This window comes from Salvelinus fontinalis, chromosome 25, assembly GCF_029448725.1.
Source record: "Salvelinus fontinalis isolate EN_2023a chromosome 25, ASM2944872v1, whole genome shotgun sequence".
NCBI classification, from domain to species: domain Eukaryota; kingdom Metazoa; phylum Chordata; class Actinopteri; order Salmoniformes; family Salmonidae; genus Salvelinus; species Salvelinus fontinalis.
This window is the reverse complement of record NC_074689.1, coordinates 35,177,020-35,249,108: the sequence shown is the minus strand read 5'-3', so window position 1 is coordinate 35,249,108 and position 72,089 is coordinate 35,177,020. Positions and strand designations below refer to the sequence as shown.

The 72,089-nt window shown below is 47.3% G+C and overlaps 2 protein-coding genes across 3 annotated transcripts in view; one reads left to right on the top strand and one right to left on the bottom strand.

Moving 5' to 3' along the window:
* kl (klotho) overlaps positions 1–7,858 on the top strand; it is a 49,707-nt gene extending 41,849 nt beyond the window's left edge. The window contains exons 14-15 of one of the 2 annotated variants that reach the window (XM_055882113.1): positions 2,392–2,518; positions 6,848–7,858. In XM_055882113.1, coding sequence (XP_055738088.1) covers positions 2,392–2,518; positions 6,848–7,200 — 480 coding nt within the window. In that variant the 3' untranslated portion in view covers positions 7,201–7,858. Of the gene's footprint in view, positions 1–2,391; positions 2,519–6,835 lie in introns of both variants that reach the window. The other variant, XM_055882112.1, reaches the window with a different exon arrangement.
* Positions 7,859–15,756: 7,898 nt separating this feature from the next.
* On the bottom strand, positions 15,757–33,187 carry rfc3 (replication factor C (activator 1) 3). Its single transcript, XM_055882111.1, has 9 exons — positions 32,945–33,187; positions 31,246–31,383; positions 29,258–29,325; positions 28,804–28,901; positions 28,525–28,706; positions 25,868–26,004; positions 23,023–23,121; positions 18,028–18,097; positions 15,757–17,933 (listed from the first exon to the last, which is right to left on the bottom strand). Exons 1-9 carry the CDS (start codon positions 33,029–33,031, stop codon positions 17,742–17,744), a joined length of 1,071 nt encoding a protein of 356 aa, XP_055738086.1. The 5' UTR covers positions 33,032–33,187; the 3' UTR covers positions 15,757–17,741.
* Between the last annotated feature and the right edge of the window lie 38,902 nt (positions 33,188–72,089).

Sequence of the window (72,089 nt, the reverse complement as noted above, 5' to 3'; positions counted from 1 at the left end):
CGTAGAAAGAAAGAAAGAAAGACAAACAGACTGAATGACTGGTTGATTGATTGGTTGATTGATCGAATGATTGACTGACTGATTGTTTGTTTGACTGACTGACTGACTGACTGACTGGTTGACTGACTGGTTGACTGACTGGTTAGTTGACTGACTAGTTGACTGACTAGTTGACTGACTAGTTGACTGATTTGTTGACTGATTTGTTGACTGACTGGTTGACTGGTTGATTGACTGACTGGTTGACTGACTGATTGACTGACTGGTTGACTGACTGGTTGATTGACTGACTAGTTGACTGACTGATTGACTGACTGGTTGACTGACTGGTTGGTTGATTGACTGATTTGTTGACTGACTAGTTGACTGATTGGTTGACTGACTGGTTGACTGACTGGTTGACTGACTGGTTGGTTGACTGACTGGTTGGTTGACTGACTGGTTGGTTGACTGACTGGTTGACTGACTGGTTGGTTGACTGACTTACTGGTTGACTGACTGACTGGTTGACTGACTGGTTGACTGACTGGTTGGTTGACTGACTGGTTGGCTGACTGGTTGACTGACTGGTTGGTTGACTGGTTGGTTGACTGACTGGTTGGTTGACTGACTGGTTGGTTGGTTGACTGACTGGTTGACTGACTGACTGGTTGATTGATTGGTTGATTGATCGAATGATTGACTGACTGATTGTTTGTTTGACTGACTGACTGACTGACTGGTTGACTGACTGGTTGACTGACTGGTTAGTTGACTGACTAGTTGACTGACTAGTTGACTGATTTGTTGACTGATTTGTTGACTGACTGGTTGACTGGTTGATTGACTGACTGGTTGACTGACTGATTGACTGACTGGTTGACTGACTGGTTGATTGACTGACTAGTTGACTGACTGATTGACTGACTGGTTGGTTGATTGACTGATTTGTTGACTGACTAGTTGACTGATTGGTTGACTGACTGGTTGACTGACTGACTGGTGGACTGACTGGTTGACTGACTGGTTGGTTGACTGACTGGTTGGTTGACTGACTGGTTGGTTGACTGACTGGTTGGTTGACTGACTGGTTGGTTGACTGACTGGTTGACTGACTGGTTGGTTGACTGACTGGTTGACTGACTTACTGGTTGACTGACTGACTGGTTGACTGACTGGTTGACTGACTGGTTGGTTGACTGACTGGTTGACTGACTGGTTGACTGACTGGTTGACTGACTGGTTGGTTGACTGACTGGTTGGTTGACTGACTGGTTGGTTGACTGACTGGTTGACTGACTGACTGGTTGGTTGGTTGACTGACTGGTTGGTTGACTGACTGGTTGACTGACTGACTGGTTGACTGACTGGTTGGTTGACTGACTGACTGGTTGACTGACTGGTTTACTGACTGGTTGGTTGACTGACTGGTTGGTTGACTGACTGGTTGGTTGACTGACTGGTTGGTTGATTGACTGTTTGGTTGACTGACTGGTTGACTGACTGACTGGTTGATTGATTGGTTGATTGATCGAATGATTGACTGACTGATTGTTTGTTTGACTGACTGACTGACTGACTGGTTGACTGACTGGTTGACTGACTGGTTAGTTGACTGACTAGTTGACTGACTAGTTGACTGATTTGTTGACTGATTTGTTGACTGACTGGTTGACTGGTTGATTGACTGACTGGTTGACTGACTGATTGACTGACTGGTTGACTGACTGGTTGATTGACTGACTAGTTGACTGACTGATTGACTGACTGGTTGGTTGATTGACTGATTTGTTGACTGACTAGTTGACTGATTGGTTGACTGACTGGTTGACTGACTGACTGGTGGACTGACTGGTTGACTGACTGGTTGGTTGACTGACTGGTTGGTTGACTGACTGGTTGGTTGACTGACTGGTTGGTTGACTGACTGGTTGACTGACTGGTTGGTTGACTGACTTACTGGTTGACTGACTGACTGGTTGACTGACTGGTTGACTGACTGGTTGGTTGACTGACTGGTTGACTGACTGGTTGACTGACTGGTTGGTTGACTGACTGGTTGGTTGACTGACTGGTTGGTTGACTGACTGGTTGACTGACTGACTGGTTGGTTGGTTGACTGACTGGTTGGTTGACTGACTGGTTGACTGACTGACTGGTTGACTGACTGGTTGGTTGACTGACTGACTGGTTGACTGACTGGTTTACTGACTGGTTGGTTGACTGACTGGTTGGTTGACTGACTGGTTGGTTGACTGACTGGTTGGTTGATTGACTGTTTGGTTGACTGACTGGTTGACTGACTGACTGGTTGGTTGACTGACTGGTTGGTTGACTGACTGGTTGACTGACTGACTGGTTGACTGACTGGTTGGCTGCTATATTGATAACTCTCCACCTCCATGTGTACAGGTGGAGGAGCGCTACAGGGGCGTGGCAGTCTACGTGGTAGCCAATGGGGTGCAGGAAGACCCGGCCCGCTTCGACGACAGTCTGAGAGTCTACTACCTGTACAGCTACATCAACGAAGCTCTCAAAGGTTGGTCTGGGCACACACACACACACACACACACACACACACACACACACACACACACACACACACACACACACACATACACACACACACACACACACACACACACACACACACACACACACACGCATGCATACACACATGCACACACGCACACGCACACCTACATAAACGCACGTGCAATGGCCCTGATGAGAGGTGAGTCTAGAGCAACTTCAATGAGCCTCTGAATAAAGGGAGGGTCTGTAATATAGCAGAGGATTAAACACACAGCTCCCCGATTTAAAGGGAGGGTCTGTAATATAGCAGAGGATTAAACACACAGCTCCCCGATTTAAAGGGAGGGTCTGTAATATAGCAGAGCATTAAACACACAGCTCCCCGATTTAAAGGGAGGGTCTGTAATATAGCAGAGGATTAAACACACAATGCCCCGATTTAAAGGGAGGGTCTGTAATATAGCAGAGGATTAAACACACAGCTCCCCGATTTAAAGGGAGGGTCTGTAATATAGCAGAGGATTAAACACACAGCTCCCCGATTTAAAGGGAGGGTCCGTAATATAGCAGAGCATTAAACACACAACTCCCCGATTTAAAGGGAGGGTCTGTAATATAGCAGAGCATTAAACACACAGCTCCCCGATTTAAAGGGAGGGTCTGTAATATAGCAGAGGATTAAACACACAGCACCCCGATTTAAAGGGAGGGTCTGTAATATAGCAGAGGATTAAACACACACACAATGCCCCAATTTAAAGGGAGGGTCCGTAATATGAATGGTGCAGAGGTCTAAGGTACTGCATCTCAGTGCAAGAAGTGTCACTACAGTCCCCGGTTCGAATCCAGGCTGAATCACATCCTGGCCGTGATTGGGAGTCCCATAGGACGGTACACAACTGGCCCAGCATCGTCTGGATTTGGCCGAGATAGGCCGTCATTGTAAATAAACATTTGTTCTTTTAACTGACTTTCTTAGTTAAATAAAGGTTAAAATATAGCGCAGGATTAAACACACACACACACAATGCCCCCAATTTAGTCAGTGTCCCACTCGGCCCCTGCTGTAATTTTCTCTTGATCTAATGGTTAGAGACGTTGGTTTGCCCAGGGAGACCAGCACACTACGACTCTGACCAGTTACATGACACCGTTATGGTATTGATTATGATGACACCGTTATATACAGCAGGACGTATTGATGTTGTCTAACGTTACCGTTACCGTTATACACAGCAGGACGTATTGATGTTGTCTAATGTTACCGTTATATACAGTAGGACGTATTGATGTTGTCTACCGTTACCGTTACCGTTATACACAGCAGGACGTATTGATGTTGTCTAACGTTACCGTTACCGTTATATACAGTAGGACGTATTGATGTTGTCTAACGTTACCGTTATACACAGCAGGACGTATTGATGTTGTCTAACGTTACCGTTACCGTTATACACAGCAGGACGTATTGATGTTGTCTACCGTTACCGTTACCGTTATACACAGCAGGACGTATTGATGTTGTCTAACGTTACCGTTACCGTTATATACAGTAGGACGTATTGATGTTGTCTAACGTTACCGTTATACACAGCAGGACGTATTGATGTTGTCTAACGTTACCGTTACCGTTATACACAGCAGGACGTATTGATGTTGTCTAACGTTACCGTTACCGTTATACACAGCAGGACGTATTGATGTTGTCTAACGTTACCGTTACCGTTATATACAGTAGGACGTATTGATGTTGTCTAACGTTACCGTTATACACAGCAGGACGTATTGATGTTGTCTAACGTTACCGTTACCGTTATACACAGCAGGACGTATTGATGTTGTTTAACGTTACCGTTACCGTTATACACAGCAGGACGTATTGATGTTGTCTAACGTTACCGTTATACACAGTAGACCTTATGACGTATTTAAGTCAGATGTTAAACAGAGTTTGTCTACCTTTTCATGTCACTTTGTGTACCTCCAGTTCGAGAAGGTTATTTCTGGGTACTTTGAGTTGAACTATTAGACAAACATACAGATCACTGACCCGAGAGGACGACGACCGGCTGACTGAGCACACGGACACACGATGCACTTGTTTTCGTGTTACATGTGCTAGCTACATCATGTGCTAGCTACATCATGTGCTAGCTACATCATGTGCTAGCTACATCATGTGCTAGCTACATCATGTGCTAGCTACATCATGTGCTAGCTACATCATGTGCTAGCTACATCATGTGCTAGCTACATCATGTGCTAGCTACATCATGTGCTAGCTACATCATGTGCTAGCTACATCATGTGCTAGCTACATCATGTGCTAGCTACATCATGTGCTAGCTACATCATGTGCTAGCTACAGCTTCCTCATTCTCCATATCATTCTATTCCAGTAGATGGCAGTAGAGAACCTTCAAACACTTTCTGGTTTTGTCTCAGAGAAACATCGTGACCTTAATAAGACTAGATTCTAACACGTACTTTACATTACAATTTTAAGTGTTCAAAACATTATACTACTGTTGTTGGAGACACATTTTAAATTCTTTATTTGTGCTATATTTAAGCAATAAGTCCCAAGGGGGTGTAGCATTAAATCAAACTGAATTTATACAGCACATTTCAGACACAGAATGCAACTTAATGTGCTTTACAGGAGAGAAAAAAATGAATAGAAACAATGAAAATAAAAGCTGAGATATTTACTACAGAATAAACAAAAGATAAAAGACAAACAAATGACAAACGTAACAACTAAAAAACACTCAGAGGAAAAGCAAAGTTAAAAAGGTGTGTTTTAAGATCTATTTTAAATATGTCTACAGTTTCAGTCCCATCAGGTTCTCTGGCAGGCTATTCCAGAGGCTGGGGGCATAGTAACTAAAGGCTGGGGGCATAGTAACTAAAGGCTGGGGGCATAGTAACTAAAGGCTGGGGGCATAGTAACTAAAGGCTGGGGGCATAGTAACTAAAGGCTGGGGGCATAGTAACTAAAGGCTGGGGCCATAGTAACTAAAGGCTGGGGGCATAGTAACTAAAGGCTGGGGGCATAGTAACTAAAGGCTGGGGGCATAGTAACTAAAGGCTGGGGGCATAGTAACTAAAGGCTGGGGGCATAGTAACTAAAGGCTGGGGGCAGAGTAACTAAAGGCTGGGGGCATAGTAACTAAAGGCTGTCTCTCCATGCCTCTTGGTCCCGGGCTGGGGGCATAGTAACTAAAGCCCCCCCCCACCCCCCCACCCCAGGCACCCTGTGTCATATAGAGGGCAATATGGAGTTGACGCCCCCCCCCCAGGCAACCTGTGTCGTATAGAGGGCAATATGGAGTTGACGCCCCCCCCCCCCTCCCCGGCACCCTGTGTCATATAGAGGGCAAAAAGGCTGGGGGCATAGTAACTAAAGGCTGTCTCTCCATGCCTCTTGGTCCCGGGCTGGGGGCATAGTAACTAAAGCCCCCCCCCCACCCCCCCACCCCCGGCACCCTGTGTCATATAGAGGGCAATATGGAGTTGACGCCCCCCCCCCCCCCAGGCAACCTGTGTCATATAGAGGGCAATATGGAGTTGACGCCCCCCCCCCTCCCCGGCACCCTGTGTCATATAGAGGGCAATATGGAGTTGACGCCCCCCCCCCCCCCCCGGCACCCTGTGTCATATAGAGGGCAATATGGAGTTGACGCCCCCCCCCCCGGCACCCTGTGTCATATAGAGGGCAATATGGAGTTGACGCCCCCCCCCCCCCCCCCCCCCGGCACCCTGTGTCATATAGAGGGCAATATGGTGTTGACGCCCCCCCCCCCCCCGGCACCCTGTGTCATATAGAGGGCAATATGGAGTTGACGCCCCCCCCCAGCACCCTGTGTCATATAGAGGGGAATATGGAGGTAACGCCCCCCCCCCCCCCTCCCCCCAGGCACCCTGTGTCATATAGAGGGCAATATGGAGTTAAAGCCCCCTCCCCCCCCCCCCCTAGTTACGGTGGACAAACAGTTTTTGACCGCACCCGTTGTTTAGGCTTTTGTTTATCTGGTTGTTTTGTTTTCTGGACTTCATAAGAGAACATGTCAACAATCACAGTTTCACCCCCCCACCCCCCCGCCCCCCATTAAAAATTTGATCCGATTTGTATTTATTTTTTAACAAGCAGAGCTTCAGATTAATTTTGTTGGTGCTTGCTGAACCGGGGGAGTGTTGAAAACACGTCTTTTACCGGGGCTCTAAACGGTAACTTCGGATTTGTTAACTGGAACGGATGGGTCTTAGATTGTAATAAAACTTTTGGCTTCTCCTTCCTTTTCCATTTCCTTTCCGCCAGCCTACATCCTAGACGGGGTGAATCTGAAGGGTTACTTCGCCTACTCCCTGAACGACCAGAGAGACCCAGGCTTCGGGATGTACGGCCATGTCCAGGATGAGGAAATACTCAAGGCCTCTCTGTCCCAGTACCAGAACATTATCCGGCACAACGGCTTCCCTCTCCAAGGGACCCCTACCTCGGCCCTGCAGTGCCCCAGTCAGCCTCTAACCTGCCCGGGGTGTCTGGTCCTGACCAAGAGGCCTGTGGTGGGCTTCCTGTCTCTGGTGGGGTCAGCGGTTCTGGTTACCCTTGGGCTGATTATATACTACGCTGCCAAGAGACACAAAAGAGGCACAAATGGCACCATATTCTCTAAAATATAGGGCCCTGGTCAAAAGTAGTGTACTATATAGGGCCCTGGTCTAAAGTAGTACACTATATATAGGGAATAGGGTGCCATAGGGCCCTGGTCTAAAGTAGTGTACTATATAGGGCCCTGGTCAAAAGTAGTACACTATATAGGGTCCTGGTCTAAAGTAGTACACTATATATAGGGAATAGGGTTCCATAGGGCTCTGGTCTAAAGTAGTGCACTATATATAGGGAATAGGGTTCCATAGGGCTCTGGTCTAAAGTAGTGCACTATATATAGGGAATAGGGTTCTATAGGGCTCTGGTCTAAAGTAGTGCACTATATAGGGAATAGGGTTCCATAGGGCTCTGGTCTAAAGTAATGCACTATATAGGGACTAGGGTGCCATAGGGCTCTGGTCTAAAGTAGTGCACTATATAGGGCTCTGGTCTAAAGTAGTGCAATATAATAGAGAATAGGGTGCCATTTGGGATCACGTGGTGATGATGATGAAGATGATGAAGAAGCGTCAGTTACAGGTAGTCCTCCAGGTTCAAGTCACGTGACCTTAACCCTTCAATGTCTGCCGATCTGAAGGAATCAGGAAAAAGGGTAGAAGCAGAATATCCACTACGTATATACACTGCTCAAAAAAATAAAGGGAACACTTAAACAACACAATGTAACTCCAAGTCAATCACACTTCTGTGAAATCAAACTGTCCACTTAGGAAGCAACACTGATTGACAATAAATTTCACATGCTGTTGTGCAAATGGAATAGACAAAAGGTGGAAATTATAGGCATTTAGCAAGACACCCCCCAAAGCAGGAGTGATTCTGCAGGTGGTGACCACAGACCACTTCTCAGTTCCTATGCTTCCTGGCTGATGTTTTGGTCACTTTTGAATGCTGGCGGTGCTCTCACTCTAGTGGTAGCATGAGACGGAGTCTACAACCCACACAAGTGGCTCAGGTAGTGCAGTTCATCCAGGATGGCACATCAATGCGAACTGTGGCAAAAAGGTTTGCTGTGTCTGTCAGCGTAGTGTCCAGAGCATGCAGGCGCTACCAGGAGACAGGCCAGTACATCAGGAGACGTGGAGGAGGCCGTAGGAGGGCAACAACCCAGCAGCAGGACCGGTACCTCCGCCTTAGTGCAAGGAGTTGCACTGCCAGCGCCCTGCAAAATGACCTCCAGCAGGCCACAAATGTGCATGTGTCTGCTCAAACGGTCAGAAACAGGCTCCATGAGGGTGGTATGAGGGCCCGACGTCCACAGGTGGGGGTTGTGCTTACAGCCCAACACCGTGCAGGACGTTTGGCATTTGCCAGAGAACACCAAGATTGGCAAATTCGCCACTGGCGCCCTGTGCTCTTCACAGATGAAAGCAGGTTCACACTGAGCACATGAGCACATGTGACAGACGTGACAGAGTCTGGAGACGCCGTGGAGAACGTTCTGCTGCCTGCAACATCCTCCAGCATGACTGGTTTGGCGATGGGTCAGTCATGGTGTGGGGTGGCATTTCTTTGTGGGGCCGCACAGCCCTCCATGTGCTCGCCAGAGGTAGCCTGACTGCCATTAGGTACCGAGATGAGATCCTCAGACCCCTTGTGAGACCATGTGCTGACACATGCACATTTGTGGCCTGCTGGAAGTCATTTTGCAGGGCTCTGGCAGTGCACCTCCTTGCACTAAGGCGGAGGTACCGGTCCTGCTGCTGGGTTGTTGCCCTCCTACGGCCTCCTCCACGTCTCCTGGTGTACTGGCCTGTCTCCTGGTAGCGCCTGCATGCTCTGGACACTACGCTGACAGACACAACAAACCTTTTTGCCACAGTTCGCATTGATGTGCCATCCTGGATGAACTGCACTACCTGAGCCACTTGTGTGGGTTGTAGACTCCGTCTCATGCTACCACTAGAGTGAGAGCACCGCCAGCATTCAAAAGTGACCAAAACATCAGCCAGGAAGCATAGGAACTGAGAAGTGGTCTGTGGTCACCACTTGCAGAATCACTCCTGTTTTGGGGGGTGTCTTGCTAAATGCCTATAATTTCCACCTTTTGTCTATTCCATTTGCACAACAGCATGTGAAATTTATTGTCAATCAGTGTTGCTTCCTAAGTGGACAGTTTGATTTCACAGAAGTGTGATTGACTTGGAGTTACATTGTGTTGTTTAAGTGTTCCCTTTATTTTTTTGAGCAGTGTACATAGAACTCATAGACACCTGTCCCGTTTCCTGAAGATCTGTAAAACAAAGTCGTGGGCTAGGACCAAGGGGTTTATTGTAGCACCCCCCCCCCACACCCCCACCCCCACCCACTACCTCCTATCGATATAGATCCAGGTGGGCCATATATCTGGAGGCGTTTAGACGGTTTCGGCACTGTGTAGAGAACGTATCAATGATTTAGTTTGATTTGTGACTTTGTGTTCATAGAACTGTATGTCCGTTTATTTCCACGTCGTTTTATGAAACTCAACCAGCAGCGTCTGTTTCATGTATTTCAGTCTGAAGATAATGTATTGTCCTAAAAAACAATTGAGATAAACCTGTACTTTTAAAATGAACTTGTTTTTAACGTGGTATCATAATGAATGATCTCGTGTAGATTATTTTTCATACAGACTCTTATATTAATATCTCTCTAGCTTTGTATTAAACTGTTTGTTTATACTAAGTCACACTGTACCAGATAACCTATTGTACCTTGATCTAGGCAAAACAAAACAAAAAAAACTATCTAGTGAAAGAGCAAGTCTCCCATGACCAATAACACTTAGTCCCCTTTGACCAATAACACTTAGTCCCCTTTGACCAATAACACTTAGTCCCCTTTGACCAATAACACTTAGTCCCCTTTGACCAATAACACTTAGTCCACTTTGACCAATAACACTTAGTCCACTTTGACCAATAACACTTAGTCCCCTTTGACCAATAACACTTAGTCCCTTTTGACCAATAACACTTAGTCCACTTTGACCAATAACACTTAGTCCCCTTTGACCAATAACACTTTGACCAATAACTCTTAGTCCCTTTGACCAATAACACTTAGTCCCTTTGACCAATAACTCTTAGTCCCCTTTGACCAATAACTCGTAGTCCCCCTTTGACCAATAACACTTAGTCCACTTTGACCAATAACACTTAGTCCCTTTGACCAATAACACTTAGTCCCTTTGACCAATAACTCTTAGTCCCCCAATAACTCTTATTCCCCTTTGACCAATAACTCTTAGTCCCCTTTGACCAATAACACTTAGTCCCCCTTTGACCAATAACTCTTAGTCCCCCTTTGACCAATAACACTTAGTCCCTTTGACCAATAACACTTAGTCCCTTTGACCAATAACTCTTAGTCCCCCAATAACTCTTATTCCCCTTTGACCAATAACTCTTAGTCCCCTTTGACCAATAACACTTAGTCCCCCTTTGACCAATAACTCTTAGTCCCCCAATAACTCTTATTCCCCTTTGACCAATAACTCTTAGTCCCCTTTGACCAATAACACTTAGTCCCCCTTTGACCAATAACACTTAGTCCCTTTGACCAATAACTCTTAGTCCCCCAATAACTCTTATTCCCCTTTGACCAATAACTCTTAGTCCCCTTTGACCAATAACACTTAGTCCCTTTGACCAATAACTCTTAGTCCCCTTTGACCAATAACTCGTAGTCCCCCTTTGACCAATAACACTTAGTCCACTTTGACCAATAACACTTAGTCCACTTTGACCAATAACACTTAGTCCCTTTGACCAATAACACTTAGTCCCTTTGACCAATAACTCTTAGTCCCCCAATAACTCTTAGTCCCCCAATAACACTTAGTCCCCTTTGACCAATACTTGTATTACCACACGGCCTGTTGTGAAGTAGGCAAAGGATTTGTCTACAGTCTTGTTGGGACTCTGGGGTCCAAACCAATTCCATTGGTTCTGAAGCACAGATGATTTTAAGTGGAGCCCAAGCATGGGGCTCAGGAGTCTTTCCAACAATGCATTGATGGCAGTTCACATGATTCACAAATGTCACACTCCATCCCAGTCTAAAATAATCGTCATCTTGCTTAGGATAGTGTTCGAGAGCGCCCTTGGTGACCAGCTGTATCGCGGAGACCATGGAGAACTTACCGCTTCAGAGAATCAGGTAAAAACGTATTGGAAGAGCTTTTGGTTCATGTCTCTCTTGTCCTTGTCCAGTAATCCATCTGGAATGGTGAGAGTGTTCCAGTAGTTTGATCACACTGCAGGGCTCCGATTGGTAGGTCTTTGAGGTCGTTGTTGCAGTTGACCTTTACGTCTTATCATTAATTTTAAAAAATGACCTCATATTTTGTTCGTTCTCTCTATTTCCAGTCAAAAGCACTTTCGTTGGTTGAAATCATCTCATTTCAAAAGCCAGATACACAAAACATTCTGAAGCACTGTACCACTGTTAAAGGAATGTAATTCCTATATGTTTATTTACCAATTCAATTAAAACACTCTGCCCATACATAAGAATTTGTAAGATATTTATCAGCATTAAATGGACAGAAACCAGTCTCAAAATCAATCAATAGCGTTTATTCTCGAGACTACTGACCCTAGTACAATTTACATCAGGTTATATAATAAAAATGACGTCATAGGTTTTAAAATGTCCATCCTCCTCTCGGATACAATGGCAGTACAGTTAGCGTTCTTGGATTGTCTGCCACCTGTTAAACAATCTGCAACCAACCCAAGGTCTTTCTCCTCCCTGGGTAGAGACAGAATGTCCTGTAAGGAACACAGCATTCCAGCCTGTCTGAAGATAACTCCATTCTTTCTAACAAGAAACACATTATATTCAGCATTATGGTTTGTTCATCCATACAGTAATATAGTAGTATTCTGTTTAGTTATAATTCTAAGTGAAATGTATACATATTTTAGTCATTATTCATAAAAATCCCGTAACAACCACTTACAATATCTGCAGACAGAAGTACAAATAAAGGTGTACTTCCTGGGGTTAATGAGATCATCAGAAACGACCTCTCCTATAGACAGTGTTAATAAGGCTGTAAAGGGGGGCAGTGCTACATAGTATGTCTGTATTTATTATTCTGAGAGGTCAGCTATATAGTGGCCTCTTCAATTTCTGTACATTGACAAATCTTCTGAAAGAAACACATTCGATTTTGAAGATACTGTCTCTGTTCCCCTCTGTATTCTGTGGTATTTCCCACTCTTCCTGTGTCCACGATGAAAGTGTTGCTGACCGTGGACAGAGATGCACGAGGGGTTGTTTCTGATGATCTCGTTAACATTGGAACATCTGGTCCAGTTCCCGTGACTCCTGTTAAAGGGAAATGCCTATTGTCCAACTGAAATGTGTCTTTCGTATCAAACCACCGGCCTCCCGCGTCGGGCTTGACGAGCTGCTGCCCTTCACTGGCACTTTGGGGCGCTGTTGGGTCACTGGGCTGTCAGGCAGTGGGTGGGGGAGAACGGGGGTCTCCGGGCCGCTGGTACCAGGGCTGGAGCGGTGTCAGGCAGTGGGTGGGGGAGAACGGGGTCTCCGGGCCGCTGGTACCAGGGCTGGAGCGGTGTCAGGCAGTGGGTGGGGGAGAACGGGGTCTCCGGGACGCTGGTACCAGGGGTGGAGCGCTGTCAGGCAGTGGGTGGGGGAGAACGGGGTCTCCGGGCCGCTGGTACCAGGGGTGGAGCGCTGTCAGGCAGTGGGTGGGGGAGAACGGGGTCTCCGGGCCGCTGGTACCAGGGCTGGAGCGGTGTCAGGCAGTGGGTGGGGGAGAACGGGGTCTCCGGGCCGCTGGTACCAGGGCTGGAGCGCTGTCAGGCAGTGGGTGGGGGAGAACGGGGTCTCCGGGCCGCTGGTACCAGGGGTGGAGCGGTGTCAGGCAGTAGGTGGGGGAGAACGGGGTCTCCGGGCCGCTGGTACCAGGGGTGGAGCGGTGTCAGGCAGTGGGTGGGGGAGAACGGGGTCTCCGGGCCGCTGGTTCCAGGGCTGGAGCGCTGTCAGGCAGTGGGTGGGGGAGAACGGGGGTCTCCGGGCCGCTGGTACCAGGGGTGGAGCGCTGTCAGGCAGTGGGTGGGGGAGAACGGGGTCTCCGGGCCGCTGGTACCAGGGGTGGAGGGCTCCAAGCCTGGGGAGGACGAGGCACTACTGGGTTGGTAGAGGACAGATCGTGGCGGGTAGCGCCCAGGAGTCTCCTGGATGATGGAGACTGGGATGGACCTAAATGACAGGCACTTGGAGAAGTGCGTGGGGGGGGGGGGGGGTATAGGGTCATGCAGTTTGGGACTGGTGCTGGGGAGGATGAGGAGACAGCGAGGAAGGCTTCCTAGGTGGCCCCCACTCACAACCAGAGTTCTGTGGAGGTCATGACCTGTGGGTACGGTAGGGCTTGGGGTCATGACCTGTGGGTACTGTAGGGCTTGGGGTGTAGCGCTAGCCCAGGGGCACACTGGGGTCATGACCTGTGGGTACGGTAGGGCTTGGGGTGTAGCGCTAGCCCAGGGGCACACTGGGGTCATGACCTGTGGGGTATAGCACCAGTTCAGGCAAGGGTTCCAAGAGGTGCATAACAAATTGAAACGGGCCATTGGCTGCCCCATTGAGCCAGTAAACAGATCATATGGAGGAGGAATCTACTGTCCCATTGAGACAGTAAACAGATCATATAGAGGAGGAGGAATCTACTGCCCCATTGAGACAGTAAACAGATCATATGGAGGAGGAATCTACTGCCCCATTGAGACAGTAAACAGATCATATAGAGGAGGAATCTACTGCCCCATTGAGACAGTAAACAGATCATATGGAGGAGGAATCTACTGCCCCATTGAGACAGTAAACAGATCATATAGAGGAGGAATCTACTGTCCCATTGAGACAGTAAACAGATCATATAGAGGAGGAATCTACTGCCCCATTGAGACAGTAAACAGATCATATAGAGGAGGAGGAATCTACTGTCCCATTGAGACAGTAAACAGATCATATAGAGGAGGAGGAATCTACTGCCCCATTGAGACAGTAAACAGATCATATAGAGGAGGAATCTACTGCCCCACAGACAGTAAACAGATCATATAGAGGAGGAATCTACTGTCCCATTGAGACAGTAAACAGATCATATGGAGGAGGAATCTACTGCCCCATTGAGACAGTAAACAGATCATATAGAGGAGGAATCTACTGTCCCATTGAGCCAGTAAACAGATCATATAGAGGAGGAGGAATCTACTGCCCCATTGAGACAGTAAACAGATCATATAGAGGAGGAATCTACTGTCCCATTGAGACAGTAAACAGATCATATAGAGGAGGAATCTACTGTCCCATTGAGACAGTAAACAGATCATATAGAGGAGGAATCTACTGTCCCATTGAGACAGTAAACAGATCATATAGAGGAGGAATCTACTGTCCCATTGAGACAGTAAACAGATCATATAGAGGAGGAGGAATCTACTGCCCCATTGAGACAGTAAACAGATCATATAGAGGAGGAGGAATCTACTGTCCCATTGAGACAGTAAACAGATCATATAGAGGAGGAATCTACTGTCCCATTGAGACAGTAAACAGATCATATAGAGGAGGAATCTACTGTCCCATTGAGACAGTAAACAGATCATATAGAGGAGGAATCTACTGTCCCATTGAGACAGTAAACAGATCATATGGAGGAGGAGGAATCTACTGCCCCATTGAGACAGTAAACAGATCATATAGAGGAGGAGGAATCTACTGCCCCATTGAGACAGTAAACAGATCATATGGAGGAGGAGGAATCTACTGTCCCATTGAGACAGTAAACAGATCATATAGAGGAGGAATCTACTGCCCCATTGAGACAGTAAACAGATCATATAGAGGAGGAATCTACTGTCCCATTGAGACAGTAAACAGATCATATAGAGGAGGAGGAATCTACTGCCCCATTGAGACAGTAAACAGATCATATAGAGGAGGAATCTACTGCCCCATTGAGACAGTAAACAGATCATATAGAAGAGGAGGAATCTACTGCCCCATTGAGACAGTAAACAGATCATATAGAGGAGGAATCTACTGCCCCATTGAGACAGTAAACAGATCATATAGAGGAGGAGGAATCTACTGCCCCATTGAGACAGTAAACAGATCATATAGAGGAGGAATCTACTGTCCCATTGAGACAGTAAACAGATCATATAGAGGAGGAGGAATCTACTGTCCCATTGAGACAGTAAACAGATCATATAGAGGAGGAATCTACTGCCCCATTGAGACAGTAAACAGATCATATAGAGGAGGAGGAATCTACTGCCCCATTGAGACAGTAAACAGATCATATAGAGGAGGAATCTACTGCCCCATTGAGACAGTAAACAGATCATATAGAGGAGGAATCTACTGCCCCATTGAGACAGTAAACAGATCATATAGAGGAGGAATCTACTGTCCCATTGAGACAGTAAACAGATCATATAGAGGAGGAATCTACTGCCCCATTGAGACAGTAAACAGATCATATAGAGGAGGAATCTACCAGCCCACCAGGTAATATCAATCAATAGACAGTTTACTTTAAGACATTTGTATGAAAGTCAACTTTATTTTACAGCCTGGGTTCAATAAGACAGTACACAGAGAGGAGAGGTTTCACTATCCTGATCAATCAATTACTGATATCAACCAAAGACTGGGCCTCTGATCCACTCATATTATGAGTGAGGAGATGCAGAGGGAGTATTAGATCACAACATCAAGACATCCTGAAGGACGATGAAGATGATGGGGAGAAAGAGCAAGTCGAGTTCGATCAGAACGTCATGGAGACGGGAGAGATTTAGACTAAGGAGAGAGGAGAGAGAGATTTAGAGAGAGGAGAGAGAGATTTAGACTAAGGAGAGAGAGATTTAGACTAAGGAGAGAGAGAGGAGAGAGAGATTTAGACTAAGGAGAGAGAGAGGAGAGAGAGATTTAGACTAAGGAGAGAGAGAGGAGAGAGAGATTTAGACTAAGGAGAGAGAGGAGAGAGAGATTTAGACTAAGGAGAGAGAGGAGAGAGAGATTTAGACTAAGGAGAGAGAGAAAAGAGATTTAGAGTAAGGAGAAAGAGGAGAGAGAGATTTAGAGTAAGGAGAAAGAGGAGAGAGAGATTTAGAGTAAGGAGAGAGAGAGATTTAGAGTAAGGAGAGAGGACAGGAGAGAGGAGAGAGAGATTTAGAGTAAGGAGAGAGAGATTTAGAGTAAGGAGAGAGAGAGGAGAGAGAGATTTAGAGTAAGGAGAGAGAGAGGAGAGAGAGATTTAGAGTAAGGAGAGAGAGATTTAGAGTAAGGAGAGAGAGATTTAGAGTAAGGAGAGAGAGATTTAGAGTAAGGAGAGAGAGATTTAGAGTAAGGAGAGAGAGATTTAGAGTAAGGAGAGAGAGATTTAGAGTAAGGAGAGAGAGATTTAGAGTAAGGAGAGAGAGATTTAGAGTAAGGAGAGAGAGATTTAGAGTAAGGAGAGAGAGATTTAGAGTAAGGAGAGAGGAGAGAGAGATTTAGAGTAAGGAGAGAGGAGAGAGAGATTTAGAGTAAGGAGAGAGGAAAGGAGAGAGAGGAGAGCGATTTAGAGTAAGGAGAGAGAGATTTAGAGTAAGGAGAGAGGAGAGAGGAAAGGAGAGAGGAGAGAGCGATTTAGAGTAAGGAGAGAGGAGAGAGCGATTTAGAGTAAGGAGAGAGAGATTTAGAGTAAGGAGAGAGGAAAGGAGAGAGGAGAGAGAGATTTAGAGTAAGGAGAGAGAGATTTAGAGTAAGGAGAGAGGAGAGAGAGATTTAGAGTAAGGAGAGAGGAGAGAGATTTAGAGTAAGGAGAGAGAGATTTAGAGTAAGGAGAGAGAGATTTAGAGTAAGGAGAGAGAGATTTAGAGTAAGGAGAGAGGAGAGGAGAGCGATTTAGAGTAAGGAGAGAGAGATTTAGAGTAAGGAGAGAGGAGAGAGGAAAGGAGAGAGGAGAGAGCGATTTAGAGTAAGGAGAGAGGAAAGGAGAGAGGAGAGAGCGATTTAGAGTAAGGAGAGAGGAGAGAGGAAAGGAGAGAGGAGAGAGCGATTTAGAGTAAGGAGAGAGAGATTTAGAGTAAGGAGAGAGCGATTTAGAGTAAGGAGAGAGAGATTTAGAGTAAGGAGAGAGAGATTTAGAGTAAGGAGAGAGAGATTTAGAGTAAGGAGAGAGAGATTTAGAGTAAGGAGAGAGGAAAGGAGAGAGGAGAGAGAGATTTAGAGTAAGGAGAGAGGAAAGGAGAGAGGAGAGAGAGATTTAGAGTAAGGAGAGAGGAAAGGAGAGAGGAGAGAGAGATTTAGAGTAAGGAGAGAGGAAAGGAGAGAGGAGAGAGAGATTTAGAGTAAGGAGAGAGGAAAGGAGAGAGGAAAGGAGAGAGGAGAGAGAGATTTAGAGTAAGGAGAGAGGAAAGGAGAGAGAGATTTAGAATAAGGAGAGAGAGATTTAGAGTAAGGAGAGAGGAAAGGAGAGAGAGATTTAGAGTAAGGAGAGAGAGGAGAGAGATTTAGAGTAAGGAGAGAGAGAGGAGGGCGATCAGAACATCATGGCGTCCAGGCCGTCCTCCATGAACTTCTTGTAGATGGCCATGAACCTGGCGGTAAAGGCCTCTAGATGGTAGATGGCCTTATTGCCCAGCTGCAGTCGGTGTTCGTAGTGGGCTGCCATGTGAGTCACCTCGGCCTTCAGCTGGCCGTCGCAGTTACCTAGCAGCTCTGTTACCAGGCCCTACACACAGACACAGTACCTTAACACGCCACAGAGTTAACAGCACACCCCCCCCCCCCTCCCATAGTTGGTGCTCAGTATTTGTGAGACGTACCTTCATGATGATCTCAGGAGGAATACAGTGAGTCAGCAACTCATACAGTCTCCCCCTCACCTCTAACAACCTGGGAGAGGTAGGAGAGGTGGGGAAGAGAGGTAGGAGAGGTGGGGAAGAGAGGTAGGAGAGGTAGGAGAGGTAGGAGAGGTGGGGAGAGAGGTAGGAGAGGTGGGGAGAGAGGTAGGAGAGGTGGGGAGAGAGGTAGGAGAGAGGTAGGAGAGGTGGGGAGAGAGGTAGGAGAGGTAGGGAGAGAGGTAGGAGAGGTGGGGAGAGAGGTAGGAGAGGTGGGGAGAGAGGTAGGAGAGGTGGGGAGAGAGGTAGGAGAGGTGGGGAGAGAGGTAGGAGAGGTGGGGAGAGAGGTAGGAGAGAGGTAGGGAGAGAGGTAGGAGAGAGGTAGGAGAGGTGGGGAGAGAGGTAGGAGAGGTAGGGGAGAGAGGTAGGAGAGGTAGGAGAGGTGGGGAGAGAGGTAGGAGAGGTGGGGAGAGAGGTAGGAGAGGTGGGGAGAGAGGAAGGAGAGGTGGGGAGAGAGGTAGGAGAGGTGGGGAGAGAGGTAGGAGAGGTGGGGAGAGAGGTAGGAGAGGTGGGGAGAGAGGTAGGAGAGAGGTAGGAGAGGTAGGGGAGAGAGGTAGGAGAGGTAGGGAGAGAGGTAGGAGAGGTAGGAGAGGTGGGGAGAGAGGTAGGAGAGGTGGGGAGAGAGGTAGGAGAGGTGGGGAGGAGGTAGGAGAGGTGGGAGAGAGGTGGAGAGGTGGGGAGAGAGGTAGGAGAGGTAGGGGAGAGAGGTAGGAGAGGGGAGAGGTAGGGAGGGGGTAGAGAGGGAGGAGAGGTGGGTAGAGGTGGGAAGAGAGGTAGGAGGAGGTGGGGAGAGGAGAGGTAGGAGAGGTGGGTGGAGAGAGGTAGGAGAGGTGGGGAGGAGGGAGGAGAGGTGGGGAGGAGGGAGAGAGTGGGGAGAGGAGGGAGGAGAGGTGGGGAGAGAGGGAGGAGAGGGTGGAGGAGGGGAGAGGTGGGAGAGGGAGAGAGGGTAGGAGAGGTGGGGAGAGAGGGTAGGAGAGGGAGGAGAGGGTAGGAGAGGTGGGAAGAGAGGGTAGGGAGGAGGGAGAGAGGTAGGAGGAGGTGGGGAGAGAGGTGGAGGAGGGGGGAGAGAGGTAGGGAGAGAGTGGGTGGAGAGAGGGAGGAGAGGTGTGGAGAGAGGTAGGAGAGGTGGGGAGAGAGGTAGGAGAGGTGGGGAGAGAGGGAGGAGAGGGTGGAGGAGGGAAGAGTAGGTGGAGGTGGGGAGAGAGGGTAGGAGAGGTGGGAGAGAGGGTAGAGAGGTGGGGAGAGAGGTAGGAGAGGTGGGGAGAGAGGTAGGAGAGGTGGGAGGAGAGGTAGGAGAGGTGGGAAGAGAGGGTGGAGGTGGGGAGAGAGGTAGGAGAGGTGGGGAGAGAGGGTGGAGGAGGGAAGAGAGGGTGGAGGAGGGAGAGAGGTGGGGAGGGAGGTAGGAGAGGTGGGGAGAGAGGGGAGAGGTGGGGAGAGAGGTAGGAGAGGTGGGGAGAGAGGTAGGAGAGGTGGGGAGAGAGGTAGGAGAGGGTGGAGGAGAGAGGTAGGGAGAGGTGGGGAGAGAGGTAGGAGAGGTGGGGAGAGAGGTAGGAGAGGTGGGGAGAGAGGTAGGAGAGGTGGGAAGAGAGGTGGAGAGGAGGGGAGAGAGGGGGAGAGGTGGGGAGAGAGGTGTGAGAGGTGGGAAGAGAGGTGGGAGAGGTGGGGAGAGAGGGGGAGAGGTGGGGAGAGAGGGTAGAGGTGGGAAGAGAGGGTAGAGGAGGGAAGAGTGGGGAGAGAGGGAGGAGAGGTGGGGAGAGAGGTAGGAGAGGTGGGGAGAGAGGTAGGAGAGGTGGGGAGAGAGGTGAGGAGAGGTGGGGAGAGAGGTAGGAGAGGTGGGGAGAGAGGTAGGAGAGGTGGGGAGAGGTAGGGAAGAGAGGTAGGAGAGGTAGGGAAGAGAGGGAGAGAGGTAGGAGAGGTGGGGAGAGAGGTAGGAGAGGTGGGAGGAGAGGTAGGAGAGAGGTAGGAGAGGTGGGGAGAGAGGTAGGAGAGGTGGGAAGAGAGGGTAGAGGAGGGAAGAGAGGGAGAGAGGTGGGGAGAGAGGTAGGAGAGGTGGGAGGAGAGAGGTAGGAGAGGTGGGGAAGAGAGGTAGGAGAGGAGGGGAGAGAGGTAGGAGAGGTGGGGAGAGAGGTAGGAGAGGTGGGGAGAGAGGTGGGAGAGGTGGGGAGAGAGGTGGGAGAGGTGGGGAGAGAGGTGGGAGAGGTGGGGAGAGAGGTGGGAGAGGTGGGGAGAGAGGTGGGAGAGGTGGGGAGAGAGGTAAGAGAGGTAGGAGAGGTAGGGAAGAGAGGTAGGAGAGGTAGGGAAGAGAGGGAGAGAGGTAGGAGAGGTGGGGAGAGAGGTAGGAGAGGTGGGAGAGGTAGGAGAGAGGTAGGAGGGTGGGGAGGGAAGAGAGGGTAGGAGAGGGTAGAGAGGAGTAGAGGTAGGGAAGAGAGGGGAGAGGAGGTAGGAGAGGTGGGGAGAGAGGGAGGAGAGGGTGGGAGGAGAGGTAGGAGAGGGGGGAGGAGAGATGGGGAGAGAGGTAGGAGAGGTGGGGAAGAGAGGTAGGGAAGAGAGGGAGAGAGGTAGGAGAGGTGGGGAGAGAGGTAGGAGAGGTGGGGAGAGAGGTAGGAGAGGTGGGAGGAGAGGTAGGAGAGAGGTAGGAGAGGTGGGGAGAGAGGTAGGAGAGGTAGGGGAGAGAGAGAGGGAGAGAGGGTAGGAGAGGTGGGGAGAGAGGTAGGAGAGGTGGGGAGAGAGGTAGGAGAGGTGGGGAGAGAGGTAGGAGAGGTGGGGAGAGAGGTAGGAGAGGTGGGGAGAGAGGTAGGAGAGGTGGGGAGAGAGGTAGGAGAGGAGGGAGAGAGGTAGGAGAGGTGGGGAGAGAGGTAGGAGAGGTGGGAAGAGAGGGTAGGAGAGAGGGAGAGAGGTAGGAGAGGTGGGGAGAGAGGTGGAGAGTGGGGAGAGAGGTAGGAGAGGTGGGGAGAGAGGTAGGAGAGGTGAGGGAGGGTAGAGGAGGGAGGTAGGGAGAGGAGGGAGGAGAGAGGTAGGAGAGGTAGGGAGAGAGGTAGGAGAGGGTAGGAGAGGTAGGGAGAGAGGTAGGAGAGGTAGGAGAGGTGGGGAGAGAGGTAGGAGAGGTGGGGAGAGAGGTAGGAGAGGTAGGAGAGGTGGGGAGAGAGGTAGGAGAGGTAGGGAGAGAGGTAGGAGAGAGGTAGGAGAGGTGGGGAGAGAGGTAGGAGAGGTGGGGAGAGAGGTAGGAGAGGTAGGGAGAGAGGTAGGAGAGGTAGGGAGAGAGGTAGGAGAGAGGTAGGAGAGGTAGGGGAGAGAGGTAGGAGAGGTGGGGAGAGAGGTAGGAGGTGGGGAGAGAGGTAGGAGAGGTAGGAGAGGTGGGGAGAGAGGTAGGAGAGGTGGGGAAGAGAGGTAGGAGAGGTGGGTAGGAGAGGTAGGAGAGAGGTAGGAGAGGTAGGAGAGGTAGGGAGAGAGGTAGGAGAGGTGGGGAGAGAGGTAGGAGAGGTGGGGAGAGAGGTAGGAGAGGTGGGGAGAGAGGTAGGAGAGGTGGGGAGAGAGGTAGGAGAGGTAGGGAGAGAGGAGGGAGAGAGGTAGGAGAGGTGGGGAGAGAGGTAGGAGAGGTAGGGGAGAGAGGTAGGAGAGGTAGGAGAGGTGGGTAGAGAGGTAGGAGAGAGGTAGGAGAGGTAGGAGAGGTGGGGAGAGAGGTAGGAGAGGTGGGGAGAGAGGTAGGAGAGGTGGGTAGGAGAGGTAGGAGAGAGGTAGGAGAGGTAGGAGAGGTGGGGAGAGAGGTAGGAGAGGTGGGGAGAGAGGTAGGAGAGGTGGGGAGAGAGGTGGGGAGAGAGGTGGGGAGAGAGGTGGGGAGAGAGGTGGGAGAGAGGTGGGAGAGAGGTGGGGAGAGAGGTGGGGAGAGAGGTGGGGAGAGAGGTGGGAGAGAGGTGGGGAGAGAGGTGGGGAGAGAGGTGGGGAGAGGGTGGAGAGAGGAGAGAGGTGGGAGAGAGGTAGAGGAGAGGAGAGGTAGGGAGAGAGGTAGGAGAGGTGGGGAGAGAGGTAGGAGAGGTGGGGAGAGAGGTAGGAGAGGTGGGGAAGAGAGGTAGGGAAGAGAGGGAGAGAGGTGGGGAGAGAGGTAGGAGAGGTGGGGAGAGAGGTAGGAGAGGTGGGGAGAGAGGTAGGAGAGGTGGGGAGAGAGGTAGGAGAGGTGGGGAGAGAGGTAGGGAAGAGAGGGAGAGAGGTAGGAGAGGTGGGGAGAGAGGTAGGAGAGGTGGGGAGAGAGGTAGGAGAGGTGGGGAGAGAGGTAGGAGAGGTGGGGAGAGAGGTAGGAGAGGTGGGGAGAGAGGTAGGAGAGGTGGGGAGAGAGGTAGGAGAGGTGGGGAGAGAGGTAGGAGAGGTGGGGAGAGAGGTAGGAGAGGTGGGAGAGAGGTAGGAGAGGTGGGAGAGAGGTAGGAGAGGTGGGGAGAGAGGTAGGAGAGGTGGGGAGAGAGGTAGGAGAGGTGGGGAGAGAGGTAGGAGAGGTAGGGAGAGAGGTAGGAAGAGAGGTAGGAGAGGTAGGAGAGGTAGGAAGAGAGGTAGGAGAGGTAGGAGAGAGAGGTAGGAGAGGTGGGGAGAGAGGTAGGAGAGGTGGGGAGAGAGGTAGGAGAGGTGGGGAGAGAGGTAGGAGAGGTGGGGAGAGAGGTAGGAGAGGTAGGGAGAGAGGTAGGAAGAGAGGTAGGAGAGGTAGGAGAGAGAGGTAGGAGAGGTGGGGAGAGAGGTAGGAGAGGTGGGGAGAGAGGTAGGAGAGGTAGGAGAGGTGGGGAGAGAGGTAGGAGAGGTAGGAGAGGTGGGGAGAGAGGTAGGAGAGGTGGGGAGAGAGGTAGGAGAGGTGGGGGGGGCAGAGAAAAACATTTTAGTTCAGAAACCATTTTAATAGGAAGGTTTAAGGTTTATTTTAGATTCCAGTCCTCCTCTCACCTCTGAGGACTCTGCTGGCTGACGATGGCGTTGGCCGTCTCCCTCAGGTAGACCTCCCAGTCGGTCTCCGGGATGTCCTGGTCTGCTGAGAACGGGTACCTGGAGAACACGGGTCAAAGGTTAGCAAAATGGCAACTGAGGAGTTGATCGCTATGCGACAGCGCCCCTTTTAAAATCAAAATGGTGGCACACCGAGGAAAATACAGACAGACTGACTGTGGCAGCATCACACACAGAGACAGACGACTGTTGCAGCATCACACAGAGAGACTGACTGTGGCAGCATCACACACAGAGACAGACTGACTGTGGCAGCATCACACACAGAGACAGACTGACTGTTGCAGCATCACACACAGAGACAGACGTACTGTTGCAGCATCACACAGAGAGACGTACTGTTGCAGCATCACACACAGAGACAGACTGACTGTTGCAGCATCACACAGAGAGACGGACTGTTGCAGCATCACACACAGAGACAGACTGACTGTTGCAGCATCACACACAGAGACAGACTGACTGTTGCAGCATCACACACAGAGACAGACTGACTGTGGCAGCATCACACACAGAGACAGACTGACTGTGGCAGCATCACACAGAGAGACAGACTGACTGTTGCAGCATCACACAGAGACAGACTGACTGTTGCAGCATCACACAGAGAGACAGACTGACTGTTGCAGCATCACACAGAGAGACAGACTGACTGTTGCAGCATCACACAGAGAGACAGACTGACTGTGGCAGCATCACACAGAGAGACAGACTGACTGTGGCAGCATCACACACAGAGACAGACTGACTGTGGCAGCATCACACAGAGAGACAGACTGACTGTTGCAGCATCACACAGAGAGACAGACTGACTGTTGCAGCATCACACAGAGAGACAGACTGACTGTTGCAGCATCACACAGAGAGACAGACTGACTGTTGCAGCATCACACAGAGACAGACTGACTGTTGCAGCATCACACAGAGCGACAGACTGACTGTGGCAGCATCACACACACAGACGTACTGTTGCAGCATCACACAGAGACAGACTGACTGTGGCAGCATCACACACAGAGACAGACTGACTGTTGCAGCATCACACAGAGAGACAGACTGACTGTTGCAGCATCACACAGAGACAGACTGACTGTTGCAGCATCACACACAGAGACAGACTGACTGTTGCAGCATCACACAGAGAGACAGACTGACTGTTGCAGCATCACACAGAGAGACAGACTGACTGTTGCAGCATCACACAGAGACAGACTGACTGTTGCAGCATCACACACAGAGACAGACTGACTGTTGCAGCATCACACAGAGAGACAGACTGACTGTGGCAGCATCACACACACAGACGTACTGTTGCAGCATCACACACAGAGACAGACTGACTGTGGCAGCATCACACAGAGAGACAGACTGACTGTTGCAGCATCACACAGAGAGACAAACTGACTGTTGCAGCATCACACACAGAGACAGACTGACTGTTGCAGCATCACACACAGAGACAGACTGACTGTTGCAGCATCACACACAGAGACAGACTGACTGTTGCAGCATCACAGAGACAGACTGACTGTGGCAGCATCACACAGAGAGAGACTGACTGTGGCAGCATCACACAGAGAGACAGACTGACTGTTGCAGCATCACACACACAGACGTACTGTTGCAGCATCACACAGAGAGACGTACTGTTGCAGCATCACACACACAGACGTACTGTTGCAGCATCACACAGAGAGACGTACTGTTGCAGCATCACACAGAGAGACGTACTGTTGCAGCATCACACAGAGAGACGTACTGTTGCAGCATCACACAGAGAGACGTACTGTTGCAGCATCACACAGAGAGACGTACTGTTGCAGCATCACACAGAGAGACGTACTGTTGCAGCATCACACAGAGAGACGTACTGTTGCAGCATCACACAGAGAGACGTACTGTTGCAGCATCACACAGAGAGACGTACTGTTGCAGCATCACACACAGAGACAGACGTACTGTTGCAGCATCACACAGAGAGACGTACTGTTGCAGCATCACACACAGAGACAGACGTACTGTTGCAGCATCACACACAGAGACGTACTGTTGCAGCATCACACACAGAGACGTACTGTGGCAGCATCACACAGAGAGACGTACTGTGGCAGCATCACACAGAGAGACGTAAAGTTGCAGCATCACACAGAGAGACAGACTGACTGTGGCAGCATCACAGAGACAGACTGACTGTGGCAGCATCACACACAGAGACAGATTGACTGTGGCAGCATCACACAGAGAGACGTACTGTTGCAGCATCACACACAGAGACAGACTGTTGCAGCATCACAGAGACAGACTGACTGTGGCAGCATCACACACAGAGACGTACTGTTGCAGCATCACACAGAGAGACAGACTGACTGTGGCAGCATCACACAGAGAGACGTACTGTTGCAGCATCACACAGAGGCAGACGTACTGTTGCAGCATCACAGAGACAGACTGATTGACTGTTGCAGCATCACACAGAGACGTACTGTTGCAGCCTCACACAGAGAGACAGACTGACTGTGGCAGCATCACACAGAGAGACAGACTGACTGTGGCAGCATCACACACAGAGACAGACTGACTGTGGCAGCATCACACACAGAGACAGACGTACTGTTGCAGCATCACACAGAGAGACTGTTGCAGCATCACAGAGACTGACCGTGGCAGCATCACAGAGACTGACTGTTGCAGCATCACAGAGACTGACTGTTGCAGCATCACAGAGACTGACTGTTGCAGCATCACAGAGACTGACTGTTGCAGCATCACACACAGAGAGACTTACTGTTGCACTCTGCAGGCCTCACACATCAGTAGCGCTTTGCGGAGGTTGCGTCCAGACTTCTCCGAGATCCGTTTGGCCAACTCAGGGGGGAGCAGCAGACCCTCCTTCCTACACACTGCAGACAGAACATTACACACCTGAGAGAGGAGACAGAGAGGAGACAGAACATTACACACCTGAGAGAGGAGACAGAGAGGAGACAGAGAGGAGACAGAACATTACACACCTGAGAGAGAGAGACAGAGAGACAGAGAGGAGACAGAACATTACACACCTGAGAGAGGAGACAGAGAGACAGAGAGGAGACAGAACATTACACACCTGAGAGAGGAGACAGAGAGGAGACAGAACATTACACACCTGAGAGAGGAGACAGAGAGACAGAGAGGAGACAGAACATTACACACCTGAGAGAGGAGACAGAGAGACAGAGAGGAGACAGAACATTACACACCTGAGAGGAGACAGAGAGACAGAGAGGAGACAGAACATTACACACCTGAGAGAGGAGACAGAGAGACAGAGAGGAGACAGAACATTACACACCTGAGAGGAGACAGAGAGACAGAGAGGAGACAGAACAAAACACACCTGAGAGAGGAGACAGAGAGGAGACAGAACATTACACACCTGAGAGAGAGAGACAGAGAGAGAGAGGAGACAGAACATTACACACCTGAGAGAGGAGACAGAGAGACAGAGAGGAGACAGAACATTACACACCTGAGAGGAGACAGAGAGACAGAGAGGAGACAGAACATTACACACCTGAGAGAGGAGACAGAGAGACAGAGAGGAGACAGAACATTACACACCTGAGAGAGGAGACAGAGAGACAGAGAGGAGACAGAACATTACACACCTGAGAGAGGAGACAGAGAGACAGAGAGGAGACAGAACATTACACACCTGAGAGAGGAGACAGAGAGACAGAGAGGAGACAGAAGGTGAGAATTCAAAGATTCACATTTGATGGTAGTTGAAATAATGTACCTTGCACTCACTAAACTTCCTTCCATCCCTCCCTATACCCCATCCTTCCATATCCCCCATCCTTCCAACCCTCCCTATCCCCCATCCTTCCAACCCTCCCTATCCCCCATCCATCCATCTCTCCTCTCCCCATCCCTCCATCCCCCATCCTTCCAACCCTCCCTATCCCCCATCCTTCCAACCCTCCCTATCCCCCATCCATCTCTCCTCTCCCCATCCATCCATCCCTCCATCCCCCATCCTTCCATCCCTCCCTATCCCCCATCCATCCATCTCTCCCTATCCCCCATCCCTCCCTATCCCCCATCCCCCATCCTTCCAACCCTCCCTATCCCCCATCCTTCCAACCCTCCCTATCCCCCATCCTTCCAACCCTCCCTATCCCCCATCCTTCCAACCCTCCCTATCCCCCATCCTTCCAACCCTCCCTATCCCCCATCCTTCCAACCCTCCCTATCCCCCATCCCTCCCTATCCCCCATCCATCCATCTCTCCTCTCCCCATCCCTCCATCCCCCATCCTTCCAACCCTCCCTATCCCCCATCCTTCCAACCCTCCCTATCCCCCATCCTTCCAACCCTCCCTATCCCCCATCCATCCAACCCTCCCTATCCCCCATCCATCCATCCATCCCCCATCCTTCCATATCCCCCATCCTTCCAACCCTCCCTATCCCCCATCCTTCCAACCCTCCCTATCCCCCATCCTTCCAACCCTCCCTATCCCCCATCCTTCCAACCCTCCCTATCCCCCATCCTTCCATCTCTCCTCTCCCCATCCATCCATCCCTCCATCCCCCATCCTTCCATCCCTCCCTATCCCCCATCCATCCATCTCTCCTCTCCCCATCCCTCCATCCCCCATCCTTCCATCCCTCCCTATCCCCCATCCCTCCAACCCTCCCTATCCCCCATCCCTCCCTATCCCCCATCCTTCCAACCCTCCCTATCCCCCATCCTTCCAACCCTCCCTATCCCCCATCCTTCCAACCCTCCCTATCCCCCATCCATCCAACCCTCCCTATCCCCCATCCTTCCATCCCTCCCTATCCCCCATCCTTCCAACCCTCCCTATCCCCCATCCTTCCAACCCTCCCTATCCCCCATCCTTCCAACCCTCCCTATCCCCCATCCTTCCAACCCTCCCTATCCCCCATCCATCCATCTCTCCTCTCCCCCATCCTTCCAACCCTCCCTATCCCCCATCCTTCCAACCCTCCCTATCCCCCATCCATCCAACCCTCCCTATCCCCCATCCTTCCAACCCTCCCTATCCCCCATCCATCCATCCATCCCCCATCCTTCCAACCCTCCCTATCCCCCATCCTTCCATCTCTCCTCTCCCCATCCATCCATCCCTCCATCCCCCATCCTTCCATCCCTCCCTATCCCCCATCCATCCATCTCTCCTCTCCCCATCCCTCCATCCCCCATCCTTCCATCCCTCCCTATCCCCCATCCCTCCAACCCTCCCTATCCCCCATCCCTCCCTATCCCCCATCCTTCCAACCCTCCCTATCCCCCATCCTTCCAACCCTCCCTATCCCCCATCCTTCCAACCCTCCCTATCCCCCATCCTTCCAACCCTCCCTATCCCCCATCCTTCCAACCCTCCCTATCCCCCATCCATCCATCTCTCCTCTCCCCATCCCTCCATCCCCCTACCTCCTCTGTACTGGGCAGGGGCACCCTGACGGCCAGACACCTGCTCCTGATTGGTCCAATGACTTTGGAGGTGGAGTTACAGCAGAGGATGAGCCGGCAGGTGGACATGTACTTCTCCATGGTACGACGCAATGCATGCTGGGCATCCTTAGTGAGGCGGTCCACCTCCGTCAACAGGACAACTAGGAGAGAGAGAGTGGTTGTTTTATTAAAACGGTGTCGGAACGTGAAAATCCTAACAGAGCAGTAGGCAGCATGTGTGTGTGTGAGGTGTCTGACCTTTGAACTCCCTCTGTGTGCTGGTCTGGATCTGTTGAGACTGGGCCATAGTCTTGATCAGTTCCTGGATGACCACACGGTCACTGTTACCAGCATCGCTGTTAAAATGAGGTGTTCAATATGACGTCACTGTTACCAGCATCACTGTTAAAATGAGGTGTTCAATACGACGTCACTGTTACCAGCATCACTGTTAAAATGAGACCCCACGGTCACTGAGAACACATATGTACAGTATATGGTCAAATAGACCACACACACCTTTCTTAAAGAAACACACACACCCCGTTCTTAAACACACACACACACACCCCGTTCTTAAAGAAACACAATGTCACTTAACAGCAGCACTCAGATGAGGAAAATCTCTCCAACTCAGATCGTTGAGTTCCTGGCTGTGGTGTTGATGTGAACCAGCACTGCTTCCTGTTAACCAGCACTGCTTCCTGTTTACCTTGGGTTGACTTCCAGGTGGTAGTTACTGGCTATGGTGTTGATCTCAATCTTCTTCTTAGAGGGAGCCTGCACAGAGAAGAGGATATGTATGTAAAATGAATCAGATGGTAGCATTGAGGTGTGTATGTCTCTGATGGTCTTCTCTGCGTAGTTTCTCTGTCTCGGCTCTGTGCAGTGTGTGTGTGTGTGTGTGTGTGTGTAAGGGTTGGGCGATATTACGATAGCATAGTCTAGCGACAATGATTGACAGCCTTCATCAACGGTGACGACTAGAGGACGACCGATTAAATCGGAATGGCCGATTAATTAGGGCCGATTTCAAGTTATCATAACAATTTACATAATTTTCAGACACCGATCATGGTCGATTACATTGCACTCCACGAGGAGACTGCGTGGCAGGCTGACCACCTGTTACGCGAGTGCAGCAAGGAGCCGAGGTAAGGTGCTAGCTAGCATTAAACTTATCTTATAAAAAAACTATCAATCTTCACATAATCACTAGTTAAATTGATCTATTATTTATTTATTTATTATTTTATTATTTTAAATATATTGTTAATCTGCTAAATTGTAATTATTCGATTTATTGCCTACCTCATGCCTTTTGCACACATTGTATATAGATTCTCTTTTTTTCTACCCTGTTATTGACTTGTTTATTGTTTACTCCATGTGTAACTCTGTGTTGTTGTCTGTTCACACTGGTATGCTTTATCTTGGCCAGGTCGCAGTTGCAAATGAGAACTTGTTCTCAACTAGCCTACCTGGTTAAATAAAGGTGAAATAAAAAAATAAAAAAATAAACTAGTAATATCATCAACCATGTGTAGTTATCTAGCTTGTCCTGCGTTGCATATAAATCGATTTCTTAAAATCAATACACAAGTATATATTTTTAAACCTGCATATTTAGTTAATATTGTCCTCCAGTGAAGGGAAATCTTAACGCTACAGCATATAAATGACATTCTAGATGATTCTGTGCTTCCAACTTGGTGGCGACAGTTTGGGGGGAGGCCCCTTCCTGTTTCAACACGACCATGCCCCCCCGTGCACAAAGCGAGGTCCATACAAATTCGTAACATATCATACGAACTAGATGGACATCCACAAACTAATACATACCATATGAAACGTAACATATTATACAAAATGGAGTGTCTTGGATTTTACATGTACTATGTTACGTCTACTCCTGAGTCCAGGTTGTTCTAGTGGAGTTTATTTTCTTTGGGGGGGGGCTGGCCAATAGGGGGCGATATCATCATATATCACCATGTCTTATGGGTACATTATCACGATAGGACAAAGGCTGACGTCCCCCAACCCTAGTGTGTCTGACTCCCTCTCCTCACCGTGACGGGGAGTGTGTGTGTGTGTGTGTGTCTGACTCCCTCTCCTCACCGTGACGGGGAGTGTGTGTGTGTGTGTGTGTGTGTGTAACCCTCTCCTCACCGTGATGGGGAGTGTGTGTGTGTGTGTGTGTGTAACCCTCTCCTCACCGTGATGGGGAGTGTGTGTGTGTGTGTAACCCTCTCCTCACCGTAATGGGGAGTGTGTGTGTGTGTGTGTGTGTGTGTGTGTGTGTGTGTGTGTGTGTGTGTGTGTGTGTGTGTGTGTGTGTGTGTGTGTGTGTGTGTGTGTGTGTGTGTGTGTGTGTGTGTTTAACCCTCTCCTCACCGTGACCGTGTGTGTGTGTGTGTGTGTAACCCTCTCCTCACCGTGATGGGGAGTGTGTGTGTGTGTGTGTGTGTAACCCTCTCCTCACCGTAATGGGGAGTGTGTGTGTGTGTGTGTGTGTGTGTGTGTGTTTAACCCTCTCCTCACCGTGACCGTGTGTGTGTGTGTGTGTGTGTGTAACCCTCTCCTCACCGTGACGGGGAGTGTGTGTGTGTAACCCTCTCCTCACCGTGACGGGGAGTGTGTGTGTGTAACCCTCTCCTCACCGTGATGGTGTGTGTGTGTGTGTAACCCTCTCCTCACCGTTACGGTCTGGTGTTCAATGCGTAGTTTCTCCACCCCAGCGCCGTACAGTTCTCTCAGCAGACACATGATACGAGTCTTCTTCCCTGCGCCAGACGGCCCGTACACCAACAGATGTGGGAAGTCACCACACTGGACCTGGAGCACGCACACACCAACACACACACACACACACACACACACACACACACACACACGTTATAGAAGACAGCCCCGTACACCAACAGATGAGGAAGCAGCCTAGCGGTCAGGAGCCATTGGGCCGGCAGCCTAGCGGTCAGGAGCCATTGGGCCGGCAGCCTAGCGGTCAGGAGCCATTGGGCCGGCAGCCTAGCGGTCAGGAGCGTTGGGCCAGTAGCCTAGCGGTCAGGAGCGTTGGGCCAGTAGCCTAGCGGTCAGGAGCGTTGGGCCAGTAGCCTAGCGGTCAGGAGCGTTTGGGCCAGTAGCCTAGCGGTCAGGAGCCATTGGGCCAGTAGCCTAGCGGTCAGGAGCCATTGGGCCAGTAGCCTAGCGGTCAGGAGCCATTGGGCCAGTAGCCTAGCGGTCAGGAGCCATTGGGCCAGTAGCCTAGCGGTCAGGAGCCATTGGGCCAGTAGCCTAGCGGTCAGGAGCGTTGGGCCGGCAGCCTAAAGGCCGCTGGTTCAAATCCCCGAGCCGACTTGGTGAAAAAAAAACGATTGATTTGCCCTTGAGCAAGGTACTTAAACCTAATTTATGCAGGGTAGCAATCAATAATGGCTGATCCCTGGCTCAGACCCGACTCTCGGGGGAAGTAGGATATAGAATCAACAAAATATCCAATTTGCGCATGTGTGAAATAGGACAACATGTAAGCACCCACCTGATTATCTTACTAAGTCGCCACACTGGACGTGGAACAGGGTCTCGTTCATTAGACAGGGAGGGACTACCTGGAGTCCAATAACAAATGCCTGTTTTACTTTACTGCATTAAAACGTTTTGCTACGATGTGCCCTAATAAAACTAGCCAGCAGATCTGACCCGCTTGCCTACAGATACATTAAAAGGTCGCTTCTTGTGTAAATTAAGACATCGTGGAGTTGGAGAGAAGATACGGCTCGGGAAAGCGTACCTCACTTAATCCAGAGATGAGAAAATGCGTTGTACTCCGAAATGTCCCATTATTCAGACTGTTATGCCGAGAACACTGAACGAATTTAATAAAAACCGACCGAGGTTATAAACCCAGCTGTGTTCCGACTTCTGGTCCTGTCTTGGAGACTCACAAGTTGAGCACTGTGCAGGTTTTTGTTCCAGCGCGGCAGTGATTCATGCACACCCGGTACAGTAACTTAGTTACCCTACTACAGGGTTATTGTTACACGGATACATGTCAAAGTGAAGTCAAAAGTTGTATGTTTTGGGATAATTTTGTTACATTTTAGCTAACTTTAAGACGTACTTAACTCTCACTACAGAACAGAGCCATGTTGAATATGTGGCTAGTAGATTACTGTATCTGCATCTGGCTAGCAACACTACTGGAAACCTTCTAGCTAACGTTAGCTATCTAGCTAACAAAGTAAGACAAAACTACTGCAATAGCTAGCTGGCTAAGTTAGCTAGCAAGCTGCTACCATACCGAAGCCACGGGTATCTGTGATAAGACGCTCCCTAAACAGAGAATCTAGCTAGCTAACGTTAGCCGGCCATGTTGATAAACTGGTTTGAATCTTACCAGGTTTTTCAGCTGATTTGCTTGCTCTTTGTGGTAGTCCAATTTCCCCAGAGAGGTAGGTCTGTATTTGTCCACCCACAAACTCATTTTTGTAATGTTATTTCAGACACAGTCCTCCAGTCACTGTTTTGTTTGAGCTGCTGCGTGTTATTTTTCTGATTTTAATTCCCGCGAAATATTTTTCTTTAAGGCGCGCTGTCAAATGTCTCTAAAACTACAGAGAGACATGAGGGACAAACTTCCTAGTTGGCGTTTTGAAAATACAAAATACAGCCGCTGCTGCCACCAGGTGGTGACTTGAGGTCATTTCTGGACTGAGTTTGACAAAATGTTGCTTAGATGTAGCAAAGATTCCAAACCAAGGGGTCTCCAACAGGTAGCTCGCAGTCATTTTAAAAGTAAGTGGATTTTGGGGGGATTTTTTCCACCAGAAACTGTCATAAACATAAAGTTCCGGCCTACGAGCCAATCAACGCCACAGTGATCACGTTTACATTGCGCGTAGCTGCGTTTTCTAAGTTCTTGTTCGGGGATAAACTGTTTACATGCACTTTGGACATCCCGTTCGCGAGTATCCCTGTATCCATATATAAACAGAATATTCCTAATTTAAATTAATTTACATTTTACATTTAAGTCATTTAGCAGACGCTCTTATCCAGAGCGACTTAAAATTCATATTAAGGTAACAAGGCACAAGTTATCTTTACTTTTACTCAAGTATGACAATTGCATACTTTTTCCACCACTGCTCGTCTGTCATAACTTGTTGGCGCAGAAGACTAAATAAAGTATTGCTCACCAGAATAATGTCTTACATTGATAGAATTAATGCATTAGTAAGATATTTAACACCCTGTCCTTTTTTTTAGGACCAGGGAGAAAAGGCAATACCTCCAAAACAGTGGAAAGATTGATCCTGTGCAAAATGTCCGACTGTCATCAGTTTGACCGGTTTTAAGGAAATTAAAAAAGCGGAGAAAACAATGAAATCAGTTCCTCATGGGTGCATATTTTATGTGGTTGAAATACTGTCTGCTTACATAACAGGGTCAAAGGTAACACATTACACACATTCACAGATCACACATTCACAGATCACACATATTACACACATTCACATTTCCTCAAGAGATGCTGAAAGAAAGATATCGTATCGTATTTCTCCACTCTTGTTCCTAAGACAAAATTAGCATTTTGTTGTATAATTTTATTACAAGAAATGCATAAGTCTGCAGGAGTTAATATGATATTACACTACATGTGAGAGGTTATAGGGCCTACAGTCAGTGTTCACATTTCAGTTACTATTCCATTTAACCCATATGTTCTCTGTTCAGTGAGTCCTCCAGATCAGAGGCTAGAAGGGATGGCCAGGGATGTTCTCTGTTTAGTGAGTCCTCCAGATCAGAGGCAGTAGGGATGACCAAGGATGTTCTCTGTTTAGTGAGTCCTCCAGATCAGAGGCAGTAGGGTTGACCAGGGATGTTCTCTGTTTAGTGAGTCCACCAGATCAGAGGCAGTAGGGATGACCAGGGATGTTCTCTGTTTAGTGAGTCCTCCAGATCAGAGGCAGTAGGGATGACCAGGGATGTTCTCTGTTTAGTGAGTCCTCCAGATCAGAGGCAGTAGGGATGACCAGGGATGTTCTCTGTTTAGTGAGTCCTCCAGATCAGAGGCAGTAGGGATGACCAGGGATGTTCTCTGTTTAGTGAGTCCTCCAGATCAGAGGCAGTAGGGATGACCAGGGATGTTCTCTGTTTAGTGAGTCATCCAGATCAGAGGCAGTAGGGATGACCAGAGATGTTCTCTGTTTAGTGAGTTCTCCAGATCAGAGGCAGTAGGGATGACCAGGGATGTTCTCTGTTTAGTGAGTCCTCCAGATCAGAGGCAGTAGGGATGACCAGGGATGTTCTCTGTTTAGTGAGTCCTCCAGATCAGAGGCAGTAGGGATGACCAGGGATGTTCTCTGTTTAGTGAGTCCTCCAGATCAGAGGCAGTAGGGATGACCAGGGATGTTCTCTGTTTAGTGAGTCCTCCAGATCAGAGGCAGTAGGGATGACCAGGGATGTTCTCTGTTTAGTGAGTCCTCCAGATCAGAGGCAGTAGGGATGACCAGGGATGTTCTCTGTTTAGTGAGTTCTCCAGATCAGAGGCAGTAGGGACGACCAGGGATGTTCTCTGGTTAGTGAGTCCGTCAGATCAGAGGCAGTAGGGACGACCAGGGATGTTCTCTGGTCATCCCGATGATAACGGCTGCTGAAATGACAGAGGAGGTCCGGCAGTTCTGCTCTGCATGCAATATTTGGTGTTTTACGTTGTACACAGAGGATACTTGTATAGAATTCTGCATGCAGAGTCTCAATTTGGTTTTTGTCTCATTTTGTGAATTCTTGGTTGGTGAGCGGACCCCAGACCTCACAACCATAAAGGGCAATGGGTTCTGTAACTGATTCAAGTATTTTTTGCCAGATCCTAATTGGGATGTCGAATTTTATGTTCCTTTTGTTGGCATTGTTTCTCAGATCGTTCACAGCTTTTTGGAAGCTACCTGTCGTGTTGATGTTTAGGCCAAGGTATGTATAGTTTTTTGTGTGCTCTTGGCAACAGTGTCTTGATGGAATTTGTATTTGTGGTCCTGGCAACTGGACCTTCTTTGGAACACCATTATTTTGGTCTTACTGAGATTTACTGTCAGGGCCCAGGTCTGTCAGAATCTGTGCAGAAGATCTAGGTGCTGCTGTAGGCCCTCCTTGGTTGGTGACAGAAGCACCAGATCATCAGCAAACAGTAGACATTTGACTTCAGATTCTAGTAGGGTGAGGCCAGGTGCTGCAGACTGTTCTCGTGCCCTTGTCAATTCGTTGATATAGATTTTGAAGAGGGTTGGGCTTAAGCTGCATCCCTGTCTCTCTGGACAGGTATTATTCTCCTCCTTCTACCAGCTTCTCAGATCCAGAATACAGGTAAGGACAGTGTCAGATCCAGAATACAGGTAAGGACAGTATCAGATCCAGAATGCAGGTAAGGACAGTGTCAGATCCAGAATACAGGTAAGGACAGTGTCAGATCCAGAATACAGGTAAGGACAGTGTCAGATCCAGAATACAGGTAAGGACAGTGTCAGATCCAGAATACAGGTAAGGACAGTGTCAGATCCATAATGCAGGTAAGGACAGTGTCAGATCCATAATGCAGGTAAGGACAGACTACAGGTGAATTTCATTCATTTTCTGTCGCACTGTCTATCTCATTTTCTGAACATTGTTTCACTAAAAGGACGAATCAACAGGTGTCATTGCGCTGTTTGGATCAATCCCAAACAAATTCCACAAAATGTCTTTACCACGACAGAATGGGCCCCTAAGACGCTCACAAATACTGATGCACCATTGAGAGCGTCCTGACAGGGCTGTATCACCGCCTGGTACGCAAACTACACCGCCAGCAACCGCAGGGCTCTCGATAGGGTAGTGCGGTCAGTCCAACACACCATCGGAGGCAAACTACCTGTCTTCCAGGACACCTACACCAACCGATGTCACAGGAAGGCCAAGAAGATCATCAAGGACGACAACCACCCGAGCCACTGCCTGTTCACCTCCCTACCACCTTATAAGGGCGAACCTTAGACACTGTCACTAGCCGGCTACCACCCGGTACTCTACCCTGAACCTTAGAGACTGTTACTAGCCGGCTACCACCCGGTACTCTACCCTGAACCTTAGAGACTGTTCTAGCCTGCTACCACCCGGTACTCTACCCTGAACCTTAGGGACTGTTCTATCCTGCTACCACCCGGTACTCTACCCTGAACCTTAGGGACTGTTACTAGACGGCTACCACCCGGTACTCTACCCTGAACCTTAGAGACTGTTACTAGACGGCTACCACCCGGTACTCTACCCTGAACCTTAGGGACTGTTCTAGCTGGCTACCACCTGGTACTCTACCCTGCACCTTAGACACTGTCACTAGCCGGCTACCACCCGGTACTCTACCCTGAACCTTAGAGACTGTTCTAGCCGGCTACCACCCAGTACTCTACCCTGAACCTTAGAGACTGTTACTAGCCTGCTACCACCCGGTACTCTACCCTGCACCTTAGAGACTGTTACTAGCCTGCTACCACCCAGTACTCTACCCTGCACCTTAGAGACTGTTACTAGCCTGCTACCACCCGGTACTCTACCCTGAACCTTAGTCACTGTTCTAGCCGGCTACCACCCGGTACTCTACCCTGCACCTTAGAGACTGTTCTAGACGGCTACCACCCGGTACTCTACCCTGAACCTTAGAGACTGTTCTATACGGCTACCACCCGGTACTCTACCCTGAGCCTTAGACACTGTCACTAGCCGGCTACCACCCGGTACTCTACCCTGAACCTTAGAGACTGTTCTAGACGGCTACCACCCGGTACTCTACCCTGAACCTTAGAGACTGTTCTATCCGGCTACCACCCGGTACTCTACCCTGAACCTTAGAGACTGTTCTAGCTGGCTACCACCCGGTACTCTACCCTGAACCTTAGAGACTGTTACTAGCCGGCTACCACCCGGTACTCTACCCTGCACCTTAGAGACTGTTCTAGCTGGCTACCACCTGGTACTCTACCCTGAACCTTAGAGACTGTCACTAGCCTGTTACCACCCGGTACTCTACCCTGAACCTTAGAGACTGTTCTAGCCGGCTACCACCCGGTACTCTACCCTGCACCTTAGAGACTGTTACTAGCTGGCTACCACCCGGTACTCTACCCTGCACCTTAGAGACTGTTCTATACGGCTACCACCCGGTACTCTACCCTGAACCTTAGACACTGTCACTAGCCGGCTACCACCCGGTACTCTACCCTGAACCTTAGAGACTGTTCTAGCCGGCTACCACCCGGTACTCTACCCTGAACCTTAGAGACTGTTACTACCGGCTACCACCCGGTACTCTACCCTGAACCTTAGAGACTGTTACTACCGGCTACCACCCGGTACTCTACCCTGAACCTTAGGGACTGTTCTAGCTGGCTACCACCCGGTACTCTACCCTGAACCTTAGGGACTGTTCTAGCTGGCTACCACCCGGTACTCTACCCTGAACCTTAGACACTGTCACTAGCCGGCTACCACCCGGTACTCTACCCTGAACCTTAGACACTGTTACTACCGGCTACCACCCGGTACTCTACCCTGAACCTTAGAGACTGTTACTACCGGCTACCACCCGGTACTCTACCCTGAACCTTAGGGACTGTTCTAGCTGGCTACCACCCGGTACTCTACCCTGAACCTTAGACACTGTCACTAGCCGGCTACCACCCGGTACTCTACCCTGAACCTTAGAGACTGTTACTAGCCTGCTACCACCCGGTACTTTACCCTGAACCTTAGGGACTGTTCTAGCCGGCTACCACCCGGTACTCTACCCTGAACCTTAGAGACTGTTACTACCGGCTACCACTCGGTACTTTACCCTGAACCTTAGGGACTGTTCTAGCCGGCTACCACCCGGTACTCTACCCTGCACCTTAGAGACTGTCACTAGCCGGCTACCACCCGGTCCTCTACCCTGAACCTTAGAGACTGTTACTACCGGCTACCACCCGGTACTTTACCCTGAACCTTAGGGACTGTTCTAGCCGGTTACCACCCGGTACTCTACCCTGAACCTTAGAGACTGTTACTACCGGCTACCACCCGGTACTTTACCCTGAACCTTAGGGACTGTTACTAGCCGGCTACCACCCGGTACTCTACCCTGAACCTTAGACACTGTTACTAGACGGCTACCACCCGGTACTATACCCTGAACCTAAGGAACTGTTCTAGCTGGCTACCACCCGGTACTTTACCCTGAACCTTAGAGACTGTTACTAGCCGGCTACCCCCCGGTACTCTACCCTGCACCTTAGAGACTGTCACTAGCCGGCTACCACCCGGTACTCTACCCTGCACCTTAGAGACTGTTACTAACCGGCTACCACCCGGTACTCTACCCTGAACCTTTGACACTGTCACTAGCCGGCTACCACCCGGTACTCTACCCTGAACCTTAGGGACTGTTACTACCGGCTACCCCCCGTACTCTACCCTGCACCTTAGAGACTGTTACTAGCCTGCTACCACCCGGTACTCTACCCTGAACCTTAGAGACTGTTACTACCGGCTACCACCCGGTACTTTACCCTGCACCTTAGAGACTGTTACTAGCCTGCTACCACCCGGTACTCTACCCTGAACCTTAGAGACTGTTACTACCGGCTACCACCCGGTACTTTACCCTGAACCTTAGGGACTGTTCTAGCCGGCTACCACCCGGTACTCTACCCTGAACCTTAGAGACTGTTACTAGCCGGCTACCCCCCGGTACTCTACCCTGCACCTTAGAGACTGTTACTAGCCGGCTACCACCCGGTACTCTACCCTGCACCTTAGAGACTGTTACTAACCGGCTACCACCCGGTACTCTACCCTGAACCTTTGACACTGTCACTAGCCGGCTACCACCCGGTACTCTACCCTGAACCTTAGGGACTGTTACTACCGGCTACCCCCCGGTACTCTACCCTGAACCTTAGAGACTGTTACTAGCCTGCTACCACCCGGTACTCTACCCTGAACCTTAGACACTGTCACTAGCCGGCTACCACCCGGTACTCTACCCTGAACCTTAGAGACTGTAACTAGCCTGCTACCACCTGGTATTCTACCCTGAACCTTAGAGACTGTTACTAGCCTGCTACCACCCGGTACTCTACCCTGAACCTTAGAGACTGTTACTAGCCGGCTACCACCCGGTACTCTACCCTGAACCTTAGAGACTGTTCTAGCCGGCTACCACCCGGTACTCTACCCTGCACCTTAGAGACTGTTCTAGACGGCTACCACCCGGTACTCTACCCTGAACCTTAGAGACTGCGGTCCTGTGTACATAGTCATTGAACACTGGTCACTTTATTCATGTTTACATACTGATTTACCCACTTTATATGTGTATATTGTATTCTAGTCATGTTTCATCCTGTATAACTACTGTCTATACACACCATCCTATATAACTACTGTCTATACACACCATCCTATATAACTACTGTCTATACACACCATCCTATATAACTACTGTCTATACTGTCTATACACACCATCCTATATAACTACTGTCTATACACACCATCCTATATAACTACTGTCTATACACACCATCCTATATAACTACTGTCTATACTGTCTATACACACCATCCTATATAACTACTGTCTATACACACCATCCTATATAACTACTGTCCATACTGTCTATACACACCATCCCATATAACTACTGTCTATACACACCATCCTATATAACTACTGTCTATACTGTCTATACACACCATCCTATATAACTACTGTCTATACACACCATCCTATATAACTACTGTCTATACACACCATCCTATATAACTACTGTCTATACACACCATCCTATATAACTACTGTCTATACTGTCTATACACACCATCCTATATAACTACTGTCTATACACACCATCCTATATAACTACTGTCTATACTGTCTATACACACCATCCTATATAACTACTGTCTATACTGTCTATACACACCATCCTATTTAACTACTGTCTATACTGTCTATACACACCATCCTATATAACTACTGTCTATACTGTCTATACACACCATCCTATATAACTACTGTCTATACTGTCTATACACACCATCCTATATAACTACTGTCTATACTGTCTATACACACCATCCTATATAACTACTGTCTATACACACCATCCTATATAACTACTGTCTATACTGTCTATACACACCATCCTATATAACTACTGTCTATACTGTCTATACACACCACCCTATATAACTACTGTCTATACACACCATCCTATATAACTACTGTCTATACACACCATCCTATATAACTACTGTCTATACACACCATCCTATATAACTACTGTCTATACACACCATCCTATATAACTACTGTCTATACACACCATCCTATATAACTACTGTCTATACTGTCTATACACACCATCCTATATAACTAATGTCTATACTGTCTATACACACCATCCTATATAACTACTGTCTATACTGTCTATACACACCATCCTATATAACTACTGTCTATACACACCATCCTATATAACTACTGTCTCTACACACCATCCTATATAACTACTGTCTATACACACCATCCTATATAACTACTGTCTATACACACCATCCTATATAACTACTGTCTATACACACCATCCTATATAACTACTGTCTATACACACCATCCTATATAACTACTGTCTATACACACCATCCTATATAACTACTGTCTATACACACCATCCTATATAACTACTGTCTATACACACCATCCTATATAACTACTGTCTATACTGTCTATACACACCATCCTATATAACTACTGTCTATACTGTCTATACACACCATCCTATATAACTACTGTCTATACACACCATCCTATATAACTACTGTTTATACACACCATCCTGTATAACTACTGTCTATACACACCATCCTATATAACTACAGTCTATACACACCACCCTATATAACTACTGTCTATACACACCATCCTATATAACTACTGTCTATACACACCATCCTATATAACTACTGTCTATACACACCATCCTATATAACTACTGTCTATACACACCATCCTATATAACTACTGTCTATACACACCATCCTATATAACTACTGTCTATACTGTCTATACACACCATCCTATATAACTACTGTCTATACACACCATCCTATATAACTACTGTCTATACTGTCTATACACACCATCCTATATAACTACTGTCTATACTGTCTATACACACCATCCTATATAACTACTGTCTATACACACCATCCTATATAACTACTGTCTATACTGTCTATACACACCATCCTATATAACTACTGTCTATACTGTCTATACACACTATCCTATATAACTACTGTCTATACTGTCTATACACACCATCCTATATAACTACTGTCTATACACACCATCCTATATAACTACTGTCTATACTGTCTATACACACCATCCTATATAACTACTGTCTATACACACCATCCTATATAACTACTGTCTATACACACAATCCTATATAACTACTGTCTATACTGTCTATACACACCATCCTATATATCTACTGTCTATACCGTCTATACACACCATCCTATATAACTACTGTCTATACTGTCTATACACACCATCCTATATAACTACTGTCTATACACACCATCCTATATAACTACTGTCTATACACACCATCCTATATAACTACTGTCTATACTGTCTATACACACCATCCTATATATCTACTGTCTATACTGTCTATACACACCATCCTATATAACTACTGTCTATACACACTATCCTATATAACTACTGTCTATACTGTCTATACACACCATCCTATATAACTACTGTCTATACACACCATCCTATATAACTACTGTCTATACTGTCTATACACACCATCCTATATAACTACTGTCTATACACACCATCCTATATAACTACTGTCTATACACACCATCCTATATAACTACTGTCTATACTGTCTATACACACCATCCTATATAACTACTGTCTATACACACCATCCTATATAACTACTGTCTATACTGTCTATACACACCATCCTATATAACTACTGTCTATACACACCATCCTATATAACTACTGTCTATACACACCATCCTATATAACTACTGTCTATACTGTTTATACACACCATCCTATATAACTACTGTCTATACACACCATCCTATATAACTACTGTCTATACTGTCTATACACACCATCCTATATAACTACTGTCCATACTGTCTATACACACCATCCTATATAACTACTGTCCATACTGTCTATACACACCATCCTATATAACTACTGTCTATACACACCATCCTATATAACTACTGTCTATACACACCATCCTATATAACTACTGTCTATACTGTCTATACACACCATCCTATATAACTACTGTCTATACTGTCTATACACACCACCCTATATAACTACTGTCTATACTGTCTATACACACCACCCTATATAACTACTGTCCATACTGTCCATACACACCATCCTATATAACTACTGTCCATACTGTCTATACACACCATCCTATATAACTACTGTCTATACACACCATCCTATATAACTACTGTCTATACACACCATCCTATATAACTACTGTCTATACTGTCTATACACACCACCCTATATAACTACTGTCTATACTGTCTATACACACCACCCTATATAACTACTGTCCATACTGTCTATACACACCATCCTATATAACTACTGTCTATACTGTCTATACACACCATCCTATATAACTACTGTCTATACTGTCTATACACACCACCCTATATAACTACTGTCTATACTGTCTATACACACCACCCTATATAACTACTGTCCATACTGTCTATACACACCATCCTATATAACTACTGTCTATACTGTCTATACACACCATCCTATATAACTACTGTCTATACTGTCTATACACACCACCCTATATAACTACTGTCTATACTGTCTATACACACCATCCTATATAACTACTGTCTATACACACCATCCTATATAACTACTGTCTATACACACCATCCTATATAACTACTGTCTATACTGTCTATACACACCATCCTATATAACTACTGTCTATACACACCATCCTATATAACTACTGTCTATACTGTCTATACACACCATCCTATATAACTACTGTCTATACTGTCTATACACACCATCCTATATAACTACTGTCTATACTGTCTATACACACCACCCTATATAACTACTGTCTATACTGTCTATACACACCACCCTATATAACTACTGTCCATACTGTCTATACACACCATCCTATATAACTACTGTCTATACTGTCTATACACACCATCCTATATAACTACTGTCTATACTGTCTATACACACCATCCTATATAACTACTGTCTATACTGTCTATACACACCACCCTATATAACTACTGTCTATACTGTCTATACACACCACCCTATATAACTACTGTCCATACTGTCTATACACACCATCCTATATAACTACTGTCTATACTGTCTATACACACCATCCTATATAACTACTGTCTATACTGTCTATACACACCACCCTATATAACTACTGTCTATACTGTCTATACACACCATCCTATATAACTACTGTCTATACACACCATCCTATATAACTACTGTCTATACACACCATCCTATATAACTACTGTCTATACTGTCTATACACACCATCCTATATAACTACTGTCTATACACACCATACTACATAACTACTGTCTATACTGTCTATACACACCATCCTATATAACTACTGTCTATACATACCATACTATATAACTACTGTCTATACACACCATCCTATATAACTACTGTCTATACACACCATACTACATAACTACTGTCTATACTGTCTATACACACCATTCTATATAACTACTGTCTATACACACCATCCTATATAACTACTGTCTATACACACCATCCTACATAACTACTGTCTATACACACCATCCTATATAACTACTGTCTATACTGTCTATACACACCATCCTATATAACTACTGTCTATACTGTCTATACACACCATCCTATATAACTACTGTCTATACTGTCTATACACACCATCCTATATAACTACTGTCTATACACACCATCCTATATAACTACTGTCTATACTGTCTATACACACCATCCTATATAACTACTGTCTATACTGTCTATACACACCATCCTATATAACTACTGTCTATACACACCATCCTATATAACTACTGTCTATACTGTCTATACACACCATCCTATATAACTACTGTCTATACACACCATCCTATATAACTACTGTCTATACACACCATCCTATATAACTACTGTCTATACACACCATCCTATATAACTACTGTCTATACTGTCTATACACACCATCCTATATAACTACTGTCTATACACACCATCCTATATAACTACTGTCTATACTGTCTATACACACCATCCTATATAACTACTGTCTATACTGTCTATACACACCATCCTATATACCTACTGTCTATACACACCATCCTATATAACTACTGTCTATACACACCATCCTATATAACTACTGTCTATACTGTCTATACACACCATCCTATATAACTACTGTCTATACTGTCTATACACACCATCCTATATACCTACTGTCTATACACACCATCCTATATAACTACTGTCTATACACACCATCCTATATAACTACTGTCTATACTGTCTATACACACCATCCTATATAACTACTGTCTATACTGTCTATACACACCATCCTATATAACTACTGTCTATACACACCATCCTATATAACTACTGTCTATACTGTCTATACACACCATCCTATATAACTACTGTCTATACACACCATCCTATATAACTACTGTCTATACACACCATCCTATATAACTACTGTCTATACTGTCTATACACACCATCCTATATAACTACTGTCTATACTGTCTATACACACCATCCTATATAACTACTGTCTATACTGTCTATACACACCATCCTATATAACTATATTCTATACACACCATCCTATATAACTACTGTCTATACACACCATCCTATATAACTACTGTCTATACTGTCTATACACACCATCCTATATAACTACTGTCTATACACACCATCCTATATAACTACTGTCTATACACACCATCCTATATAACTACTGTCTATACACACCATCCTATATAACTACTGTCTATACACACCATCCTATATAACAACTGTCTATACTGTCTATACACACCATCCTATATAACTACTGTCTATACACACCATCCTATATAACTACTGTCTATACTGTCTATACACACCATCCTATATAACTACTGTCTATACTGTCTATACACACCATCCTATATAACTACTGTCTATACTGTCTATACACACCATCCTATATAACTACTGTCTATACTGTCTATACACACCATCCTATATAACTACTGTCTATACTGTCTATACACACCATCCTATATAACTACTGTCTATACACACCATCCTATATAACTACTGTCTATACACACCATCCTATATAACTACTGTCTATACACACCATCCTATATAATTACTGTCTATACACACCATCCTATATAACTACTGTCTATACACACCATCCTATATAACTACTGTCTATACACACCATCCTATATAACTACTGTCTATACACACCATCCTATATAACTACTGTCTATACTGTCTATACACACCATCCTATATAACTACTGTCTATACACACCATCCTATATAACTACTGTCTATACACACCATCCTATATAACTACTGTCTATACTGTCTATACACACCATCCTATATAACTACTGTCTATACACACCATCCTATATAACTACTGTCTATACACACCATCCTATATAACTACTGTCTATACACACCATCCTATATAACTACTGTCTATACACACCATCCTATATAACTACTGTCTATACACACCATCCTAAATAACTACTGTCTATACACACCATCCTATATAACTACTGTCTATACACACCATCCTATATAACTACTGTCTATACTGTCTATACACACCATCCTATATAACTACTGTCTATACTGTCTATACACACCATCCTATATAACTACTGTCTATACTGTCTATACACACCATCCTATATAACTACTGTCTATACACACCATCCTATATAACTACTGTCTATACTGTCTATACAAAACATCCTATATAACTACTGTCTATACACACCATCCTATATAACTACTGTCTATACTGTCTATACAAAACATCCTATATAACTACTGTCTATACACACCATCCTATATAACTACTGTCTATACACACCATCCTATATAACTACTGTCTATACTGTCTATACACCCTCCTATATAACTACTGTCTATACACACCATCCTATATAACTACTGTCTATACTGTCTATACACACCATCCTATATAACTACTGTCTATACTGTCTATACACACCATCCTATATAACTACTGTCTATACTGTCTATACACACCATCCTATATAACTACTGTCTATACACACCATCCTATATAACTACTGTCTATACTGTCTATACACACCATCCTATATAACTACTGTCTATACACACCATCCTATATAACTACTGTCTATACACACCATCCTATAACATCGCTATAACATCTGCTAAACTGTGTACGCGACCAATAAACTTTGATTTTATTTTCAATTGAGGAAATGAATTAAAGTGCACTTAGAGGGGGGGGGGGGGGGGTGTCCTCTCTCCAGTCTAATCTCCAGTCCTCTCTCCAGTCCAATCTCCACTCCTCTCTCCAGTCCTCTCTCCAGTCCTCTCTCCAGTCCTCTCTCCAGTCTAATCTCCAGTCCTCTCTCCAGTCCTCTCTCCACTCCTCTCTCCACTCCTCTCTCCAGTCTCTCTCCAGTCCTCTCTCCAGTCTAATCTCCAGTCCTCTCTCCACTCCTCTCTCCACTCCTCTCTCCAGTCCTCTCTCCAGCCCTCTCTCCAGTCTAATCTCCAGTCCTCTCTCCAGTCCTCTCTCCAGTCCTCTCTCCAGTCCTCTCTCCACCCCTCTCTCCAGTCCTCTCTCCAGTCCTCTCTCCAGTCCTCTATCCAGTCTAATCTCCAGTCCTCTCTCCAGTCCTCTATCCAGTCTAATCTCCAGTCCTCTATCCAGTCTAATCTCCAGTCCTCTCTCCAGTCCTCTCTCCAGTCTAATCTCCAGTCCTCTCTCCAGTCCTCTCTCCAGTCTAATCCCCAGTCCTCTCTCCAGTCTAATCTCCAGTCCTCTCTCCAGTCTAATCTCCAGTCCTCTCTCCAGTCCTCTCTCCAGTCTAATCTCCAGTCTCTCTCCAGTCCTCTCTCTAGTCCTCTCTCCAGTCCTCTCTCCAGTCCTCTCTCCAGTCCTCTCTCCAGTCCTCTCTCCAGTCCTCTCTCCAGTCTAATCTCCAGTCCTCTCTCCAGTCCTCTCTCCAGTCTAATCTCCAGTCCTCTCTCCAGTCCTCTCTCCAGTCTAATCTCCAGTCTCTCTCCAGTCCTCTCTCCAGTCTAATCTCCAGTCCTCTCTCCAGTCCTCTCTCCAGTCCTCTCTCCAGTCTAATCTCCAGTCTAATCTCCAGTCCTCTCTCCAGTCTCTCTCCAGTCCTCTCTCCAGTCCTCTCTCCAGTCCTCTCTCCAGTCTAATCTCCAGTCCTCTCTCCAGTCCTCTCTCCAGTCTAATCTCCAGTCCTCTCTCCAGTCCTCTCTCCAGTCTAATCTCCAGTCCTCTCTCCAGTCCTCTCTCCAGTCTAATCTCCAGTCTCTCTCCAGTCCTCTCTCCAGTCTAATCTCCAGTCCTCTCTCCAGTCCTCTCTCCAGTCCTCTCTCCAGTCCTCTCTCCAGTCCTCTCTCCAGTCCTCTCTCCATTCCTCTCTCCAGTCCTCTCTCCAGTCCTCTCTCCAGTCCTCTCTCCAGTCCTCTCTCCAGTCCAATCTCCAGTCCTCTCTCCAGTCCTCTCTCCAGTCCTCTCTCCAGTCTAATCTCCAGTCCTCTCTCCAGTCCTCTCTCCACCCCTCTCTCCAGTCCTCTCTCCACCCCTCTCTCCAGTCTAATCTCCAGTCTAATCTCCAGTCCTCTCTCCAGTCTAATCTCCAGTCCTCTCTCCAGTCCTCTCTCCAGTCCTCTCTCCAGTCCTCTCTCCAGTCTAATCTCCACTCCTCTTTCCAGTCCTCTATCCAGTCTCTTTCCAGTCCTCTCTCCAGTCTCTTTCCAGTCCTCTCTCCAGTCCTCTTTCCAGTCCTCTATCCAGTCCTCTCTCCAGTCCTCTCTCCACTCCTCTCTCCAGTCCTCTCTCCACTCCTCTTTCCAGTCCTCTCTCCACTCCTCTCTCCAGTCCTCTCTCCACTCCTCTTTCCAGTCCTCTCTCCAGTCTCTTTCCAGTCCTCTCTCCACTCCTCTCTCCAGTCCTCTCTCCAGTCTCTCCAGTCCTCTCTCCAGTCCTCTCTCCAGTCCTCTCTCCAGTCTAATCTCCAGTCCTCTCTCCAGTCCTCTCTCCAGTCTCTCTCCAGTCCTCTCTCCAGTCCTCTCTCCACCCCTCTCTCCACTCCTCTCTCCAGTCTAATCTCCAGTCCTCTCTCCAGTCCTCTTTCCAGTCCTCTCTCCAGTCCTCTCTCCAGTCCTCTCTCCAGTCTAATCTCCAGTCCTCTCTCCAGTCCTCTCTCCAGTCTCTCTCCAGTCCTCTCTCCAGTCTAATCTCCAGTCCTCTTTCCAGTCCTCTCTCCAGTCCTCTCTCCAGTCCTCTCTCCAGTCTAATCTCCAGTCCTCTCTCCAGTCCTCTCTCCAGTCTCTCTCCAGTTCTCTCTCCAGTCCTCTCTCCAGTCTAATCTCCAGTCCTCTTTCCAGTCCCCTCTCCAGTCCTCTCTCCAGTCCTCTCTCCAGTCCTCTCTCCACCCCTCTCTCCATTCCTCTCTCCATTCCTCTCTCCAGTCCTCTCTCCACCCCTCTCTCCATTCCTCTCTCCAGTCCTCTCTCCAGTCCTCTCTTCAGTCCTCTCTCCAGTCCTCTCTCCAGTCCTCTCTCCACCCCTCTCTCCTGGCCAGACTGGGCCTTATTGCCTTTGATAACCCCCAGTCTGTAGGCGCCCCAGGGCCAGGAGATTGTAGTCCAATTTACCTGCTCCGTATCGTAAACACAAATGTAGCGCTATATTCTTCAATGACAACGTCACCCCACCTAGAGCCTCAGTCACCCAGAGCTCCAATGGCGAGGAGTCTTCCTCAGCCGATGAGGAAGAGGGGGACGGTGATGACGATGAGGAGGAGGAGCAGGTCTCAGAGCTGCCGCAGTATAAGAAGTTCCTGGTTGCCGTAGAAAACTGGGCAGGAACAGGAAGGGGCTTAGGAAAAGACAGGAAGTCCCGCCCACCGGATCTATGATTGGCCTAAGCTCCACCAATAAGACCAGCCCAAAGGCTAAGAAGGATAAGGAGGAGGAAGAAGAGGACAAAAGGTAACAGGTGAGGAAGATTTGATGTACTACACCATGTTCGCCACTAGAGTGCACCATTGTTGCATTTGTTTTGCTCAGACTGTGACAATCCTGTGACAAATTTTCCACAGATCAATCAATCAATCAAGTTTATTTTATATAGCCCTTCGTACATCAGCTAATGTCTCGAAGTGCTGTACAGAGACCCAGCCTAAAACCCCAAACAGCTAGAATGCAGGTGTAGAAGCACGGTGGCTAGGAAAAACTCCATAGAAAGGCCAAAACCTAGGAAGAAACCTAGAGAGGAACCAGGCTATGAGGGGTGGCCAGTCCTCTTCTGGCTGTGCCGGGTGGAGATTATAACAGAACTATGTCGAGATGTTCAAAAATGTTCATAAGTGACAAGCATGGTCAAATAATAATCATGAATAATATTCAGTTGGCTTTTCATAGCCGATCATTAAGAGTTGAAAAACAACTGGTCTGGGACAGGTGGTGGTTCCATAATGCAGGCAGAACAGCAGCAAGGCCAGGCGGACTGGGGACAGCAAGGAGCCACCACGCCCGGTAGTCCCGACGTATGGTCCCAGGGCTCAGGTCCTCCGAGAGAAAGAAAGAGAGAAGGAGAAAATTAGAGAGAGCCAAGATTTTCAAAATGTTCATAAATGACAAGCATGGTCAAATAATAATCAGGAATAAATCTGTTGGCTTTTCATAGCCGATCATTAAGAGTTGAAAAGAGCAGGTCTGGGACAGGTAGGGGTTCCGTAACCGCAGGCAGAACCGTTGAAACTGGAATAGCAGCAAGGCCAGGCGGACTGGGGGCAGCAGGGAGTCGTCATGCCCGGTAGTCCTGACGTATGGTCCTAGGGCTCAGGTTCTCAGAGAGAGAAAGAAAAAGAGAACGAGAGAATTAGAGAAAGCATACTTAAATTCACACAGGACACTGGATAAGACAGGAGAAGTACTCCAGGTATAACCAACTGACCCTAGCCCCCCGACACAAACTACTGCAGCATAAATACTGGAGGCTGAGACAGGAGCGGTCAGGAGACACTGTGGCCCCATCCGAAGATACCCCCGGACAGGGCCAAATAGGAAGGATATAACCCCACCCACTTTGCCAAAGCACAGCCCCCGCACCACTGGAGGGATATCTTCAACCACCAACTTATAATCCTGAGACAAGGCCGAGTATAGCCAACAAAGATCTCCACCACAGCACAAACCAAGGGGGGGCGCCAACCCAGACAGGAAGATCACGTCAGTAACTCAACCCACTCAAGTGACGCACCCCTCCCAGGGACGGCATGAAAGAGCACCAGTAAGCCAGTGACTCAGCCCCTGTAACAGGGTTAGAGGCAGAGAATCCCAGTGGAGAGAGGGGAACCGGCCAGGCAGAGACAGCAAGGGTGGTTCGTTGCTCCAGAGCCTTTCCGTTCACCTTCACACTCCTGGGCCAGACTACACTCAATCATATGACCTACTGAAGAGATAAGTCTTCAGTAAAGACTTAAGGTTGAGACCGAGTCTGCGTCTCTCACATGGGTAGGCAGACTGTTCCATAAAAATGGAGATCTATAGGAGAAAGCCCTGCCTCCCGCTGTTTGCTTAGAAATTCTAGGGACAATTAGGAGGCCTGCGTCTTGTGACCGTAGCGTACGTATTGGTATGTACGGCAGGACCAACTCGGAAAGATAGGTAGGAGCAAGCCCATGTAACGCTTTATAGGTTAACAGTAAAACCTTGAAATCAGCCCTTGCCTTAACAGGAAGCCAGTGTAGGGAAGCTAGCACTGGAGTAATATGATCAAATTTCTTGGTTCTAGTCAGGATTCTAGCAGCCGTATTTAGCACTAACTGAAGTTTATTTAGTGCTTTATCCGGGTAGCCGGAAAGTAGAGCATTGCAGTAGTCTAACCTAGAAGTAACAAATGCATGGATTAATTTTTATGCATCATTTTTGGACAGAACATTTCTGATTTTTGCAATGTTACGTAGATGGAAAAAAGCTGTCCTTGAAACAGTCTTGATATGTTCGTCAAAAGAGAGATCAGGGTCAAGAGTAACGCCGAGGTCCTTCACAGTTTTATTTGAGACGACTTTACAACCATCAAGATGAATTGTCAGATTTAACAGAAGATCTCTTTGTTTCTTGGAACCTAGAACAAGCATCTCTGTTTTGTCCGAGTATAAAAGTAGAAAGTTTTCAGCCATCCACTTCCTTATGTCTGAAACAGAGGCTTCTAGCGAGGGCAATTTTGGGGCTTCACCATGTTTCATTGAAATGTACAGCTGTGTGTCATCCGCATTGCAGTGAAAGTTAACATTATGTTTTTGAATGACATCCCCAAGAGGTAAAATATATAGTGAAAACAATAGTGGTCCTAAAACCAAACCTTGAGGAACACCGAAATGCACAGTTGATTTGTCAGAGGACAAACCATTCACAGAGACAAACTGATATCTTTCCGACAGGTAAGATCTAAACCAGGCCAGAACTGGTCCGTGTAGACCAATTTGGGTTTCCAGTCTCTCCAAAAGAATGTGGTGATCGATGGTGTCAAAGGCAGCACTAAGGTCTAGTAGCACGAGGACAGATGCAGAGCCTCGGTCTGACGCCACCAAAAGGTCATTTACCACCTTCACAAGTGCAGTCTCAGTGCTATGATGGGGTCTAAAACCAGACCATTTCGTATACATTGTTTGTCTTCAGAAAGGCAGTGAGTTGCTGCACAACAGCTTTTTCTAAAATTTTTGAGAGGAATGGAAGATTCGATATAGGCCGATAGTTATTTATATTTTCCGTGTCAAGGTTTGGCTTTTTCAAGAGAGGCTTTATCACTGCCACTTTTAGTGAGTTTGGTACACATCCGGTGGATAGAGAGCTGTTTATTATGTTCAACATAGGAGGGCCAAGCACAGGAAGCAGCTCTTTCAGCAGTTTAGTAGGAATAGGATCCAGTATGCAGCTTGAAGGTTTAGAGGCCATGATTATTTTCATCATTGTGTCAAGAGATATAGTACTAAAACACTTTAGTGTCTCTCCCGATCCCAGGCCCTGGCAGAGCTGTGCAGATCCAGGACAGCTAAGCCCTGGAGGAATACGCAGATTCAAAGAGGAGTCCGTAATTTGCTTTCTAATGGTCATGATCTTTTCCTCAAAGAAGTTCATGAATTTATTACTGCTGAAGTGAAAGCCATCCTCTCTTGGGGAATGCTGCTTTTTAGTTAGCTTTGCAACAGTATCAAAAAGAAATTTTGGATTGTTCTTATTTTCCTCGATTAAGTTGGAAAAGTAGGATGATCGAGCAGCAGTGAGGGCTCTTCGGTACTGCACGGTACTGTCTTTCCAAGCTAGTCAGAAGACTTCCAGTTTGGTGTGGCGCCATTTCCGTTCCAATTTCCTGGAAGCTTGCTTCAAAGCTCAGGTATTTTCTGTATACCAGGGAGCTAGTTTCTTATGACAAATGTTTTTAGTTTTTAGGGGTGCGACTGCATCTAGGGTATTGCGCAAGGTTAAATTGAGTTCCTCAGTTAAGTGGTTAACTGATTTTTCTCCCCCGACGTCCTTGGGTAGGCAGAAGGAGTCTGGAAGGGCATCAAGGAATTTTTGTGTTGTCTGAGAATTTATAGCACGACTTTTGATACTCCTTGGTTGGGGTCTGAGCAGATTATTTGTTGCGATTGCAAACGTAATAAAATGGTGGTCCGATAGTCCAGGATTATGTGGGAAAACATTAAGATCCACAACATTTATTCCACGGGACAAAACTAGGTCCAGAGTATGACTGTGGCAGTGAGTAGATCTCCCTCTGACTGAAATAACTGTCTTCCTAGGTTTCCACTAGAGACTGAATGTCCGTAGTTTAACTCTACACGTCTTAAATTATTTAATCATTTCACAATTTTCATTCTACTGATTTGAACGACTTTAAACGTGTGTGTGTGTGTGTGTGTGTGTGTGTGTGTGTGTGTGTGTGTGTGTGTGTGTGTGTGTGTGTGTGTGTGTGTGTGTGTGTGTGTGTGTGTGTGTGTGTGTGTGTGTGTGTGTGTGTGTGTGTGTGTGTGTGTGTGTGTGTGTGTATGTGTGAGAGGGGTTTGGCAGGCATTCTCGAATTCCGCTCATTTTTCTCTGGTCAGCCCTGGCATCCCCAGCTCCCAGCATGCAATGTGCCAGCAGGCGTTCTGTGAGTGTGAGCGTGCTCCTGACCACGTTCTCACACCTGTCAGCGAGGTCCGGCCAGTGGTCCCTGGCACATTCCTCTAACGTTCCACTGGAAGGTTCTCCTCAAACGGTTTTCCCGTAAAACCTGGTTGTTTCGTTCTGGCCCGTCAAAAAGGGTTTTCTGTAGTGTGTCTTTGATGGAAAGTCTGTGGGTAGTCTTGGGGTGGTGGTCTCTGTATGGGTTGTAGTTCTACTGTCTAGAGGTCTCTGTATGGGTAGTAGTTCTACTGTCTGGAGGTCTCTGTATGGGTAGTAGTTCTACTGTCTAGAGGTCTCTGTATGGGTAGTAGTTCTACTGTCTAGAGGTCTCTGTATGGGTAGTAGTTCTACTGTCTAGAGGTCTGGAGGTCTCTGTATGGGTAGTAGATCTACTGTCTGGAGGTCTGGAGGTCTCTGTATGGGTAGTAGTTCTACTGTCTGGAGGTCTCTGTATGGGTAGTAGTTCTACTGTCTGGAGGTCTCTGTATGGGTAGTAGTTCTACTGTCTAGAGGTCTCTGTATGGGTAGTAGTTCTACTGTCTGGAGGTCTCTGTATGGGTAGTAGTTCTACTGTCTGGAGGTCTCTGTATGGGTAGTAGTTCTACTGTCTGGAGGTCTCTGTATGGGTAGTAGTTCTACTGTCTGGAGGTCTCTGTATGGGTAGTAGTTCTACTGTCTAGAGGTCTCTGTATGGGTAATAGTTCTACTGTCTGGAGGTCTCTGTATGGGTAGTAGTTCTACTGTCTGGAGGTCTGGAGGTCTCTGTATGGGTAGTAGTTCTACTGTCTGGAGGTCTGGAGGTCTCTGTATGGGTAGTAGTTCTACTGTCTGGAGGTCTCTGTATGGGTAGTAGTTCTACTGTCTGGAGGTCTCTGTATGGGTAGTAGTTCTACTGTCTGGAGGTCTCTGTATGGGTAGTAGTTCTACTGTCTGGAGGTCTCTGTATGGGTAGTAGTTCTACTGTCTAGAGGTCTCTGTATGGGTAGTAGTTCTACTGTCTGGAGGTCTCTGTATGGGTAGTAGTTCTACTGTCTGGAGGTCTCTGTATGGGTAGTAGTTCTACTGTCTAGAGGTCTCTGTATGGGTAGTAGTTCTACTGTCTGGAGGTCTGGAGGTCTCTGTATAGGTAGTAGTTATACTGTCTGGAGGTCTCTGTATGGGTAGTAGTTCTACTGTCTGGAGGTCTCTGTATGGGTAGTAGTTCTACTGTCTAGAGGTCTGGAGGTCTCTGTATGGGTAGTAGTTCTACTGTCTAGTGGTCTCTGTATGGGTAGTAGATCTACTGTCTAGAGTTCTCTGTATGGGTAGTAGTTCTACTGTCTGGAGGTCTCTGTATGGGTAGTAGTTCTACTGTCTGGAGGTCTCTGTATGGGTAGTAGTTCTACTGTCTGGAGGTCTCTGTATGGGTAGTAGTTCTACTGTCTGGAGGTCTCTGTATGGGTAGTAGTTCTACTGTCTGGAGGTCTCTGTATGGGTAATAGTTCTACTGTCTGGAGGTCTGGAGGTCTCTGTATGGGTAGTAGTTCTACTGTCTAGAGGTCTCTGTATGGGTAGTAGTTCTACTGTCTAGAGGTCTCTGTATGGGTAGTAGTTCTACTGTCTGGAGGTCTCTGTATGGGTAGTAGTTCTACTGTCTGGAGGTCTCTGTATGGGTAGTAGTTCTACTGTCTGGTGGTCTCTGTATGGGTAGTAGTTCTACTGTCTGGAGGTCTGGAGGTCTCTGTATGGGTAGTAGTTCTACTGTCTGGAGGTCTGGAGGTCTCTGTATGGGTAGTAGTTCTACTGTCTGGAGGTCTCTGCATGGGTAGTGGTTCTACTGTCTGGAGGTCTCTGTATGGGTAGTAGTTCTACTGTCTAGAGGTCTCTGTATGGGTAGTAGTTCTACTGTCTGGAGGTCTCTGTATGGGTAGTAGTTCTACTGTCTGGAGGTCTCTGTATGGGTAGTAGTTATACTGTCTAGAGGTCTCTGTATGGGTAGTAGTTCTACTGTCTGGAGGTCTGGAGGTCTCTGTATGGGTAGTAGTTCTACTGTCTGGAGGTCTCTGTATGGGTAGTAGTTCTACTGTCTGGAGGTCTCTGTATGGGTAGTAGTTCTACTGTCTGGAGATCTCTGTATGGGTAGTAGTTATACTGTCTGGAGGTCTCTGTATGGGTAGTAGTTCTACTGTCTGGAGGTCTCTGTATGGGTAGTAGTTCTACTGTCTGGAGGTCTCTGTATGGGTAGTAGTTCTACTGTCTGGAGGTCTCTGTATGGGTAGTAGTTCTACTGTCTAGAGGTCTCTGTATGGGTAGTAGTTCTACTGTCTAGAGGTCTCTGTATGGGTAGTAGTTCTACTGTCTAGAGGTCTGGAGGTCTCTGTATGGGTAGTAGTTCTACTGTCTGGAGGTCTCTGTGTGGGTAGTAGTTCTACTGTCTGGAGGTCTCTGTATGGGTAGTAGTTCTACTGTCTGGAGGTCTCTGTATGGGTAGTAGTTCTACTGTCTGGTGGTCTCTGTATGGGTAGTAGTTATACTGTCTGGGGGTCTCTGTATGTGTAGTAGTTCTACTGTCTGGAGGTCTCTGTATGGGTAATAGTTCTACTGTCTGGAGGTCTCTGTATGGGTAGTAGTTCTACTGTCTGGAGGTCTCTGTATGGGTAGTAGTTCTACTGTCTGGAGGTCTCTGTATGGGTAGTAGTTATACTGTCTGGAGATCTCTGTATGGGTAGTAGTTCTACTTTCTGGAGGTCTCTGTATGGGTAGTAGTTCTACTGTCTAGAGGTCTCTGTATGGGTAGTAGTTATACTGTCTGGTGGTCTCTGTATGGGTAGTAGTTCTACTGTCTGGAGGTCTCTGTATGGGTAGTAGTTCTACTGTCTAGAGGTCTCTATATGGGTAGTAGTTCTACTGTCTGGTGGTCTCTGTATGGGTAGTAGTTCTACTGTCTGGAGGTCTCTGTATGGGTAGTAGTTCTACTGTCTAGAGGTCTGGAGGTCTCTGTATGGGTAGTAGATCTACTGTCTGGAGGTCTGGAGGTCTCTGTATGGGTAGTAGTTCTACTGTCTAGAGGTCTCTGTATGGGTAGTAGTTCTACTGTCTAGAGGTCTCTGTATGGGTAGTAGTTCTATTGTCTGCAGGTCTCTGTATGGGTAGTAGTTCTACTGTCTAGAGGTCTCTGTATGGGTAGTAGTTCTACTGTCTGGAGGTCTGGAGGTCTCTGTATGGGTAGTAGTTCTACTGTCTAGAGGTCTCTGTATGGGTAGTAGTTCTACTGTCTGGAGGTCTCTGTATGGGTAGTAGTTCTACTGTCTGGAGGTCTCTGTATGGGTAGTAGTTCTACTGTCTGGAGGTCTCTGTATGGGTAATAGTTCTACTGTCTGGAGGTCTGGAGGTCTCTGTATGGGTAGTAGTTCTACTGTCTAGAGGTCTCTGTATGGGTAGTAGTTCAACTGTCTAGAGGTCTCTGTATGGGTAGTAATTCTACTGTCTGGAGGTCTCTGTATGGGTAGTAGTTCTACTGTGTAGAGGTCTCTGTGTGGGTAGTAGTTCTACTGTCTAAAGGTCTCTGTATGGGTAGTAGTTCTACTGTCTGGAGGTCTCTGTATGGGTAGTAGTTCTACTGTCTGGTGGTCTCTGTATGGGTAGTAGTTCTACTGTCTGGAGGTCTGGAGGTCTCTGTATGGGTAGTAGTTCTACTGTCTGGAGGTCTGGAGGTCTCTGTATGGGTAGTAGTTCTACTGTCTGGAGGTCTCTGCATGGGTAGTAGTTCTACTGTCTGGAGGTCTCTGTATGGGTAGTAGTTCTACTGTCTAGAGGTCTCTGTATGGGTAGTAGTTCTACTGTCTGGAGGTCTCTGTATGGGTAGTAGTTCTACTGTCTGGAGGTCTCTGTATGGGTAGTAGTTCTACTGTCTAGAGGTCTCTGTATGGGTAGTAGTTCTACTGTCTGGAGGTCTGGAGGTCTCTGTATGGGTAGTAGTTCTACTGTCTGGAGGTCTCTGTATGGGTAGTAGTTCTACTGTCTGGAGGTCTCTGTATGGGTAGTAGTTCTACTGTCTGGAGGTCTCTGTATGGGTAGTAGTTCTACTGTCTGGAGGTCTCTGTATGGGTAGTAGTTCTACTGTCTGGAGGTCTCTGTATGGGTAGTAGTTCTACTGTCTGGAGGTCTCTGTATGGGTAGTAGTTATACTGTCTGGAGGTCTCTGTATGGGTAGTAGTTCTACTGTCTGGAGGTCTCTGTATGGGTAGTAGTTATATTGTCTAGAGGTCTCTGTATGGGTAGTAGTTCTACTGTCTGGAGGTCTCTGTATGGGTAGTAGTTCTACTGTCTAGAGGTCTCTGTATGGGTAGTAGTTCTACTGTCTAGAGGTCTGGAGGTCTCTGTATGGGTAGTAGTTCTACTGTCTGGAGGTCTCTGTGTGGGTAGTAGTTATACTGTCTGGAGGTCTCTGTATGGGTAGTAGTTATACTGTCTGGAGGTCTCCATATGGGTAGTAGTTCTACTGTCTGGAGGTCTCTTTATGGGTAGTAGTTATACTGTCTGGAGGTCTCTGTATGGGTAGTAGTTCTACTGTCTGGAGGTCTCTGTATGGGTAGTAGTTCTACTGTCTAGAGGTCTGGAGGTCTCTGTATAGGTAGTAGTTCTACTGTCTAGAGGTCTAGAGGTCTCTGTATGGGTAGTAGTTCTACTGTCTGGAGGTCTCTGTATGGGTAGTAGTTCTACTGTCTGGAGGTCTCTGTATGGGTAGTGGTTCTACTGTCTGGAGGTCACTGTTTGGGTAGTAGTTCTACTGTCTGGAGGTCTCTGTATGGGTAGTAGTTCTACTGTCTGGAGGTCTCTGTATGGGTAGTAGTTCTACTGTCTGGACGTCTCTGTATGGGTAGTAGTTCTACTGTCTAGAGGTCTGGAGGTCTCTGTATGGGTAGTAGTTATACTGTCTAGAGGTCTCTGTATGGGTAGTAGTTCTACTGTCTGGAGGTCTGGAGGTCTCTGTATGGGTAGTAGTTCTACTGTCTAAAGGTCTCTGTATGGGTAGTAGTTCTACTGTCTGGAGGTCTCTGTATGGGTAGTAGTTCTACTGTCTAGAGGTCTCTGTATGGGTAGTAGTTCTACTGTCTAGAGGTCTCTGTATGGGTAGTAGTTCTACTGTCTAGAGGTCTCTGTATGGGTAGTAGTTCTACTGTCTGCAGGTCTCTGTATGGGTAGTAGTTCTACTGTCTAGAGGTCTCTGTATGGGTAGTAGTTCTACTGTCTGGAGGTCTGGAGGTCTCTGTATGGGTAGTAGTTCTACTGTCTGGAGGTCTCTGTATGGGTAGTAGTTCTACTGTCTGGAGGTCTCTGTATGGGTAGTAGATGTACTGTCTAGAGGTCTCTGTATGGGTAGTAGTTCTACTGTCTGGAGGTCTCTGTATGGGTAGTAGTTCTACTGTCTGGAGGTCTCTGTATGGGTAGTAGTTCTACTGTCTGGAGGTCTCTGTATGGGTAGTAGTTCTACTGTCTGGAGGTCTCTGTATGGGTAGTAGTTCTACTGTCTGGAGGTCTCTGTATGGGTAGTAGTTCTACTGTCTGGAGGTCTCTGTATGGGTAGTAGTTCTACTGTCTGGAGTTCTCTGTATGGGTAGTAGTTATACTGTCTGGAGATCTCTGTATGGGTAGTAGTTCTACTTTCTGGAGGTCTCTGTATGGGTAGTAGTTCTACTGTCTAGAGGTCTCTGTATGGGTAGTAGTTCTACTTTCTGGAGGTCTCTGTATGGGTAGTAGTTCTACTGTCTAGAGGTCTCTGTATGGGTAGTAGTTCTACTGTCTGGTGGTCTCTGTATGGGTAGTAGTTCTACTGTCTGGAGGTCTCTGTATGGGTAGTAGTTCTACTGTCTAGAGGTCTCTATATGGGTAGTAGTTCTACTGTCTGGTGGTCTCTGTATGGGTAGTAGTTCTACTGTCTGGAGGTCTCTGTATGGGTAGTAGTTCTACTGTCTAGAGGTCTGGAGGTCTCTGTATGGGTAGTAGATCTACTGTCTGGAGGTCTGGAGGTCTCTGTATGGGTAGTAGTTCTACTGTCTAGAGGTCTCTGTATGGGTAGTAGTTCTACTGTCTAGAGGTCTCTGTATGGGTAGTAGTTCTACTGTCTGGAGGTCTCTGTGTGGGTAGTAGTTCTACTGTCTGGAAGTCTCTGTATGGGTAGTAGTTCTACTGTCTGGAGGTCTCTGTATGGGTAGTAGTTCTACTGTCTGGAGGTCTCTGTATGGGTAGTAGTTCTACTGTCTGGAGGTCTCTGTATGGGTAGTAGTTCTACTGTCTGGAGGTCTCTGTATGGGTAGTAGTTATACTGTCTGGAGATCTCTGTATGGGTAGTAGTTCTACTTTCTGGAGGTCTCTGTATGGGTAGTAGTTCTACTGTCTAGAGGTCTCTGTATGGGTAGTAGTTCTACTTTCTGGAGGTCTCTGTATGGGTGGTAGTTCTACTTTCTGGAGGTCTCTGTATGGGTAGTAGTTCTACTGTCTAGAGGTCTCTGTATGGGTAGTAGTTCTACTGTCTGGTGGTCTCTGTATGGGTAGTAGTTCTACTGTCTGGAGGTCTCTGTATGGGTAGTAGTTCTACTGTCTAGAGGTCTCTATATGGGTAGTAGTTCTACTGTCTGGTGGTCTCTGTATGGGTAGTAGTTCTACTGTCTGGAGGTCTCTGTATGGGTAGTAGTTCTACTGTCTAGAGGTCTGGAGGTCTCTGTATGGGTAGTAGATCTACTGTCTGGAGGTCTGGAGGTCTCTGTATGGGTAGTAGTTCTACTGTCTAGAGGTCTCTGTATGGGTAGTAGTTCTACTGTCTAGAGGTCTCTGTATGGGTAGTAGTTCTACTGTCTGCAGGTCTCTGTATGGGTAGTAGTTCTACTGTCTAGAGGTCTCTGTATGGGTAGTAGTTCTACTGTCTGGAGGTCTGGAGGTCTCTGTATAGGTAGTAGTTATACTGTCTGGAGGTCTCTGTATGGGTAGTAGTTCTACTGTCTGGAGGTCTCTGTATGGGTAGTAGATCTACTGTCTAGAGGTCTCTGTATGGGTAGTAGTTCTACTGTCTGGAGGTCTCTGTATGGGTAGTAGTTCTACTGTCTGGAGGTCTCTGTATGGGTAGTAGTTCTACTGTCTGGAGGTCTCTGTATGGGTAGTAGTTCTACTGTCTGGAGGTCTCTGTATGGGTAATAGTTCTACTGTCTGGAGGTGTGGAGGTCTCTGTATGGGTAGTAGTTCTACTGTCTAGAGGTCTCTGTATGGGTAGTAGTTCTACTGTCTAGAGGTCTCTGTATGGGTAGTAGTTCTACTGTCTGGAGGTCTCTGTATGAGTAGTAGTTCTACTGTCTAGAGGTCTCTGTATGGGTAGTAGTTCTACTGTCTAAAGGTCTCTGTATGGGTAGTAGTTCTACTGTCTGGAGGTCTCTGTATGGGTAGTAGTTATACTGTCTGGTGGTCTCTGTATGGGTAGTAGTTCTACTGTCTGGAGGTCTGGAGGTCTCTGTATGGGTAGTAGTTCTACTGTCTGGAGGTCTGGAGGTCTCTGTATGGGTAGTAGTTCTACTGTCTGGAGGTCTCTGTATGGGTAGTGGTTCTACTGTCTGGAGGTCTCTGTATGGGTAGTAGTTCTACTGTCTAGAGGTCTCTGTATGGGTAGTAGTTCTACTGTCTGGAGGTCTCTGTATGGGTAGTAGTTCTACTGTCTGGAGGTCTCTGTATGGGTAGTAGTTATACTGTCTAGAGGTCTCTGTATGGGTAGTAGTTCTACTGTCTGGAGGTCTGGAGGTCTCTGTATGGGTAGTAGTTCTACTGTCTGGAGGTCTCTGTATGGGTAGTAGTTCTACTGTCTGGAGGTCTCTGTATGGGTAGTAGTTCTACTGTCTGGAGGTCTCTGTATGGGTAGTAGTTCTACTGTCTGGAGGTCTCTGTATGGGTAGTAGTTCTACTGTCTGGAGGTCTCTGTATGGGTAGTAGTTCTACTGTCTGGAGGTCTCTGTATGGGTAGTAGTTCTACTGTCTGGAGGTCTCTGTATGGGTAGTAGTTCTACTGTCTAGAGGTCTCTGTATGGGTAGTAGTTCTACTGTCTGGAGGTCTCTGTATGGGTAGTAGTTCTACTGTCTAGAGGTCTCTGTATGGGTAGTAGTTCTACTGTCTAGAGGTCTGGAGGTCTCTGTATGGGTAGTAGTTCTACTGTCTGGAGGTCTCTGTGTGGGTAGTAGTTCTACTGTCTGGAGGTCTCTGTATGGGTAGTAGTTCTACTGTCTGGAGGTCTCTGTATGGGTAGTAGTTCTACTGTCTGGAGGTCTCTGTATGGGTAGTAGTTATACTGTCTGGAGGTCTCTGTATGTGTAGTAGTTCTACTGTCTGGAGGTCTCTGTATGGGTAATAGTTCTACTGTCTGGAGGTCTCTGTATGGGTAGTAGTTCTACTGTCTGGAGGTCTCTGTATGGGTAGTAGTTCTACTGTCTGGAGGTCTCTGTATGGGTAGTAGTTATACTGTCTGGAGATCTCTGTATGGGTAGTAGTTCTACTTTCTGGAGGTCTCTGTATGGGTAGTAGTTCTACTGTCTAGAGGTCTCTGTATGGGTAGTAGTTCTACTGTCTGGTGGTCTCTGTATGGGTAGTAGTTCTACTGTCTGAAGGGCTCTGTATGGGTAGTAGTTCTACTGTCTGGAGGTCTATGTATGGGTAGTAGTTCTACTGTCTAGAGGTCTGGAGGTCTCTGTATGGGTAGTAGATCTACTGTCTGGAGGTCTGGAGGTCTCTGTATGGGTAGTAGTTCTACTGTCTAGAGGTCTCTGTATGGGTAGTAGTTCTACTGTCTAGAGGTCTCTGTATGGGTAGTAGTTCTACTGTCTGCAGGTCTCTGTATGGGTAGTAGTTCTACTGTCTAGAGGTCTCTGTATGGGTAGTAGTTCTACTGTCTGGAGGTCTCTGTATGGGTAGTAGTTCTACTGTCTAGAGGTCTCTGTATGGGTAGTAGTTCTACTGTCTAGAGGTCTCTGTATGGGTAGTAGTTCTACTGTCTAGAGGTCTCTGTATGGGTAGTAGTTCTACTGTCTGGAGGTCTCTGTATGGGTAGTAGTTCTACTGTCTGGAGGTCTCTGTATGGGTAATAGTTCTACTGTCTGGAGGTCTGGAGGTCTCTGTATGTGTAGTAGTTCTACTGTCTAGAGGTCTCTGTATGGGTAGTAGTTCTACTGTCTAGAGGTCTCTGTACGGGTAGTAGTTCTACTGTCTGGAGGTCTCTGTATGGGTAGTAGTTATACTGTCTGGAGGTCTCTGTATGGGTAGTAGTTCTACTGTCTGGAGGTCTCTGTATGGGTAATAGTTCTACTGTCTGGAGGTCTGGAGGTCTCTGTATGGGTAGTAGTTCTACTGTCTAGAGGTCTCTGTATGGGTAGTAATTCTACTGTCTGGAGGTCTCTGTATGGGTAGTAGTTCTACTGTCTAGAGGTCTCTGTATGGGTAGTAGTTCTACTGTCTAAAGGTCTCTGTATGGGTAGTAGTTCTACTGTCTGGAGGTCTCTGTATGGGTAGTAGTTCTACTGTCTGGTGGTCTCTGTATGGGTAGTAGTTCTACTGTCTGGAGGTCTGGAGGTCTCTGTATGGGTAGTAGTTCTACTGTCTGGAGGTCTGGAGGTCTCTGTATGGGTAGTAGTTCTACTGTCTGGAGGTCTCTGTATGGGTAGTAGTTCTACTGTCTGGAGGTCTCTGTATGGGTAGTAGTTCTACTGTCTGGAGGTCTCTGTATGGGTAGTAGTTCTACTGTCTAGAGGTCTCTGTATGGGTAGTAGTTCTACTGTCTGGAGGTCTCTGTATGGGTAGTAGTTCTACTGTCTAGAGGTCTCTGTATGGGTAGTAGTTCTACTGTCTAGAGGTCTGGAGGTCTCTGTATGGGTAGTAGTTCTACTGTCTGGAGGTCTCTGTGTGGGTAGTAGTTCTACTGTCTGGAGGTCTCTGTATGGGTAGTAGTTCTACTGTCTGGAGGTCTCTGTATGGGTAGTAGTTCTACTGTCTGGAGGTCTCTGTATGGGTAGTAGTTATACTGTCTGGAGGTCTCTGTATGTGTAGTAGTTCTACTGTCTGGAGGTCTCTGTATGGGTAATAGTTCTACTGTCTGGAGGTCTCTGTATGGGTAGTAGTTCTACTGTCTGGAGGTCTCTGTATGGGTAGTAGTTCTACTGTCTGGAGGTCTCTGTATGGGTAGTAGTTCTACTGTCTGGAGATCTCTGTATGGGTAGTAGTTCTACTGTCTGGAGGTCTCTGTATGGGTAGTAGTTCTACTGTCTAGAGGTCTCTGTATGGGTAGTAGTTCTACTGTCTGGTGGTCTCTGTATGGGTAGTAGTTCTACTGTCTGGAGGTCTCTGTATGGGTAGTAGTTCTACTGTCTGGAGGTCTCTGTATGGGTAGTAGTTCTACTGTCTAGAGGTCTGGAGGTCTCTGTATGGGTAGTAGATCTACTGTCTGGAGGTCTGGAGGTCTCTGTATGGGTAGTAGTTCTACTGTCTAGAGGTCTCTGTATGGGTAGTAGTTCTACTGTCTAGAGGTCTCTGTATGGGTAGTAGTTCTACTGTCTGCAGGTCTCTGTATGGGTAGTAGTTCTACTGTCTAGAGGTCTCTGTATGGGTAGTAGTTCTACTGTCTGGAGGTCTGGAGGTCTCTGTATGGGTAGTAGTTCTACTGTCTAAAGGTCTCTGTATGGTTAGTAGTTCTACTGTCTGGAGGTCTCTGTATGGGTAGTAGTTCTACTGTCTAGAGGTCTCTGTATGGGTAGTAGTTCTACTGTCTAGAGGTCTCTGTATGGGTAGTAGTTCTACTGTCTAGAGGTCTCTGTATGGGTAGTAGTTCTACTGTCTGGAGGTCTCTGTATGGGTAGTAGTTCTACTGTCTGGAGGTCTCTGTATGGGTAATAGTTCTACTGTCTGGAGGTCTGGAGGTCTCTGTATGGGTAGTAGTTCTACTGTCTAGAGGTCTCTGTATGGGTAGTAGTTCTACTGTCTAGAGGTCTCTGTATGGGTAGTAGTTCTACTGTCTGGAGGTCTCTGTATGGGTAGTAGTTCTACTGTCTGGAGGTCTCTGTATGGGTAGTAGTTCTACTGTCTGGAGGTCTCTGTATGGGTAGTAGTTCTACTGTCTGGAGGTCTGGAGGTCTCTGTATGGGTAGTAGTTCTACTGTCTAGAGGTCTCTGTATGGGTAGTAGTTCTACTGTCTGGAGGTCTCTGTATGGGTAGTAGTTCTACTGTCTAGAGGTCTCTGTATGGGTAGTAGTTCTACTGTCTAGAGGTCTCTGTATGGGTAGTAGTTCTACTGTCTGGAGGTCTCTGTATGGGTAGTAGTTCTACTGTCTGGTGGTCTCTGTATGGGTAGTAGTTCTACTGTCTGGAGGTCTGGAGGTCTCTGTATGGGTAGTAGTTCTACTGTCTGGAGGTCTGGAGGTCTCTGTATGGGTAGTAGTTCTACTGTCTGGGGGTCTCTGCATGGGTAGTAGTTCTACTGTCTGGAGGTCTCTGTATGGGTAGTAGTTCTACTGTCTAGAGGTCTCTGTATGGGTAGTAGTTCTACTGTCTGGAGGTCTCTGTATGGGTAGTAGTTCTACTGTCTGGAGGTCTCTGTATGGGTAGTAGTTCTACTGTCTAGAGGTCTCTGTATGGGTAGTAGTTCTACTGTCTGGAGGTCTCTGTATGGGTAGTAGTTCTACTGTCTGGAGGTCTCTGTATGGGTAGTAGTTCTACTGTCTGGAGGTCTCTGTATGGGTAGTAGTTCTACTGTCTGGAGGTCTCTGTATGGGTAGTAGTTCTACTGTCTGGAGGTCTCTGTATGGGTAGTAGTTCTACTGTCTGGAGGTCTCTGTATGGGTAGTAGTTCTACTGTCTGGAGGTCTCTGTATGGGTAGTAGTTCTACTGTCTGGAGGTCTCTGTATGGGTAGTAGTTCTACTGTCTGGAGGTCTCTGTATGGGTAGTAGTTCTACTGTCTGGAGGTCTCTGTATGGGTAGTAGTTCTACTGTCTAGAGGTCTCTGTATGGGTAGTAGTTCTACTGTCTGGAGGTCTCTGTATGGGTAGTAGTTCTACTGTCTAGAGGTCTCTGTATGGGTAGTAGTTCTACTGTCTAGAGGTCTGGAGGTCTCTGTATGGGTAGTAGTTATACTGTCTGGAGGTCTCTGTATGGGTAGTAGTTATACTGTCTGGAGGTCTCCATATGGGTAGTAGTTCTACTGTCTGGATGTCTCTTTATGGGTAGTAGTTATACTGTGTGGAGGTCTCTGTATGGGTAGTAGTTCTACTGTCTAGAGGTCTGGAGGTCTCTGTATGGGTAGTAGTTCTACTGTCTAGAGGTCTAGAGGTCTCTGTATGGGTAGTAGTTCTACTGTCTGGAGGTCTCTGTATGGGTAGTAGTTCTACTGTCTGGAGGTCTCTGTATGGGTAGTAGTTCTACTGTCTGGAGGTCTCTGTTTGGGTAGTAGTTCTACTGTCTGGAGGTCTCTGTATGGGTAGTAGTTCTACTGTCTGGAGGTCTCTGTATGGGTAGTAGTTCTACTGTCTAGAGGTCTGGAGGTCTCTGTATGGGTAGTAGTTCTACTGTCTGGAGGTCTCTGTATGGGTAGTAGTTCTACTGTCTGGAGGTCTCTGTATGGGTAGTAGTTCTACTGTCTGGAGGTCTGGACGTCTCTGTATGGGTAGTAGTTCTACTGTCTAGAGGTCTGGAGGTCTCTGTATGGGTAGTAGTTCTACTGTCTAGAGGTCTCTGTATGGGTAGTAGTTCTACTGTCTGGAGGTCTGGAGGTCTCTGTATGGGTAGTAGTTCTACTGTCTAAAGGTCTCTGTATGGGTAGTAGTTCTACTGTCTGGAGGTCTCTGTATGGGTAGTAGTTCTACTGTCTAGAGGTCTCTGTATGGGTAGTAGTTCTACTGTCTAGAGGTCTCTGTATGGGTAGTAGTTCTACTGTCTAGAGGTCTCTGTATGGGTAGTAGTTCTACTGTCTGGAGGTCTCTGTATGGGTAGTAGTTCTACTGTCTGGAGGTCTGGAGGTCTCTGTATGGGTAGTAGTTCTACTGTCTAGAGGTCTCTGTATGGGTAGTAGTTCTACTGTCTAGAGGTCTCTGTATGGGTAGTAGTTCTACTGTCTGGAGGTCTCTGTATGGGTAGTAGTTCTACTGTCTAGAGGTCTCTGTATGGGTAGTAGTTCTACTGTCTAAAGGTCTCTGTATGGGTAGTAGTTCTACTGTCTGGAGGTCTCTGTATGGGTAGTAGTTCTACTGTCTGGAGGTCTCTGTATGGGTAGTAGTTCTACTGTCTGGAGGTCTGGAGGTCTCTGTATGGGTAGTAGTTCTACTGTCTGGAGGTCTGGAGGTCTCTGTATGGGTAGTAGTTCTACTGTCTGGAGGTCTCTGTATGGGTAGTAGTTCTACTGTCTAGAGGTCTCTGTATGGGTAGTAGTTCTACTGTCTGGAGGTCTCTGTATGGGTAGTAGTTCTACTGTCTGGAGGTCTCTGTATGGGTAGTAGTTCTACTGTCTGGAGGTCTCTGTATGGGTAGTAGTTCTACTGTCTGGAGGTCTGGAGGTCTCTGTATGGGTAGTAGTTCTACTGTCTAGAGGTCTCTGTATGGGTAGTAGTTCTACTGTCTGGAGGTCTCTGTATGGGTAGTAGTTCTACTGTCTGGAGGTCTCTGTATGGGTAGTAGTTCTACTGTCTGGAGGTCTCTGTATGGGTAGTAGTTCTACTGTCTGGAGTCTGGAGGTCTCTGTATGGGTAGTAGTTCTACTGTCTGAGAGGTCTCTGTATGGGTAGTAGTTCTACTGTCTAGAGGTCTCTGTATGGGTAGTAGTTCTACTGTCTGGAGGTCTCTGTATGGGTAGTAGTTCTACTGTCTGGAGGTCTCTGTATGGGTAGTAGTTCTACTGTCTGGAGGTCTCTGTATGGGTAGTAGTTCTACTGTCTGGAGGTCTCTGTATGGGTAGTAGTTCTACTGTCTGGAGGTCTCTGTATGGGTAGTAGTTCTACTGTCTGGAGGTCTCTGTATGGGTAGTAGTTCTACTGTCTGGAGGTCTCTGTATGGGTAGTAGTTCTACTGTCTGGAGGTCTCTGTATGGGTAGTAGTTCTACTGTCTGGAGGTCTCTGTATGGGTAGTAGTTCTACTGTCTAGAGGTCTCTGTATGGGTAGTAGTTCTACTGTCTGGAGGTCTCTGTATGGGTAGTAGTTCTACTGTCTAGAGGTCTCTGTATGGGTAGTAGTTCTACTGTCTAGAGGTCTGGAGGTCTCTGTATGGGTAGTAGTTCTACTGTCTGGAGGTCTCTGTATGGGTAGTAGTTCTACTGTCTGGAGGTCTCTGTATGGGTAGTAGTTCTACTGTCTGGAGGTCTCTGTATGGGTAGTAGTTATACTGTCTGGAGGTCTCTGTATGGGTAGTAGTTCTACTGTCTGGAGGTCTCTGTATGGGTAGTAGTTCTACTGTCTGGAGGTCTCTGTATGGGTAGTAGTTCTACTGTCTGGAGGTCTCTGTATGGGTAGTAGTTCTACTGTCTGGAGGTCTCTGTATGGGTAGTAGTTCTACTGTCTAGAGGTCTCTGTATGGGTAGTAGTTCTACTGTCTAGAGGTCTCTGTATGGGTAGTAGTTCTACTGTCTAGAGGTCTCTGTATGGGTAGTAGTTCTACTGTCTAGAGTCTGGAGGTCTCTGTATGGGTAGTAGTTCTACTGTCTGGAGGTCTCTGTATGGGTAGTAGTTCTACTGTCTGGAGGTCTCTGTATGGGTAGTAGTTCTACTGTCTGGAGGTCTCTGTATGGGTAGTAGTTCTACTGTTTGGAGGTCTCTGTATGGGTAGTAGTTCTACTGTCTGGAGGTCTCTGTATGGGTAGTAGTTCTACTGTCTGGAGGTCTCTGTATGGGTAGTAGTTCTACTGTCTGGAGGTCTCTGTATGGGTAGTAGTTCTACTGTCTGGAGGTCTCTGTGTGGGTAGTAGTTCTACTGTCTGGAGGTCTCTGTATGGGTAGTAGTTATACTGTCTGGAGGTCTCTGTATGGGTAGTAGTTCTACTGTCTGGAGGTCTGGAGGTCTCTGTATGGGTAGTAGTTCTACTGTCTGGAGGTCTCTGTATGGGTAGTAGTTCTACTGTCTGGAGGTCTCTGTATGGGTAGTAGTTCTACTGTCTGGAGGTCTCTGTATGGGTAGTAGTTATACTGTCTGGAGGTCTCTGTATGGGTAGTAGTTCTACTGTCTGGAGGTCTCTGTATGGGTAGTAGTTCTACTGTCTGGAGGTCTCTGTATGGGTAGTAGTTCTACTGTCTGGAGGTCTCTGTATGGGTAGTAGTTCTACTGTCTGGAGGTCTCTGTATGGGTAGTAGTTCTACTGTCTAGAGGTCTCTGTATGGGTAGTAGTTCTACTGTCTAGAGGTCTCTGTATGGGTAGTAGTTCTACTGTCTAGAGGTCTCTGTATGGGTAGTAGTTCTACTGTCTAGAGGTCTGGAGGTCTCTGTATGGGTAGTAGTTCTACTGTCTGGAGGTCTCTGTGTGGGTAGTAGTTCTACTGTCTGGAGGTCTCTGTATGGGTAGTAGTTCTACTGTCTGGAGGTCTCTGTATGGGTAGTAGTTCTACTGTCTGGAGGTCTCTGTATGGGTAGTAGTTCTACTGTCTGGAGGTCTCTGTATGGGTAGTAGTTCTACTGTCTGGAGGTCTCTGTATGGGTAGTAGTTCTACTGTCTGGAGGTCTCTGTATGGGTAGTAGTTCTACTGTCTGGAGGTCTCTGTATGGGTAGTAGTTCTACTGTCTGGAGGTCTCTGTATGGGTAGTAGTTATACTGTCTGGAGGTCTCTGTATGGGTAGTAGTTCTACTGTCTGGAGGTCTCTGTATGGGTAGTAGTTCTACTGTCTAGAGGTCTCTGTATGGGTAGTAGTTCTACTGTCTAGGTAGGTCTCTGTATGGGTAGTAGTTCTACTGTCTAGAGGTCTCTGTATGGGTAGTAGTTCTACTGTCTGGAGGTCTCTGTATGGGTAGTAGTTCTACTGTCTGGAGGTCTCTGTATGGGTAGTAGTTCTACTGTCTGGAGGTCTCTGTATGGGTAGTAGTTCTACTGTCTGGAGGTCTCTGTATGGGTAGTAGTTCTACTGTCTGGAGGTCTCTGTATGGGTAGTAGTTCTACTGTCTGGAGGTCTCTGTATGGGTAGTAGTTCTACTGTCTGGAGGTCTCTGTATGGGTAGTAGTTCTACTGTCTAGGAGGTCTCTGTATGGGTAGTAGTTCTACTGTCTAGAGGTCTCTGTATGGGTAGTAGTTCTACTGTCTGGAGGTCTCTGTATGGGTAGTAGTTCTACTGTCTGGAGGTCTCTGTATGGGTAGTAGTTCTACTGTCTGGAGGTCTGGAGGTCTCTGTATGGGTAGTAGTTCTACTGTCTAGGAGGTCTCTGTATGGGTAGTAGTTCTACTGTCTGGAGGTCTCTGTATGGGTAGTAGTTCTACTGTCTGGAGGTCTCTGTATGGGTAGTAGTTCTACTGTCTGGAGGTCTCTGTATGGGTAGTAGTTCTACTGTCTGGAGGTCTCTGTATGGGTAGTAGTTCTACTGTCTGGAGGTCTCTGTATGGGTAGTAGTTCTACTGTCTGGAGGTCTCTGTATGGGTAGTAGTTCTACTGTCTGGAGGTCTCTGTATGGGTAGTAGTTCTACTGTCTGGAGGTCTCTGTATGGGTAGTAGTTCTACTGTCTGAGTAGGTCTCTGTATGGGTAGTAGTTCTACTGTCTGGAGGTCTCTGTATGGGTAGTAGTTCTACTGTCTGGAGGTCTCTGTATGGGTAGTAGTTCTACTGTCTGGAGGTCTCTGTATGGGTAGTAGTTCTACTGTCTAGGTCAGGTCTCTGTATGGGTAGTAGTTCTACTGTCTGGAGGTCTCTGTATGGGTAGTAGTTCTACTGTCTAGAGGTCTCTGTATGGGTAGTAGTTCTACTGTCTGGAGGTCTGGAGGTCTCTGTATGGGTAGTAGTTCTACTGTCTAGAGGTCTCTGTATGGGTAGTAGTTCTACTGTCTGGAGGTCTCTGTATGGGTAGTAGTTCTACTGTCTAGAGGTCTCTGTATGGGTAGTAGTTCTACTGTCTAGAGGTCTCTGTATGGGTAGTAGTTCTACTGTCTAGAGGTCTCTGTATGGGTAGTAGTTCTACTGTCTGGAGGTCTCTGTATGGGTAGTAGTTCTACTGTCTAGAGGTCTCTGTATGGGTAGTAGTTCTACTGTCTGGAGGTCTGGAGGTCTCTGTATGGGTAGTAGTTCTACTGTCTGGAGGTCTCTGTATGGGTAGTAGTTCTACTGTCTGGAGGTCTCTGTATGGGTAGTAGTTCTACTGTCTAGAGGTCTCTGTATGGGTAGTAGTTCTACTGTCTGGAGGTCTCTGTATGGGTAGTAGTTCTACTGTCTGGAGGTCTCTGTATGGGTAGTAGTTCTACTGTCTGGAGGTCTCTGTATGGGTAGTAGTTCTACTGTCTGGAGGTCTCTGTATGGGTAGTAGTTCTACTGTCTGGAGGTCTCTGTATGGGTAGTAGTTCTACTGTCTGGAGGTCTCTGTATGGGTAGTAGTTCTACTGTCTGGAGGTCTCTGTATGGGTAGTAGTTCTACTGTCTGGAGGTCTCTGTATGGGTAGTAGTTCTACTGTCTGGAGGTCTCTGTATGGGTAGTAGTTCTACTGTCTGGAGGTCTCTGTATGGGTAGTAGTTCTACTGTCTGGAGGTCTCTGTATGGGTAGTAGTTCTACTGTCTAGAGGTCTCTGTATGGGTAGTAGTTCTACTGTCTGAGAGGTCTCTGTATGGGTAGTAGTTCTACTGTCTGGAGGTCTCTGTATGGGTAGTAGTTCTACTGTCTGGAGGTCTCTGTATGGGTAGTAGTTCTACTGTCTGGAGGTCTCTGTATGGGTA

Coding starts and splice junctions, on each gene's coding strand:
- rfc3 (XM_055882111.1), bottom strand. CDS start 33,031: ATGAGTTTGTGGGTGGACAAATACAGACCTACCTCTCTGGGGAAATTG. Junction 28,707..28,803: donor CACACAGAGGGAGTTCAAAG/GTCAGACACCTC, acceptor TCTCTCTCCTAG/TTGTCCTGTTGACGGAGGTG. Junction 18,098..23,022: donor AGCCAGCAGAGTCCTCAGAG/GTGAGAGGAGGA, acceptor TACCTCTCCCAG/GTTGTTAGAGGTGAGGGGGA.